Here is a 72,089-nt window from a genome sequence, read left to right as displayed (position 1 = left end):
GGGACTCGATGATAAATGATGTCTGCGGAATTTAAGGTAAAGGCGTTAAAGTAGGTAAAGTGGATGGTAAAGTAAAGCAATAAAGTAGAGAGTAAAGTAGAAGTGTAGTCGTTTGGCTTATGCAGATGAGGCCGTGTAGCCATGTGATGTCTCCGGTTGTTGTTGGGACTCGATGATATGATATCTCCAGTTGTCTTCGGAGATTTGATGGAAATTCTCGTACAGTCCGGGGTAAAGTCGTAAAGTGAATGATGTCTCCGGTTGTCTTCGGAGGCTCAATGATAATTCCTGTAAAGTTCAGGGTAAAGTCGTTAAAGTTGGTAAAGTGAATGATAAAGTAGAGAGTAAAGTCATAGTGTAGCCGTCTGGCTTATGCATATGAGGCTGTATAGCCGAATGATGCCCCCGGTTGTCTTCGGAGACTTGATGAAGATTCCCGTAAAGTCCGGGGTAAAGTCGTAAAGTGGATGATGTCTCCGGTTGTCTTCGGAGATTTGATGCAAATCCTGTAAAGTTCAGTAAATGATGTCTCCGGTTGTCTTCGGAGACTTGGTGCAAATCCTGTAAAGTTCAGGATAAAGTGTTAAAGTATGTAAATGATGTCTCCGGTTGTTTTCAGAGATTTGATGCAAATCCTGTAAAGTTCAGGATGATGTAAAGTAAATGATGTCTCCAGTTGTCTTTGGAGACTTGATGCAAATCCTGTAAAGTTCAGGATGATGTCTCCGGTTGTTTTCGGAGACTTGATGCAATCCTGTAAAGTTCAGGATAAAGTGTTAAAGTATGTAAAGTAAAAGTAATTGGTAAAATAAAGTGATAGTGTAGCCGTTAGGCTAATGATGTTGATGATGTCTTCGGTGTAATCTTGATTTGATTCGCCTTCAAATCGGCAACCTACAAAACAAGTGTATTTGTTAATAAAGTCATAAAGTTGTTGTGATAAAATAAAATTAAAGATAAAGTTAGAAATAAAGCCGCTTGGCTTTTTTGAGGCGAGGTCAAAATGGGCCAAAGGATGCTTTTCTGCCATGATTGATAGACTTGGCTGTCGGTCTCGCGGTCTTTTAATTCTTGCACTCAAAGAAAAATTTTTAGTTTGGGAGGGGAAAGTTGATTCGTGTCGACTCGAAGTTTGACGTTGTTGGCGCTCCATTCGTCTTGTTTTTTTTGGATCTTGTGACCTCCGTTCAAACCTTGGTAGATGAACAGTAGTGAAAATGATTGAAAGAAAGTGTTTCATTTGAAAAGTGTATATGTAAGTGTATATATAAGGAAAGATATATATGTAAATATATGTATATAAGGAAAGACATATACGTAAGTATATGTATATAAGGAAAGATATATGTGTAAATATATGTATGTAAGTTGTAAAATATTTCTGCCAACTTCAGATTGTGACACTTCTAAAGTAATTGGTCTATAATACTTCCTGTCTGGTAGCCTTAATCTTGTCGATGTCTAACCGTTCTTTTGTTTGTATCTTTTCAAAATATGCCCCAGTTTTGGGTTCAGAAGGGTATGCTAAATTTATGTTGTGGTGTGACCGAACCTTGTATAGGTTGCCTACGTATCCCTCCAAAGGAATCAGGTCAGAACGTAGTTCGGAAGGTACATAGAAATGGTTTGAAATTTTCTGGTAAAGGGACCGAACCCGATGTGGATTGCCTACGTATCCCACCAAGGGAATCAGGTCAGCGTAGTTCTGTTGTGTAAATGGTAAAAGGTTTGTTGGTTTTCTACCTAAATATGACTGACCCGTATGTTGATAGTCTGCGAATCTCACTAAGGGAATCAGGTCATGTGTAGTTCTCCTTACATAAGGATTTTTTGGATTTTCTGTTATAATGCAACCGAACCCTATGTGGGCTGCCTACGTATCCTGCCACGAGAATCAGGTCAGCGTAGTTCGTACGTGTATTAAAGGAAAGGTTGCAAACTAGGCTGTCTAACCTAATATTGTCTTTCAATGTCTTCTTGACTGATAGCTTTCATGCTTGTGTCATTGCCTATCGGCTATTTCAATTTCTTCTAAGTGGAATCTTGTCTTGTCCTCTAGTTTTCTTTGTTAGTCTCTCGAGACGTATGTTATCTATTCGTTCATTTTATGTCACCATCATAGAGTTGGCAGCTTCGATAAATAAAGTAGAAAATAACAATAATAGATAATTAGGGAAAATCAGAAATGCATTCATAGATTTTGCAATTAAGCTTCCAAAAGATGAAGCAAAGCAAACAAAAGTTTTGAGCATGATTCAAGCCTTTAAAAATAAAAGTTCACTACATGTTCAATCTACCAAGACTCCCGACGAATCAGGGACGGAGTACAAGTCCAATTCTTCAGAGTCTCTCCTGGTTCGGCACCCCGTATGGTCGGTGCCTTGGTGTTGTGAGTAGTTGTAGCAGTAATCTTCATGTGTGTTTGTCTTTGGATTGTTCCCACGGGAGCGACAAAAGTTGATGACATGCCCCTTTCCACCTTTCTGATTGACGCAATGGCTTCTTTCAAATCCTTACCTTGGTATCTTCGTGAGCAGGTAAAGGATTGTTGTACACATTGGGCTTAGCTCCAGTGAGCTGGATCGCTCCTTCCTTGATCAAGGCTTCAATTTTGTTTTTGAGACCAAAGCAATCCTCAGTGTCGTGCCCAGCAACTCCAGAATGGTATGCACAACGCTTGGAATCATCAAACCATCTTGGAATAGGATCGGGAACTTTCCCTTCAACTGGTTGTATCAGACCTGCAACTTTCAGCCTTTCGAATAATTGAGCCAAGGGTTCAGCGAACCGAGTATAATTACGGGTATTTTTAATGTCATGGTTTAATTTGGACGGGCTTTAGGTGTAGTGTGTGGTCGATTTTGGTAAGTTGGAGCTTGAACGGATTGATATGGACGTGGGTTTTGATATGGAGGTGCTCGGGGTTGGTAGTAATTTGCTTGGGTGTTGTAGACAGGGTAAGGATATAGTGGAGCTTGTTAGGGTTCACCGTAGTGGTAAGGGTAGAAAGGTTGTTGTGGATGGTTAAAGTATGTGACGGCTTGGCTTGGCTTATGCCCTTGGATGTTCATGACTGCAGTTGCGTCTTCTTTCTTCTTTTTAGTCCCACTGATAGAACCAGATTGAATAGCTTTGCTTACAGCGTGCAAAGCTGTAAGATCCTGAATTTTTCCTGATTTGATTCCTTCTTCCAAGGCTTCTCCCATTCGGACAACTTCTGTGAATTTTTGCCCCATCACGCCTATCATTTTATCGTAAAATGTGCTAGCTTGGCATTCAATGAAGGTGGCAGTCATTTCTCTATCACTCATCGGGGGTTGAACCCTGGCCGCTTCTGACCTCCAACGTAACGCATACTCGCGGAACGTCTCAGTTGACTTCTTAGTTAACTTAGTCATGTAGACTCTATCTAGCGTGATATCGGTGTTAAAACTGAATCTGTCCATAAAGTCTTGCGCCATATCACTCCAACCATGCCATTTACGGACGTCTTGCTGTGTATACCAAGTAAGAGCCTCACCAGATAAGCTTCTTATGAAGAGCTTCATCCTTATTTTCTGGTCTCTACCCACTCCAACCAGTTTGTCACAATAAGCCCTTAAGTGTGTATGAGGATCGCCTGTTCCATTGAATGTATCAAATTTCGGCGGCTTGTAGCCTACGGGCAAATCGACGTCAGGCTTAACACACAGATCTTCGTATTCTACACTTTTGCTTCCCCTGGCGACTTGAAGGTTTCTCATCGCTTCTTTGAGACTGTGGATCTCTTTTAGCAATATGTTATCTGCCCCTGCTTTTGCATCCTTTTCCATTTCCTCGTATTGATCTACCTCGGGTTGGAGCCTGACCGTTACTGGGTTGGTAAAGTCCTGTGTTTCCGCTGCATATACCGGAGGCACATACTGTGTATTTGGAGTGACAAAATGTGCCCCTTTAGATGTTGGGTTGGATAAGTTTGGACGGTGGGGGTGTTTTGGACTGGAGGTGGTGTGTTATAAGTGGTGTTTGTAGGTAGTTGGTTTGGTGGGTTTAGAGAAGTAGTTGTAGGTGGTGGATTAGTGTTGGTGGATAAAGGAATATAAGGGGTGTGAGCTAGCGATTGACTTGGTGGGTTGACGGGTAATGGATTAGGAGTAGCATAGGTAGTGTAGGTGGGTGGTTGACTTTATGGAGGGGTATAGACGGATGATGGATTTGGTGGATTTGCGGGGGTGATTGGAAGTAAGTTGTTGTTGGTAGGTGCATTGTTTTGTGGAGGAAAATGTTCAGGAACTGGAGATTCGAGTGATGGAAAACGAGGTGGGTTTGGTGCAGTATTTCTAGGTTCAGGGGGTGGACTTTGGAGTGTGATGGTTAAATTGGTCAAGTCCCTAACCCGATTTAGTTCTCCACGTAGATTCTCAATTTCTTGAGTCAGGCGGGCGATATGTTCATCATGTTGAATAGTAGTTCTGTGTTCGGAAGTCTCGGGGGGATCACTAGAGATCACGATGTTTTCCAAACCAGTTGAAATAGATGCGACTGGATCAGACATAATAATTTCTTTTCCTTGAATAGCCCAACTACGTCGCGGTAATGATGATGTCTTTGACCTTGTGAGGTAAGGATGGTCAGCCAGCTCGAGTGTCAACACGAATCAACTTTTTTGGGAATAAAATAAAAAGAAACATAAAGTGCAAATGATGTTAGTCTCATTAACATATCTAGGTAAAGTCATGATCACGTAAAGTCAAGTAAGTCATGTAACAAATAGTCAAACAAGTTGTCAAACCGATGTAAATGAGTATATCAAACAATAACGCGTCCTAATATGCATGTGACCTCCTTGTGCCAGAGGTACGCCTAACGTTTGTTTGAAGGGTAAAGTGTGCCATAATACGTCATCCCATTGCTTTTGTTTAATTGAACAAATTCTATTTCCCAAAATAAAGTACAAAAGTAATGTAATATTTATTACATATCAAATGAGTACAACATAAATGTTTCCTAATCTAAGTAAACTAATACAACGTCTAGCTCTATTTTGTGATATCTTTGGTCTTCGTCATTTGTTGATGTACTCCGATGCAACTTCATACCTGTCATAGAAACATTAGTCATGCCCTCCCTCCTAAAGTTTAATTAATTAGAGCAAATAGTCAATATTTAGGCACAATTATCCTTCAAACATGCACATAAAGTATGATTGGTGTCACTCGGGGTCGTGAACCCGCTTGGACGTTTGGGTAAAGTCATCTGATGGGCTTAATACACCAAGGGTATTAAGCCTCCTAGGTCATGAAATGTATGTTCCTAATAAAGGTGTTGGTTTAGCTCTATCTTAGGCTGACTAAGAGTTGGCTTCCTATGACACAAGGTTCCCCCAAGTGGACAACTTGGGAGTGGAAAGTCCGTGGCCGTCGACTGCACCGCCGATCGACTAAATCCACTAGACCAATCCAACTAAAGGGGTAATTTAGTAGTGCATGGCCGCGAACCGCGAAATCGCTTTAAGTGTGTGAATATGTGTGAGTTTTCCAGGAGTGGAAGAAATATGAACGGAATGACAGTTTTATCAAAGCAAGTAACACATAAACAGTTTATATCAAACAACCAATTAATAGCATGTAAAAACAGTTAACAAACAAATAAAGTAATTAAAATAAGCACACAAAGCCTATTTAAACTAAGTCCGTTATGGTTAGAACCTAAGTGATCCCAGCAGAGTCGCCAAGCTGTTATACCCTATTTTAACCGGGGTCAAAATAGTTTACAACATCCGGGTAATTCCGGGATTATTTAAAGTTAAGAGTCGCCACCTAATTATTTACGGTGAATTAGGGCACCTAAGGTTAATTAAAGTAATTATCTAAAGTTGATTTTATTTTAAAGTCTACGAAACCAAAAAGATTCTAAGTACGAGTTCAACTAACCTAGAGGGAAGGTATTAGGCATCCTCTAAGTTCCATTAATAATGGTTAACCGACCGGACTTAGGTGAATTAATTAGGCTAAGTGTAAGTTGTAAAAATATATATTAACCTATAAGGTAGTTAAACTAAGAGGAGTGGGAAAGAGTGAAAGTGGTGACTAACCTTGTATTTGAAACCAATTGACACTTAAAAAAGGAATGTCGTGGGATTTAAAAAAAACCTCTTTCTTTATTGGATCTAATAACCTTTCTAATTCCTTCCAATGTGAAATTACTTCTTCACTATGACCTAACTGAACTTGAACCTTCTTTAATCTCAATTTCTCTTTCTTTCTTTTTAATCTTGTCTTCTTTTGCTTTAACATTGGCAGTGTTTAATTTGGACATTTCTGCATCCTTTTACTCGTATCCCATTAGAACACAGGCTCCCTGATATTTGTCCACTTTTCATAAGTGTCTACAACTATGGTTGCTATTTATTGATTCTGCATTTTCACACATATTGTTTTTACTAAAGAATGGTAACAAATAACAAAACAACCCTAGTTCTTCTTTATATTGTTAGTCTCTTCTAACGGAAAACACATTGTCACACCCTATTTTAATCCGGAGTCAAAATTAGGTTAGGAGTATGACATATTGGTGATTCCTGTTTATTTTGTTTTAAGGAGTCGCCACCTAATTAATTTAACGGTGAATTAGGACACCTAGAGGTTAACTAAGGCAAAGTTAAAACTAAACCTCAATTAGTAGTCTGCTTAACCAGTGTGATTCTAGGTAAGGGCTCTATATTATCCTAAAGGTAAGGGGTTAGGCATCCTTTAGAATCCGTTAACTTACGGTTATCCGACCAACTTAGGTTAATTAATTAAGATTAAATATAATGTTTAAAATTTAGAAAATGACTTTAAGATATTGCTAAAGTTTTTTAAAAGAAAATAATGTTAGTTAAAATAAGATTTACAAAAAATATAATAATTTGCACAAAAGAGGACTTTAAATGCTACTTAAAAATAAGACTTATAAATACTGCTTAGACTTTAAATGAGAGTAATAAATAATGCTATTTAAAATAATACTTGTAGAAAGTATACTAGCTCGCATAAAAGAGGATTTTTTAAATGCTATTTAAAATAAAGCTTAATCATTACTAAGACTTTATATGAAAATACAATAAATGCTATTCAGGATAAGACTTGTATGAAATTATGATATTTTGCTTATAAATAATAGCTTTTGAGAAAAGAATTTAGCAATTTTAAACTTTGAATAAATTATATTATATGAATGTAGCAATATAGAAAAATCTAAAATTATAAATAGAATTCAAGATATGTTATATTAATTACGCTTAAAATGCGCATGAACGTTCAACTTGGATGAATTTCCTATAAAAATATATTTGAGTTTGTAGTGACATGTTGAGGGCATCTTGAAACGATAAGATATATAGTCATACCATTTTGCGAATCAAATAATTTCGAATAAGATATAAATATTAAATGTTATAAATAGTTTTAATGTAAAAAGAAGATAATAAGATTTATGGGGTTGATGATTAGTCTTCCTTAAACTAACTACCCGTCACTAAAACTAACCTATTACTTTATTAGAAATCATCTAAAGTTAATAAAAATAAGATAAGGTTAGTCATACAAAGCGAATAAAAATACAACAATAAAAATAAGGAAGAGAGAGAAAGAAAAGATGCAATGGATTTGGTCCATCTTAAGGCCCAATAAATTTTATATGCTGCTGTGAGCTGTTGCTGCTTATTGGGCTTTAGCCCAGAAAACTTGTTCTCTTTCTTTGCCGCGGCAGAATTAATAAAAATGACTCAAGAGGATTGCGTTGGGCTTTTAGCCCAACAGCAAATGCAAGAGAAGAACGAATCCGAGAATTCATACGCGGTGGTCATGCATAAAAAAAAAAGAGAATTAGTATATGATTTCAACAAAAACCAAAGGTCACATTATATTGAAAGAGGCAAACTCAGAACACATTTTTTGCACATGTTGATGATTTCCTTAAATAAGTGTGGAAAGGTGCTAGTGCATTCCTACATGTTAACCTCAAATTATGGTAAAGAAAACACAAGCCTAAACTGGCATTTAAAACACTAAAGCAGGAAAAAATCTGATCCAAACTACTTAGTAGGCAACGTAAAGGATTCTTAAAGAAAAATTCTAGGCTAGCTTATTTATTTCAAAGGGACATAGCTAAAGGATACATAAGCCTTTCATGTCCAGGCAACTTGAGAGAGACTCATTCTAAAGAAGCAGTTTGAAACAAAGAAAAATGAGCAAATCTAATTTTGGAAAGAGGAGAAGAAATCTGAAAGTCCTACAAGAAGCTTAGCTTAACCCGAATTCAAATCATACTTAATAAGCTAAACGCGTGACTGAAAAGTACATTGATTATACCACAGAACCAGATATTTTCAAAAATCAGTTCTAAAGGACAAATAGAAAGAAGACAGCCAACTGGACTCATGTGTATTCCTATTTATGTTGAAGCAGAAACAAATGACAACTTCATATCAAACTTAATTTACACGGAGATTTATAATTTAATAGACTATTAATGGATTTAAACACATGCTGCTTCAGAATCGCGCCAAGATATTACATCACTCATGCCGAAACAAGATGGAGAGGCAGAATAAGTTTGACACGACCATATATGCCACTTATGCCCATAATGAGCTAAAGACACATATTCAACAAATTCCAGCCATTCATCTGTCGTTATTTGAAGTCTAAATATATTTTTTTAATCTTAACTAAACTGTTGGGAAAAGTATAAGAAAGGGAAAACATATTCAATCGAAAAGAAAATTTGTGTAGCCATCAAAAGGAACTCAGAACTGAGCAGGAAAGGGATCGATTTCATGTTTTATACACACAACAACCAGATAAAAAGGCCTAGACAAATACAAAAATCAAATAGACTAATAACTGCTCATGAACAGAATCAAAACAACCAGCGGGTTTGACTATGACTTCACATTTTTAAACCCAACCTTAAACATGTGATGTTGAGACTCATCCAAACTAATTTGATCCCCACATTTCATAGAACAGAATTGAAGCCAAGAAGGAATTTACAGCTGGGGATTTGGGAACAAGGAAACACACTCATACAAACATTATCTCTTCCCTACACAACTAAACCAGGCAGCTGATCACATCATAAGCTACACATCATAAGCTACAGACCAAAATTATTGATTCAGATTAAGCGAATGATCAGTACAAATTAAACTAGCAGCAAATACGCCATAAGAGAGACACTTAGACCGGAAACAATGGGTTCATAACTGACTTATATTATCTCAAACCAATAAAATAAACCTATGCTAAGTGAGACTATCGATTATACCAGACAGCACACGACCTTAAACAGAAACAACATCGCATGTTTGTGACTGAATTATCTTCATACTGAGTGAGTAAGTTATAAACATGCTAAACATTTACCAGCATGCACTAATTACTCAATACATACATATGAGAATTAAAGGGGTGAAACTGAAAGAAGAGGGATTGGAGATCACTACACGACAACTAACAAGTCTCTTTTCTACCAAGGCATATTCGTTTTCGCAATCTACACAGTTTATACATTAGCAGGCAGAATAATGCATCCATTTATCTTTCTTGATTATGCCACAAAATAAATTGACTTCTAATACACGAAAAAATGAACGGGAGTTTGACACTACTTTTACTTCTCATACGTCTTAAACAGAGTACATCTTAGGAGAAATAATGTGGCTTAAAGCTAGCCCAAACAATTGTATCCAGTTCATACCCATTATCCCCCTAAATCAAACAAACTTACTCTGAAACTTAGAATCCCAAACCTACATGACTTCATATTTTAGATTAATACAATAGAGAAGTTTTAAGGCCAAAACACATGCGACGACGGTATAGTCAAACCAACCAAACCATATTTGCTAAAATCTAGAACATGCTGAGTACTCAAATTAAACATATAATTAACACTTAGATAGCACAGAAGCCACCGAAAGAAAAAATTACCTTCTTTGGATGCAGCGAAGTGGGTGCGGGTCTTCGATTCACACTCGAAACACTTCAAATTTGATGTTGCGAGACTCAGATTTACGGCAATCAACAGAACAGATAAAAATTGTTTGAGTATTTTTTGATCCGATATTCGAACTATCACAACGAACTGCGAATTTGATGTTTTTGAAAAGAAAAAGACTTTGGGGTGTTCAAACTTTAATTTCTAGAGGGAATTTCCTGAATCCCCCCAAAAGATCCCCTTTTCTTGACTTGGAAAACGATTATATATAGGGCGAATTTTAGGGTTTCTTGTGACGAAGAGAGACAGAGGAGCGGGGAGACAAAGTGTAGTGGGTGACAGAGAGCGTGGGGGACAGAGGAGCGTGGTGGAAGTAATGTGGGGGAGAGAAAGTGGGGGGGAGCGGAGAAGATGAGAGGAAGGGAAAGAGAGGCGGAAAAGAGAAGAGGAAAAAATGAAGGGGAAACCTTTAGGGTTTCTCTTATCACGAAAAGGAATGGGCCGGACCCGGTCCCTTGTGGACTGGGTCAATTTCTTTTGGACCAGTATTAAAAAAAATGGGCTAGTGAATTAAAGCATGGACTGGTCCTAAAAATTGGGGTAAAAAATATGGGATGGTCCAAAAATATTCATGAGTTGATTGGACTTTGATTTGGGGTCCGATAAATCAAAAATACGGACTGAATGCAAGGAGCAGTTTGGCTTCTAATTTTAAATAAAAGGCTTATTTTAATCAAACATATACTGAGTGTGACAAATATTACAAAATATGCAATTATTAGGACTCGGGTAATAAAATTATATGATGTTGTAATAGCCTTGCAATAGTATTTTTTAAAAATAAACGTTATCGTTTAACTGTGCGAAATAAATGCGATGTGTGGGTGTAAGCTGGTAAAATGCCGAAATGATAAGAATGTGAATTATAATAATAATAATAATAATAATAATAATAATAATAATAATAATAATAATAATGGCTAGTAACTGTAATAAAATAATGAAATGCCTGTATTGATAAGAGGCTAATAATTATAGTAAAAAATATAAATATATATTATTTAATTTTCCAAAAATATTAGAAGCGTAAATAGGTATTTCGGAGGAGAGGCGGGACAAAATTGGGTGTCAACAACTTGTCCCTCTTTTCCCGGTAATGATGAAAAGAGTTGTCGGGCAAAGACGTTGACTCAATAGCCTATTTTGTCCCGGCTAAAGGAAATCTGAGAGGATTATGACCGAACTCCGGTCTCTGAGTTGCCTACATATCTCGGGCTGCACGAGAATCAGGTCAAGTGTAGTTCTGGAACAATTACGACACCTGAACCCGATTAGCGCGAATCTTGCAAAATATTGTCCCAGTGTTGAATTATGATAACACTGGGTATTATGATAGAAACTTGAGAATTCTGAAAATTGAATTGCTGGAATGCAAGAGAATACTTGTAACTAGAGACGAGTGTTCGAGGTAGATCCTTGACCCGTGTCGGGAAGTCTGATTATCTTTCCCGACAAATTGCCCCAGTTCGCTGCCGAAGAAATAGTTCCACGAATTGATGTGTGATGCCAACTTTAATATTGTCAAAAGACACAAGCTAAAAAAAATTGTTAGCAACAAAGAAATATATGTGTAAATAAGACAGGGTTGGAGAAGTTTACACTTGTAACCCCTGTTTCGAAAGTTGAATCCACAACACACTTTGGGGATGAATTAATTTTATGGCTTCCAATTGAGTCGACATTGAGATCCACTTTAACGAGAGCTAAATCCACATCCACGTTTATTATAAGGAAAAATATAAATCCACATCCACTTCTACGGTAAAATATAAATCCACGTCCCGAACCGCATTCTGAAGCGGGTGCCTGAACTGAAATATAAGATACCCGCATTCGGAGGTGGGCGCCTGAACTGAAATATAAAATACCCGCATTCGGAGGTGGGCGCCTGAACTGAAATATAAAATACCCGCATTCGGAGGTGGGTGCCTGAACTGAAATATAAAATACCCGCATTCGGCGGTGGGTGCCTGAAATAAAATATAAGATACCTGCATTCGGAGGTGGATGCCTGGACTTGAATATAAAATACCCGCATTCGGAGGTGGGTGCCTGAAATAAAATATAAGATACCCGCATTCGGAGGTGGGTGCCTGGACTTGAATATAAAATACCCGCATTCGGAGGTGGGTGCCTCAAATAAAATATAAGATACCCGCATTCGGAGGTGGGTGCCTGGACTTGAATATAAAATACCCGCATTCGGAGGTGGGTGCCTAAAATAAATATAAGATACCCGCATTCGGAGGTGGGTGCCTGAACTTGAATATAAAATACCCGCATTCGGAGGTGGGTGCCTGAACTTGAATATAAAATACCCGCATTCGGAGGTGGATGCCTGAACTTGAATATAAAATACCCGCATTCGGAGGTGGGTGCCTGAAATAAAATATAAGATACCCGCATTCGGAGGTGGGTGCCTGGACTTGAAATATAAGATACCCGCATTCGGAGGTGGGTGCCTGAAATAAAATATAACATACCCGCATTCGGAGGTGGGTGCCTGAAATAAAATATAAGATACCCGCATTCGGAGGTGGGCGCCTGAACTGAAATATAACATACCCGCATTCGGAGGTGGGTGCCTGAACTGAAATATAAGATACTCGCATTCGGAGGTGGGCGCCTGAACTAAAATATAAAATACCCGCATTCGGAGGTGGGTGCCTGAACTGAAATATAAGATACCCGCATTCGGAGGTGGGTGCCTGAACTAAAATATAAGATACCCGCATTCGGAGGTGGGTGCCTGGACTGAAATATAAAATACCCGCATTCGGAGGTGGGTGCCTGAACTGAAATTTGGATCCCCATCCACTTCTACAATACAAAAAATGTGAATCCATATCCACTCCCACGTCCATATTATTCGGTGTAATGAATAAATCCACTTCAATAACGGGTGACCACAGTCAGTATCCGCCTTGAAGAAGGTTAAATCCACGATTATGTATACTTGATCCATTGAGAAATACCACGAGCTAAAGCAACTGTTAGTGATAAGGATATGTAAATAGCTGGGTTTGAAAGAATTATACTCACAGCCCTTTGTTGAGAAGATAAATTTGTGTCCGCTGTTGCGATCAAGATTTTCATGATGAGTGGAGCAACGTCCACCGTTTAGCGCAAGCTACCTTTGCATCCACGTTGAAGAATATTTGCCTTTTGCAGAAGGCTAACTCTTTGTTCACGTCCATAACTAAAATTTGAAGAAGAGTCAAATATGCGCCACATCTATGTTAATTGAAACCTGTCTCACCAAAGAAAAGTTGTGAGTTTAAAGAAAATTGGTTGACTTGTGCTTGTTGGGGAACTTGGCCCTTGAATTGATTTTTGCTTCGGTCGCGTCCCTCGTTCTTCGATGCCTCATTGCATATTTTGCCTTGCCGGGGAGTTTCAGTTATAAAAAGTGTATTTTGAAAATAAAAGCAATGAGATTTGGATGACTTCGAAAGGAAATACTTAGTGGCTCTAATAGGTAAAATGATTAGGAAGACTCGATTTTTGAATTTATCCGCATTTTTAGAAATATATGGATGGACCTTTATTTAAAATTGTTAAACATTTAAGACCACTTTTATGCTACTTCTAAAAATTTGTCCCAGTTTCCAATCCTGAAGACACTTGGTTCTAAACGATTGAAAAGTGAGAACTTATAATTAAAGTTTTTGAAATTGATTTGACCGATTTCAAAATTTTGTCCCAGTTTCAAAATACTAAGACACATGAATTTAAACGGTGGGAAGACCAAGTCTTGTATAAAATCTTTATATATTTTATAGGAACTAAAATGTTTTGGACAATCCGAAGATATTAAAAATTTAAAAATAGAAGGGCCGAACCCGCCTCGGGTTGCCTACGTATCCCCAAAGGAATCAGGCCAGACGTAGTTCGTGATACAAATAAAGACTTTTGAGTTTTTTTTTTTTAATAAAGGGGGGCCGAACCCGATATGGGTTGCCTACGTATTCAAAAGGAAATCAGGCCACACGTAGTTCCACCCATACAACAAAACACTGAAATATTTTGAAAAAGTGGCCGAACCCGATGTGGGCTGCCTACGTATCCAATAGGAAGTCAGGCCAAACGTAGTTCCAACCACAAACAAAGATACTGAAATGATTTGAAAAGAGTGGCCAAACCCGATATGGGCTGCCTACGTATCCAACAGGAAGTCAGGCCAAACGTAGTTCGTTACAAACAAAATGACAGAATCTTAATTTAAAAAGGTCGTAACAAAACATAGAGGCAACATGACAAAAGGAACTAAATGTTCTAGTTGATGCCTCCGGCCTACTATAAAAGGAAATTTAAACTTAAAATACTGAAACTCCCGGCGAACCGGGGCTAAGATAGAAGTCCAATTTTGCAACTCCGGTCCTGGCTCAACAGCTATAAAGTCAGTATTTCAGCAAAGTCTTTGATTATCACCACATGATCATCTTCATTTTCCACGAACAGGTTCTTGACTCCCTCCACGATGTCATCATAGGCAACTTCAACAATCAGATCTGAAGGTTTTGAGAAAGTTTGATCAATGGTAGGAATGGGTTTTGGCAATGCAATCTCTTTCCTTTTATTCTTTCGTGCTTTCTTCACTTCTTCCTCAGTTGGCTCATATCCCAAACCGAATGTAAACTGTTGCATAGGGAGAACGACTAGCTCAACCCGCCCATTTAGTGTTTTCCCTAGCCCAAAGCCAGGTTGGTACCCATTTTTCAGCATTTCTTTTGCAACCATAATTGCGGCGCATGATCTTTTGAATTCTTGAGTTTGACACACTTCACTCTCCTTAGTGACATTCACAACCTCCCAAGCGTGATAAGCAGCTCCGTCGAACCCTCTTTCTGCCTCGATGAATGGGGTGGATTGCTCTAGATAGAAAGACGTGTCCCCTTCTCCATGTATACATATTTGTTGCTGATCCCACTCGAATTTGACAGTTTGGTGCAAAGTAGATGGTACAGCCCCAGCCAGATGGATCCACGGCCTACCTAACAGCATGTTGTATGTCGTGGAAATATCAAGTACTTGAAAATCCATAATGAATTCAACAGGGCCAATCTACACTTTCAACTCTATTTCCCCAATAGGGCGCCTTTGAGCCCCATCAAATGCTCGAATATTCATATCACTGGTCTTGAGCTCACTAACATTATATCCGATTTTCTTCAGACTTGTTAATGGACAGATGTTGAGTCCAGACCCCCCCATCAATCAATACTTTAGCCACAAACATGTTACGACACTTGACAGTTATATAGAGCGCTTTGTTATGCATGCATCCTTATGGCGGCAGTTCTTCATTATCGAAACTAATTCGATGGCTGTCAAGTACGCGCTCAATCATCCCAGCTAACGCCTCACTAGTTGTTTCGCTTGGGACATATGCTTCATTCAAGATCTTCAACAGTGCATTTCTGTGCATATCCGAACTCAAAAGCAAAGAGAGAATAGGAATTTGAGCATTGGTCTTTTTCAGCTGATCCACGACCGAGTACTCACTAGCTTTAATTTTCCTCAGAAATTCTTCTGCTTCGAATTCAGTCACGACCCTTTTAGGAGGTACGTTGGTTTCCTTAACTTGCCCTAATCTAACTAGCTCTTCTGGAGAATAGCATCTTCCAGACCTTGTCATTCCTGATGTCTTAACCTTGTCAGTGATCGCGTCCTTTCCTCGACATTCCATCACAGTTTGTTGATAATTCCATGGTACGGCTTTTGTATCGAGCACTGGTAACTGATTTGGTGCTTGAACTACTTCCACAGGCGTTGATGAAGCTCCTAATATCTCGACAGGCACACAACCCCTTATCACTACAGTCGGAGAAGCAACGGCTACAAGATCATGATCCTCCACACGATCCACAGGCACTATAAATTCGGTTGGGTCGTCAACATTTTCATCTGTTCCAATCATATTTATCGTGGCCCCATCATGGGTCGGGAGTGGATTGTTAACCACATTTGGTGTTGGTGGTTTGACAGTGATCTGTTTTGCTTCAATAAAATCCTCAACCTTATGCTTCAATGTGTAACAACGATCAGTGGAATATCCTTTTACCCCCGAATGATATGCACATGTTTTAGTGGGATCAAAGCTTCTGGGTAATGGATCTGGAATTCTACCTTCCGCAGGATATACTAAGCCTGAAGCTTGCAGCCTTTCAAAAACAACGCTTAGTGGCTCTCCTAATGGTGTGAAATTGCGAAATGGTTTATTTTGGCGAGGTGCGGATGCATTGTTTGGATGATGAGTTTGTGATGGTGGAGCTGGATATGTTGGTGGTCGTGGAGCTCGATATGCTGGTTGTGTGTTGTAAACAGGGTAGGATATTTGTGGTGATTGAGGTTGGTAAGATGACAAAGCTTGGTCGTAGGGATGTGGAGAATATTGGAAATATTGTGAGTGGTGAGCGTTAGGCTGGTATCGCGGGGGTCGTTGATGGTGGTACGAGGTGTTTCCCAAAGCCATCACCGAGGCTTCTTCCTTTTCTTTTTTCTTTCCGCTTCCGAGAGTACCTGTTTGTATAGCCCTACTAGTAGACTGCAAAGCCGCAAGACTCGTTATTCTCCCTGTCTTAATGCCATCCTCGATCATGTCCCCAGCTTTGATCACTTCTGCAAAAATTTTTCCACCCATTGTCACCAAACGTTCATAGTATTCCGGTTCTAGTGCTTGAATGAAGAAAGTAACCATTTCTATTTCCTCCATGGGTGGGTGTACCCTAGATGCTTCTTCTCTCCACCGTATAGCATATTCTCGAAATGATTCGATCGACTTTTTTTGCAACTTTGTAATTGAGATTCTGTCAGGAGCGATCTCAATATGAAACTTGTAGTGATCCACAAAAGCATTTGCCAAATCATCCCAAGTACGCCATTTGGTTGTATCTTGCTTGGAATACCACTCCAAGGCTTTCCCACTCAAACTTTGATTGAATAGTTTGACTCTTATCCCTTCATTCTTTCCTACGCCAATCAACTTTTCACAATAGACTTTCAAATGAAAGAAAGGATTTCCTGACCCATCAAACTTCTCAAATTTTGGAATCTTGTAACCTGGTGGCAATTCTACCTCAGGGAATGCACATAATTCTTCATATCTCACGCTTTGATTACTACCCAGTCCACGCAAACTTCTCATGGCATCCTCCAAACGTTTGAGCTTTCTATTTATCATTTCATCATTAACTGACCGTGCTTCATTTTCAACTTCAACATAATGATCAACATCTGTGCGACATTGCCCTTGAATTTGTGTCATGGGTGGAGCTGTGGTATAAGTATACACTGGCGGAACTTGATGTGTATTGGTAACATCATGTGCCGGTGGTATGAACTGAGCTTTTGAAGAGGTGGTTGTAAATAAAAAAGGAGCATTTTGAGTGAGGTGTTCGGAGCGAACTGGCTGAGAAGTGGTAAAATAATTTGTTTGGTTAAATTCGTCCAAATTTGGAAATGGAGGTGGCACAGGCAAAGTCTGACGAACTCCCTGGGACGGAGTCATATGTGGCGGTGTATGAGAAAATGACCGGTTGTGAAGTACCATATGACTTAGTTCGGCAACTCGTCGCTCCAGACGATCAATGGTCTCCAAATGTGTTTCTGATTCTTTGGAGGATGTGAGATCACTTGTGATTGGTAAACTATGAGATGGCTCAGATGAAGTGGTTGCATTGATCAAACTTTGTTCCATTTTAGAAAGAGTCCTTTTGGTTAACCAGGTGATTAGTGATGGATTGGAATCTGATTTCTTGGCTCTAGACCGTGTGAAATATGAATGCTCCGCCAGTTCCCCTTTAGCACAAGTCAACCTTTTTGTTTTGAAAATGAGTGTAAAATAAAAAAGATAAAAGAAAGAAGGAAAGAAAAGAAAACGAGTCAGTATACGGTAATGACATGTTATTGCACATAAACACACTATTGCACATAATACATCGCGTTCTATAATGCAAAGGGGCCTCTTTATGCCAGAGGTAGGCCTAACGAATATTTGAAGGACAAACATGTCTTTTATGTATCATTCCACAACTCTTCCTAAAATTAATTAGGAAATTTATTACATGCCAGCTTAATAATACAATTCAAAGTTAATTTAAGATATCTAATATTTCATCTCCACTAATTCCTTTTAGTTGTCTTCAACCCTCCGGTATTAATTGAATGCTCCACAACAACCTGCAACAAAAGGTCAGTTTTCTTGAAATATTTATCTATAGAGTACTAGGTCCACATATTCCACATATTTGTCCTTCAAATAATGCACATAGATAGTGAACAGTGTCACTTAGAGTCATAGACTCATTTGGACATTTGGTGAGGTTGACTAATGAACTTAATACACCAAGAGTATTAAGCTTCCTAGGTTTAAAATGATGCATGTCCTTACAAGGTTTTGGTTTTCGCTCTACCCTAGGTAGACTAAGAATGGGTTTACTAGACACAAGGTTCCCGAGCGGACTGCTCGAGTGAGAAGGCTACGCGGTCCCCGTTACTCGGGCACCCCGCGCATACGCCAACTCTCCTAAAATTTGGATTCTACGAAAGAAATTTGCGGGTGCGCAAAACACACCTCGCGTGTATGTGTGATAGTGTGAGTTTCCAAAAGTAGAAAAAATATGAACGGAATGCCAATTTAAGGAAAGCAGTCATATACATATTACATAGGGAAAATGCACATAAGGAACGAAATACAAACATTTAAAAGCATATAAAGCAACAGTATAAGGAAAATAAAGCAAAACAAACAAAATGTCCCACAAATTATTTATTAACCTAAGTTGTTATGGTTAGAGCCTAAAGTCCCCAGCAGAGTCGCCAAGCTGTCACACCCTATTTTAACCCGGAGTCAAAATTAGGTTAGGAGTATGACATATTGGTGATTCCTGTTTATTTTGTTTTAAGGAGTCGCCACCTAATTAATTTAACGGTGAATTAGGACACCTAGAGGTTAACTAAGGCAAAGTTAAAACTAAACCTCAATTAGTAGTCTGCTTAACCAGTGTGATTCTAGGTAAGGGCTCTATATTATCCTAAAGGTAAGGGGTTAGGCATCTTTTAGAATCCGTTAACTTACGGTTATCCGACCAACTTAGGTTAATTAATTAAGATTAAATATAATGTTTAAAATTTAGAAAATGACTTTAAGATATTGCTAAAGTTTTTTAAAAGAAAATAATGTTAGTTAAAATAAGATTTACAAAAAATATAATAATTTGCACAAAAGAGGACTTTAAATGCTATTTAAAAATAAGACTTATAAATACTGCTTAGACTTTAAATGAGAGTAATAAATAATGCTATTTAAAATAATACTCGTAGAAAGTATACTAGCTCGCATAAAAGAGGATTTTTTAAATGCTATTTAAAATAAAGCTTAATCATTACTAAGACTTTATATGAAAATACAATAAATGCTATTCAGGATAAGACTTGTATGAAATTATGATATTTTGCTTATAAATAATAGCTTTTGAGAAAAGAATTTAGCAATTTTAAACTTTGAATAAATTATATTATATGAATGTAGCAATATAGAAAAATTTAAAATTATAAATAGAATTCAAGATATGTTATATTAATTACGCTTAAAATGCTCATGAACGTTCAACTTGGATGAATTTCCTATAAAAATATATTTGAGTTTGTAGTGACATGTTGAGGGCATCTTGAAACGATAAGATATATAGTCATACCATTTTGCGAATCAAATAATTTCGAATAAGATATAAATATTAAATGTTATAAATAGTTTTAATGTAAAAAGAAGATAATAAGATTTATGGGGTTGATGATTAGTCTTCCTTAAACTAACTACCCGTCACTAAAACTAACCTATTACTTTATTAGAAATCATCTAAAGTTAATAAAAATAAGATAAGGTTAGTCATACAAAGCGAATAAAAATACAACAATAAAAATAAGGAAGAGAGAGAAAGAAAAGATGCAATGGATTTGGTCCATCTTAAGGCCCAATAAATTTTATATGCTGCTGCTGTGAGCTGTTGCTGCTTATTGGGCTTTAGCCCAGAAAACTTGTTCTCTTTCTTTGCCGCGGCAGAATTAATAAAAATGACTCAAGAGGATTGCGTTGGGCTTTTAGCCCAACAGCAAATGCAAGAGAAGAACGAATCCGAGAATTCATACGCGGTGGTCATGCATAAAAAAAAAAAAAAGAATTAGTATATGATTTCAACAAAAACCAAAGGTCACATTATATTGAAAGAGGCAAACTCAGAACACATTTTTTGCACATGTTGATGATTTCCTTAAATAAGTGTGGAAAGGTGCTAGTGCATTCCTACATGTTAACCTCAAATTATGGTAAAGAAAACACAAGCCTAAACTGGCATTTAAAACACTAAGGCAAGAAAAAATCTGATCCAAACTACTTAGTAGGCAACGTAAAGGATTCTTAAAGAAAAATTCTAGGCTAGCTTATTTATTTCAAAGGGACATAGCTAAAGGATACATAAGCCTTTCATGTCCAGGCAACTTGAGAGAGACTCATTCTAAAGAAGCAGTTTGAATCAAAGAAAAATGAGCAAATCTAATTTTGGAAAGAGGAGAAGAAATCTGAAAGTCCTACAAGAAGCTTAGCTTAACCCGAATTCAAATCATACTTAATAAGCTAAACGCGTGACTGAAAAGTACATTGATTATACCACAGAACCAGATATTTTCATAAATCAGTTCTAAAGGACAAATAGAAAGAAGACATCCAACTGGACTCATGTGTATTCCTATTTATGTTGAAGCAGAAACAAATGACAACTTCATATCAAACTTATTTACACGGAGATTTATAATTTAATAGACTATTAATGGATTTAAACACATGCTGCTTCAGAATCGCGCCAAGATATTACATCACTCATGCCGGAACAAGATGGAGAGGCAGAATAAGTTTGACACGACCATATATGCCACTTATGCCCATAATGAGCTAAAGACACATATTCAACAAATTCCAGCCATTCATCTGTCTTTATTTGAAGTCTAAATATATTTTTTTAATCTTAACTAAACTGTAGGGAAAAGTATAAGAAAGGGAAAACATATTCAATCGAAAAGAAAATTTGTGTAGCCATCAAAAGGAACTCAGAACTGAGTAGGAAAGGGATCGATTCCATGTTTTATACACACAACAACCAGATAAAAAGGCCTAGACAAATACAAAAATCAAATAGACTAATAACTGCTCATGAACAGAATCAAAACAACCAGCGAGTTTGACTATGACTTCACATTTTTAAACCCAACCTTAAACATGTGATGTTGAGACTCATCCAAACTAATTTGATCCCCACATTTCATAGAACAGAATTGAAGCCAAGAAGGAATTTACAGCTGGGGATTTGGGAACAAGGAAACACACTCATACAAACATTATCTCTTCCCTACACAACTAAACCAGGCAGCTGATCACATCATAAGCTACACATCATAAGCTACAGACCAAAATTATTGATTCAGATTAAGCGAATGATCAGTACAAATTAAACTAGCAGCAAATACGCCATAAGAGAGACACTTAGACCGGAAACAATGGGTTCATAACTGACTTATATTATCTCAAACCAATAAAATAAACCTATGCTAAGTGAGACTATCGATTATACCAGACAGCACACGACCTTAAACAGAAACAACATCGCATGTTTGTGACTGAATTATCTTCATACTGAGTGAGTAAGTTATAAACATGCTAAACATTTACCAGCATGCACTAATTACTCAATACATACACATGAGAATTAAAGGGGTGAAACTGAAAGAAGAGGGATTGGAGATCACTACACGACAACAAACAGGTCTCTTTTCTACCAAGGCATATTCGTTTTCGCAATCTACACAGTTTATACATTAGCAGGCAGAATAATGCATCCATTTATCTTTCTTGATTATGCCACAAAATAAATTGACTTCTAATACACGAAAAAATGAACGGGAGTTTGACACTACTTTTACTTCTCATACGTCTTAAACAGAGTACATCTTAGGAGAAACAATGTGGCTTAAAGCTAGCCCAAACAATTGTATCAAGTTCATACCCATTATCCCCCTAAATCAAACAAACTTACTCTGAAACTTAGAATCCCAAACCTACATGACTTCATATTTTAGATTAATACAATAGAGAAGTTTTAAGGCCAAAACACATGCGACGACGGTATAGTCAAACCAACCAAACCATATTTGCTAAAATCTAGAACATGCTGAGTACTCAAATTAAACATATAATTAACACTTAGATAGCACAGAAGCCACCGAAAGAAAAAATTACCTTCTTTGGATGCAGCGAAGTGGGTGCGGTTCTTCGATTCACACTCGAAACACTTCAAATTTGATGTTGCGAGACTCGGATTTACGGCAATCAACAGAACAGATAAAAATTGTTTGAGTATTTTTTGATCCGATATTCGAACTATCACAACGAACTGCGAATTTGATGTTTTTGAAAAGAAAAAGACTTTGGGGTGTTCAAACTTTAATTTCTAGAGGGAATTTCCTGAATCCCCCCAAAAGATCCCCTTTTCTTGACTTGGAAAACGATTATATATAGGGCGAATTTTAGGGTTTCTTGTGACGAAGAGAGAGAGAGGAGCGGGGAGACAGAGTGTAGTGGGTGACAGAGAGCGTGGGGGACAGAGGAGCGTGGTGGAAGTAACGTGGGGGAGAGAAAGTGGGGGGGAGCGGAGAAGATGAGAGGAAGGGAAAGAGAGGCGGAAAAGAGAAGAGGAAAAAATGAAGGGGAAACCTTTAGGGTTTCTCTTATCACGAAAAGGAATGGGCCGGACCCGGTCCCTTGTGGACTGGGTCAATTTCTTTTGGACCGGTATTAAAAAAAATTGGCTAGTGAATTAAAGCATGGACTGGTCCTAAAAATTGGGGTAAAATATATGGGATGGTCCAAAAATATTCATGAGTTGATTGGACTTTGATTTGGGGTCCGATAAATCAAAAATACGGACTGAATGCAAGGAGCAGTTTGGCTTCTAATTTTAAATAAAAGGCTTATTTTAATCAAACATATACTGAGTGTGACAAATATTACAATATATGTAATTATTTGGACTCGGGTAATAAAATTATATGATGTTGTAATAACCGTGCAATAGTATTTTTTTAAAATAAACGTTATCGTTTAACTGTGCGAAATAAATGCGATGCGTGGGTGTAAGCTGGTAAAATGCCGAAATGATAAGAATGTGAATTCTAATAATAATAATAATAATGGCTAGTAACTGTAATAAAATAATGAAATGCCAGTATTGATAAGAGGCTAATAATTATAGTAAAAAATATAAATATATATTTTTTAATTTTCCAAAAATATTAGAAGCGTAAATAGGTATTTCGGAGGAGAGGCGGGACAAAATTGGGTGTCAACACACATAATTAAAGATAAAGTCATTTCAACATAAGCAAAATGAAATCAAGCCAAAAATAAATAAGACGAACCATAGCCATGTTCGGCTTCAATAGAAGGATAAAGTTTCTTATATATTTCGCTGTCCAAGCAATGCAAAGTCGTGGAAGAGCAAGAGTATGCGGACTTCCGTGAGCGGTGTCGTTGAGTTTCAAAGTGAAACTCTCCGGCTCCGATTGTACATGAAAAACAGGAAAGAGACAAAATAATTAGAAGAGGAATCTGATTTGGAATAACATATAAAGATGGAGATTAAAAGAATCCTACAGTACTTAATTTCAGCTTCAATGCATAAGAGACACGATGTTTAGCACATGGGGTAAAAGCATGTCATCACATGAAGTGGTTGGAAAGTCCAAGTCGATCTTGTGAGTGTTACGCTATGTCGCATAATGTTTATTTACTCTTGCTAAAGTTATTTTAATATGACTTAGAGATTGCAGAAGACATTCTGATAAATGATAATAGGCAGGCATCACAAATATGCAGCCAGTAGCCAAATACATGGTTTCTAAATATCCCTAAGCATGGAATTATTACAAAAAAAAAAAAAAAAAAATCAAAACCAACAACAACAAACTGGACATGGCAGCGAGATCTTTTTTTTTTTTTTTTTTTACACCAGCAAGACCAAACCAACAATCTCAGTTTTATTTAACCGCAAACATGTAGTATGTTGTACGCACATAAGAGTGATTCAAGATCTCGCAAACATGATTTTCAGAGTAGAGTAATCTCAGTCATGGTTCAATAAGAATTCGTAGGCATTGTTTTACGAAAATAGAGTTATATATCACACTTCGTCGCAACATTCAAACAAGAACAAGACAAACTATGAAAAGCCTTCAAATATTATTTCTAGTATTAAAGGAACACATAATCTTGTTGGACAGAGACAACAGTAATACAAGTTCAAATTTACACCACAACTGCAACTAAGGAGGGTAACACACAAATCCGATTTAACTTATTTCAGCTAACCCAAACGAACCCACGTTTAGACATGATCCCAGAAACTCAAACAACTTAAAAAATTATACCAATCTATCATATTTCCTCGAACAAGATAAGGGAGAAAGTGGGGTGGTATAGTAGCAAAACTTAACATGAAAACTGGAAGAAGAAAATAAAGTAAATGGAGTTCAACACCTAGAACTTAAATAACAACCGAACATGAAAACACCGAGCTAAAAGAAAACGTAAGATCGATTTAAACACTAAACCCATACCATAGCCAAAGTAGAGCTAAACTATCCATGAAATCAACTAGCTAGTTCTTGATTCAAAACAAGCCAAAACAGAACTAGTAAATAAACATAACAAAGCAACATAACTGAAATTGAACTAATTCATCCATTTCAACAAAAATGAAGATATTCAGAGAAGAAAAATTATACTAAGAGTGAACTACAAGATCAGTAACCTAACTTATGACATTAAAACTAAGTTAAACTAAACTAATTACATAATCCTACATTGAACTGAAAAGAAGAGGAAGGAGAGTTACCGACCTTTTGTTGGGGCAGTGAAGTGGGACGTCAAAGTCTCGAATCTACTCTCGTATTGACAGATTCGACACTCGAGTCAAAATTAAAGTACTTCTGTCATAATTAAAGTTATTTTGCCGAACAGCGACGAAAGTTGATCGAGTTATGAAGACTTAACTTTTCAACGCAAATCTCATAACAAAAAGTATTTTCTGATTTGAAAATGTTTAAGACCAGATTTTTTTCGAAAATGAAAGAAACTCAAGACTTTAGAAAATACTCATGTATCACCCGATCCGTGTTCTCTCCTCCGTTTTTGTTCTGTGTTTTTTATTTGATCTCTGTTTTATTCGGTTTATTTTTTGCTCATCCAAAATCCCCCCTTCAAGGTGTAAGCTTCCTCCTTTTATAGAGTGAGGAGAGAGAGGAGCGTGGGAGAGAGACGAAGGAGCGGGGGACAGAGGGAATGTGGAAGAGATAGGCGTGGGGGACAAGGGGAAGTGGAGAGGTAGGCGTGGGGGACAAGGGGAAGTGGAGAGGGCGTGAGAGGGAGACGAAAGAGGATGAAAGAGAGAGGTGAGGGAGGCGGCTGAAGGAGAAAGAGAAGGGATTAGGTTTTTAATTCATGTAGTGGGCCGGGTCGGGTAAGGTGGAAGAAATGGGCTGGACCGGGCAATTATTTGGTTGGATCGGGTAGGGATAAAATATGGACTGATTTAGTTTTAATCAAGTGGGCTAGTCTGTTGGGCCATTTATTTGGCTGAAATTCCTCCTCTATATTAATTATCTTTGGGCTTGTAATTTAATAACTAGTACAACATATACTATGTAAAGACAATTAATAATTAATATGTAGAAAAATAAAGATTTTGCAAACTGTTGTCTTGTAATTAATTTAACGATTCCAAACCCGAAAATGAAACAATGACGAACATTTAAAATTTGGGATAAAGTAATGCTCGTAATGTTGGTAATAAAGTAGTGAAAATTAATAATAGTGAAAATAAAGTGTTCAGCTCGTCAATAAATTTAGAAGCTCAAAGAAATAAATTGAAATAAAGGAGGGACAAAATTGGGTGTCAACAGTGATGGCATACGACAGTGGACTTGGGATAGAGATACGATTATAAAGGAAACAAGACGAATATACGCGAACTAAACATACATACGAGCAAGCTATGCTATTGTAAAGGGAAATAAGAAGTGAACGAAGGAAAAAAAAAAAGGGGCAAGCTTCGATGTAAGGAACTCTTTAAGTGGTGGCTTGACGGATAAGGTATGTAAGGTGTTTGTTTCCGTCTTTCTTTGGCACGAACCCAACTAGAACATGGACATGAGAGTTGCGTAATAAATCCACTCCATTCCCATGCTTTGTATAACAAATCTTAATGTCTCGTTATTTGATTGATTCTTGGAAATATTATTTTACTTATCATCGATTACTCCTTTGGACTCGATACGAATTCCATAAGCTATTCGGAGACTATCGACCTTATGTCACTCCGAAAGGCCAAGGCTAGATCATTGACTTCTCATTCAAAAATCAGCCTCAGAACATTGTGCTTTCCTTCCGCATCGCGTTTCATTTCATGACTTAAGAGTCATGTGAGATTATGAGAATAACGAGAACCAGCGGGTTCGCTCGGCCCTAAGTAAGGGTCGGGTGCCCATCATGCCCTATCAGGATTGGGGTGTGACAGACATGGCACCTTACCTCTGATATGAACACTCCTAAGTAGCTGGATCATCAACCTGTATGTAACTGCATCGCGAGATGCAGGCCCCCAAGCAATAAAAAGGGATATCAGTACATTTGAATTGTACTGGTACGTAAAGCAACTGAAGCAATAAAATACTGGAACTGAAACTGAAACTGAACTAAACAGGAAAGCAAGAAGCTGAAGTACTCCCTGTTCTGGATGGAGAATCACCTGTAAAACTGTAAATATAACTGTGGCCTGGGGCCCAAATAATGTGCACAAAAACTGTGGCCTCTGGCCCAAGCAATACGTATGCATAAACTGTGGCCTAAGGCCTAAAAATACAGATACAGGTGTTCAACATTAACAATTTACAAAACTGAGACTGGCTATAGCTGATAGCATGATAACTGTTTCTGATTATGGGACTCATGCAAATAACTGGTCATACACTGACTGAGACTCATGTGATAACAATGCATAAGTCTATAAAGATTACGTGCTGAGTTCATGATGTTCAAAGTGACAACCATGAACGAATTCTGTAACTGTAACCCTAGAAGATAACAGTTCTATATCATATCATGAAATTAGGGCTAACTATATTCTGAGTCAAATTGCTGACAAGTATGAAGAATGAGGCGTAGGGAGAATCATGAACATTCCCTAACGTAGATAGTTAGCCTCACATACATTAATTCCAGCCTTTGAGCGTAATACAATGTTGGTCAACCCTTTCAACATTGATTTATATCAATACAAGTCAAAGGGATTCTATATTAGCAATAATATTCATGCTTTGGTCATCTAAGCATTTTATCAAACACTTAGTGGGCATGAAGTTCCACAACCTTCATTAATGGTGTTTTCTTCACCCAATCCCCACTCTATTACTTCTAGCTGATTCTACAATCCCAATTAGGTGTAATTAACATCATTCTTCATCACCCACATGAATACAACAATCCCAAGTCAACAATCCAAAACTCTAGCATAGTTCATATAATCCTCTTTATCAAACCCATTTACTATTCTCCCAAGAACTCATCAATTCGCAACTATAAATGTTTAGAGAGTAGAAACATTACCTTTTTGAAGTCCAATCCTCTTGAATTCGGGTTCTAGGGTTTCCACCTCCAACAATAATGTTCCAATCCTAACTCTATGGATTAAAAGAGTTTACTCAAGTTAGAAAGGGATTAGGGATTTAAATTCAACCTAGAATCATGATAAAAACTTACCTTGGAAGATCTTGAAGTTTGGGACTTGTTCTCTATGAGTTTAGAGAGAATTCTCGTGAATGGGGGGCTGGGGAAATAAACCCCAAGTCCTAAATATAGCTTAAAACGCGTAAACCCGACTTTTGACCCGAAACTGACCCTGTTATGCGATGGTCGTGCGACGCACATGCAGCGCACGACCATACTCAGATCATTAGTCAGAGTAGGGGGTTTTGTGTGATCGGCGTGCGGCGCGGGGCCATCGCACGCGCCCTCACAAGCGGCAGGTGTCGGTTCTGCTCAGCGTTCGGTAAACTGGACATAACTCCTTGTACACAGCTCTGTTTGAGACCCATAATATACCGTTGGAAAGATATTTCAAAGGGATAAAACTTTAATCAAGGAAGTTTTCCCAAATTCCAAATTAATAAAGGGGTTATGGTCGTTGGAAGTAAGACCTTCTATAAAACTCACTTGCAAACATGCCCCGTAGAGTGACTTCCAACTTTTCTTTGCCCAAAGACATTTCCTATGACTTAATTGGTTTTTAAAACACTTCCTATGACCCTCATATTGGTTCCATTATATTATCATCTTATGAGTCAAACTTCCGCCCGAAGCTATGAGGTGTTACAGCTGGGACGGACACCCTTTTCCCTTCCCAAGCCCGGCCCACATCCCGGCCCCTTAACTATGGCCCGACCCGACCCCTATGTGGCCCACATTTAAATGGCCTAGCCCGACCCACTTGACAGGCTTATCCTAAGCCGCCACTCCAATTCAGAAGCGAAGCATTCCCTATTAGCAAGGTCCGGGGAAGGACTACACCCCGAAGCATGTGATGTAGACAGTCTACCCGAATACAAACATTAGTGAATGCTTATTTCATTCTTTTGTGTGTGTTTGCGCGCTTAATTTATGAAGGGGTTGAGAGAGAAGAAGAAGATAGGTGAGAGGTGTAGGATGATGAGAGGAGTCTTATTTAGTAACCAAGGATGACTTGCCTGAAATAATTTGGAAAGGTCTTTAATTTATACCACGTATTGATCATTGATATGGTGTGTTCTTTCTTTCTTGGTTTCAGGCAGGTCACCCTAGCTAACTTGATAAGCTATTCTCTTTCATACAGTACCTTCTCTTCTTCTATTATTTATTTAGGGAATTGGGGTGCCACGGTACCCGGATGCTCAGGTAAAATTTGACGTAGGCAGTAGTATTTACATGGAAAAAGGTATATTTAGACTTCTATCGGATTTCTTTCTTAGCTATAGCTGATAATAATCGTTGTTTTAGACGATGCATATGTAGAAAGCTTATTTGGTTCTAATAATTACTTTACTAATTTTTTTTTTTGTTCTTTCTATAGTGGAGATAGTCGCATGTAACGACTAATCGATCTTATTCAAAGAGAAAGATCTCAAATATCTGGAGCTTCTTTTTGTATATTTTATGGATGATTCGATCCACAAGGACCATGACTGAGAATTATTTGATCATCTTTCTCTGTGGCAGAGTTGAAAACAAAAAAAGAAACCAAATTTGTTTATCTCACTTAACTTGATTGAATTCATTATGGATTCAATAAAACTAAGTAAATTTTAGTTTTCTTTTTCACTTGATCTTTATTTATTAGTATTCATACCCGCGCGACGCGCAGTCAGTATTATAAAAATCATTAAAAGTAATACATGTCGTTCAAAGGAGCACTTCTCCTCTTTAAGAGTAAATCCAAGTAAATAATGTGTGTATTCTAGTTCTAGTGATAGAAAAGAAAGTTACTAGAAAATTAAAACGAAAATGCCATCTAAAATTGACAATTCTAGAATAGGATAATGTAATTGACATATAGCAGGCCTCGAAACTCCTGTATATAAAAGAGTTGTGAAAACACAACAGGTCAAATAACTTATAGCTTTAAAGGATCAGTACAGATGACATTTCGTAGGAACATTATCTTCTTTGGACAAATTAAAATTGTTTATTCTACAAACGTGTTATTGAACTGAACACTTAATCTCCACCCAATTTAAGGTCGTGAACAGCTTGAATATTATCTTATCTATACAAAAGGTATTTATGTACCATCAAAATGGTTATCATTATACAAAGCTAAGAGTTTATAGACTCAATGTGTCAATGAATATTAACACAAGTACGTTTCATCCATCTGAAATCATCTTCCTTTTCCTTTTGAAGTTTCAAATAAATGTGATAGAAATCCTTGAAAAAGGAAGTGCTGAACCTTTCTCTACCTACGAATATAAATTAAAAATTCAACTTCAAAAACGTTATAAGCTGCTGAATTTGCCTATTTGGAAAGATGTAGTGGAAGAAAGAGCAAAAAGGATTCAAGCTGAAGGAAAGCTAGCATTGAAAACCTGGTGCGCTGACATTCTAATCAAAACAAAAAACTCAAGTCTTCAGATGATCAACAAAGCCTAACAAAATGACCAACATTTTTGGAGCGAGATACTAAATTAAGTTTCCTGTTCATTCCTCTGCTTCATTACTCCTCACTCCTCTACTTCGTCACTGCACATGTTAAAATCAATTAAAATGCTAAAACCACATTTGTCTAATAGCATCGAAGCTATAACCAAGAAAGGTGGAATGTTCAGAGATTTAACCAAATAACCTCTTCAGTCTTTTCTGAGCATCGCCATGATGTTACACCATCAATAGGTTAAGCCAAGTAAAACCAAAATCAGGAAAATCTGTGGAATTATTTAGACATTCAGGCAACAGTCCAACAAAATGTGAAACTAAATAAATAAATACAGAGGCAAGTTAAATGACTAATATGTTGCCTTGTTACATATAATTAAGCATTTCAACAATATTCAAAAAAAAAAAAGTATCAAAGAAGCATCTTCTATTTAGGCATCTAGTTGTAAATAGCCCCAATGCTATGGAACGAATGATTATCTCGGACGTGATCGCCCCCTATATGTGAAACTTTCTCCTATAATGAAATGAATAACCCCAACCCCATTAGTCATCCCATCAATTATCGTCGATCTAAAAAATTAGTAAATTTAGCTAATCCTCTTATCCCACCAACAAAGAATCTTGTCTAAAAAAATTTACGTTGAAAAGTATAACTCCAATTCATAGCATCAAGTCAGATTACATAGCTAAATGGAAGTTAATAGCTAGCTTTTAGAATTCTGAGGCCCTTTTAAGAGCTCCATGGAACTACTACACATCGAGGAGAAGATTTCTTTGAAAGAAATATAGATGAACTTATCATCTCGGTTTATGCTTTTGTTGTGGGTCAAGGTCAAGGGGAAATAGATTATTTGTAGCAACAATGTGTTGAAGCATCTCTATCTTTGCTTTCTGCCACTAATATGATTACAAAAAAAAAAAAAAAAAGGCAAATTTTGAGAGGACAATTCACATATGAAGTTGTTATCATCATATGAAAGACTTCCTTGATAGTTTGAGCCTCGTATATATTGGAAAAAATGCATTAACATTTTCTAATAAGAAATATTTCCTAAAATTATATGAAAGCAGACTTGCACAATATAGAAAATTTTGTTAACAAGTCATGAACATACCATCATTATCAAACATAAGGAGATATGGTTTTTTGGTTTTGTTCATCTTTTCTCACTAATTTATTCGCCTCATATCCTTCCAGATCTGCCTCATCGCATTTCACTTGTGCTTCTGACACAATATCGGTGGAAAAGCTTTAAGCTGCAGTTCAAACCTTAGAAGTAGAATTCATATGCTGGGAAGAGAGAAATGCTATTAGTACTAAATCAAACCATTTACACAATTTTATTATTTTAATCCCTTTTTCTTCAGTAAGTGTTTGTGCTCTTTGTCCCATTTTGAAGTCCATATTGCTATACATGTCAATTTTAGCTTAAAAAGCTTACAAAGCAAACAAGTCAATCTCTTTTTAATTGGTCAAAATAGGACATTGTTTTGCAATATACCTTATTGATAGTCAATAGTTAAAATCTCTTAGCAATATACCCAATGGATAGTCAATGCCAAGGCGTCCTGCCCCTTCAACCTATCTCAGAAGACACAGTCTCTTCTTTTGATGGAATAATTGTTTATTCATATCATTCAACACTATGGTATTTCCTTCGTCTGTTTAACGGTTTTATCTATCAAAAGGCAAGAGATAGCAATGACAATAACATTTCACACAAATTTGAGGCTAAATGGTAGTATTTGATTCAGCATTACATCATATAAAGGGAAAAATGATAAAAACAAAGAATGATAATCAAATAGTAAAAACTAAAAAATAATAGATCAGCATTGCAATGTTCATCCTACTGAATTTGGTGTAGCATACCTACTAGTGTGAAAGATCTTTTCCCGAACGCGGCAAGAAGTAAGTTTTGACCCGAGATCTAGGGATAATAATTTAAAATTGAGATGCATACAGTTGCTTTCCACACAATGAAGCACACTGCTAATTATGCGATTGTGTTCGTGAAAAGTAAATTCTATATTGATTGACTTTATTCTTAAAGGAAGATTTTGCTTAGAAGGCATTGCACTTCTTGTATTTCATCTCCTATCGAATTCGATAGTGCTTTTACTGTCAAAGAAATAGGGGAAAGAGGAAGGAGTCAAAACAATGAAGCATCTATAGCTAATTAATAGGAATCATCGTAGTGATACATAGTAGATTAAATAGATCATTCAACTAAGCCTTTAGCTTAAATCATGTACCTAAAAATCTAATCTCAACTAAAGATGCAAATCAGGCTGTATACTATAGCACAATATAAATAGAAGTAAATAGATATAATAAGATGATGAAGTGGACATTAGATAAAAAAATACCCATTTAAAACGTTTGTTGGAACAGTAAGAGGAAACCTCGTTGACTACTTGAGAAGTTGGCATTGAATTTCTTCCGGAAAAGCGAGCAAGTCTAAAAAATATACAAATTTGAATCACAATATAGTGAAGCATCAGCACAATACAAAAAAAAAAAAAAAAAAAAAAAAAAAAAAAAAAAAAACAAAGAAAGAAAGAAAGAAAGACAGAAAGAAAGAAAACACTCAAAACAGCCACCTGCAAAAGTAGTAGAAATGTAATACAAACTTAGAATATTCAAATCTCAAAGGAGAATCCGAAAAATTCACATCAACTACACTCTCTTCGAGTTTCAAAAGTCGGAAGTGTAAGAAAAACTCAAAACTAATAAAGACTTTAAGATATATAAACTTTACGATATCATTTTTTTTTTTTGTAGCAAGTTAGTGTGCCATCTGAAACTGCTTCAAGCAAGATGAACACTTTGGTAAGCCTAAACTTATTTCTTATCCCATTAACAAAATAATCAGATATTATTTTTAAAATAAATGAAGGACATAGTTAACTCATTTATAGATACATCAGTGTGATTTGCATCCTCAATATAACCCTTTGAAGTTATTACCATTCACTTGGAATCTAAAGACTATAATCTCTTTCGAGTGTAGAATGAGATGTGATTCGTCTTTGCTTCACTAGGTACATGGCAAAAGATCGAAGACACCATAACATTGTATCAATTCAGAAAACCATGAAAAATTTAATTGTTTCTAATATGAAATATAAATGTCGAACAACCCAACAATTGGATTTAATGGTTCCAAAGATTTTACCCCTTTGTCACGACAATTTACAAGCCATGAAGGCACTAACTCCCCCATTTAAAGTTGGTAAATAAGTATTAAGCGCGGAAATAAGTGTAAGAATCGATTTATATGAATTTAAGCCTTTATAATTATGAAAAAGTGCATAAGTAATATATCTCCCAAAACCTGGTGTCACCAGTACAAGAACTTCTAAATTTCGATTACAAGTTCAAAGTAATACAAAATATACTGTCCGAATAGAAAATACAGAAATAAAAATGGAAGAGAATTCGGTGCTACAGATCTGCGTGCAGCTCCTCCCGACTCTCCGAAATAGTCTCCGCCTCGGCCGGTTCATCATCCTCAAAGACCATCAGCATGGATACCGAACCTGCACACAAAAAGGTGCATCAAGTGTAGCGTGGGTACAAAATCAACGGGTACTCAACATGTATCATCGACCGACCTGATCCGGAACGGAGACGAAGACTAGTCTACAAATTGCCATCACCACACTTAACTGCCATTAGTCCACAATAAGATTAATCAAATAAATCATCTTAACTTCAAGTTATAAGCCTATGTGAGAGCTTCTAATCTAAAAGTGCCTCAGTTAGCCTATGAGCACATAACTCTTCTATTCGTCACATAACATAAATTTGCACTTAAGCGTAAATCAGACAACAACTCAAGTAAATTAGAATTAAAGAATCAATGGTATGACATGATATGCTTTACCAGCCACTCCGCACATAGCCAAAGGTGACTTCTTTCGTTCACTTCCTTATCATATGTTTCCACAGTCTTTATCATTAACCTTTCCATCAAGATAATCACAAATCCGGCAAAGACCTTGGATTTCCATCAATCTTTCCATTGGAACTGTATCACGATGTCACGAAAAATATATAATGAAATGCATGTATAAGTGATGAACACGACAATAATCATAAGAGGTGAATAATCAATAACATTCGAAATCAACAATCAATATCAGTCATCAACATATATCAAAAAATGAAGAATGTATGTAATGCAATGCAAGGCCTTTGTTTCCACTTCCCAATATACACACGTTCGAATATTAACGAATCGTGACCCATGGGGGGCTCATGAGGCCCATATATCATCGCTCTGAAAAATCATCGGATCACGAACCGCTCCAGTAGCAACCTCGGATCACGGTTTCCACATATTATATCTCAAGTACCTGTCACTTAGCCAACCTGACCCACTTGTCAACGGAATGCGCTAAAACATCATCACTCGTCCAGAACAAGATCCCATCGAACTCACAATCATATCCTCAAATCATATGCATGAATACATATAACGTATGAATATGGCATACATCAAGTCAAGAACAAGCATATAAGCATGGAATCCATCCTCATGTTTACAATATCATAAAGGCTTCACCTTTTTACTTCCTTTTTACTTTAACGAGGATATATGAGTGACATGCATACAAATAGAAAAGACATGCAATAACAATAAGAGACATAAAGTACGGGCATCAGCCCCCAATCACAGATCCAAAGGATCGTACTATTCTATCAGCTACTGCCCAAAGAATGGCATTCAGACCAACTACACAATTGAAATTGTACAAATGCCCATAACATGATGACCGGTATCCGATACTAGTGCTCATCACCTCACGAGTATCTACACCCCTTAATCAACTCAAATCCCTCTTGTTAGATTCATTTTAACTAAATGCAATGTTCGAAAAAGAGTGCAAGGTCTCAACATGCCTGAAAACTAGAAGCCTGAAGCTCAACGATCTCCATGTGGCCTCCTTCCTTCTTCAAATCCTCCGAATGATCCCAGGCTGATCAAATATGGGTTATACATTAGAGCATGAGTCTATCAATACCTATAAAACTATATATAAATCCAATCCCGAAATAAAACCCAAAATTAGGATTTCTGGACCCAAAAGGGGAAAATAGTAAATTGGGCCTAGAATCACGTTCCTCATGCTTAATATTACTCACATACCAAAAATCATCCAAAAACAACTACGAATCCATGCTCAATTATCAATTTCCCCATTTTCCAATTTGGGTTCAAAACCCTTCACTTAACCTCTTAAATTTCACTTTCTAAGCTTGACTTAATGATCCTAATCATCGAAATAATTATAAAACACGAATTAGAGAACTTACCCACTGATTTGCTATTGAAACCCTTCACTTTTGATCCACAATCGCCCTTAGTCTTGGGGTTTTAGAATAGGAATGACTTAAGGAAGAAGACACTTAAAATATATATTCTACCCAGTGATCTTGTGGACCTGCGCAATTACTCTGGCATCTGCGCATCTGCACCGGCGGACAACGCTTCGCACTAGCGGACAATGCTTCGCACTAGCAAGCTTCTCATAAATATCTAAGGCCACGCGGCAACGGATCTCGGCTCGAGGCTGCGGATGCGCCAGACCTCGCTCCTGCGGGCTTCCGCTCCCTGGACCGCATCCTCAGGGGCGAGAACCCATATGCACCTGTGCGTACACTAGAAAATGTAAAAACTAGTTTTGACTCTCTCAACCCGAAATCTCAAGTCTCTCCCAGAACCTCTCCGAGACAAATTGAATATGCAGACACATATAAAAACACACTACGAACTCACTTGTGCGCTCAAAATTCCCAAACAAGGTCTTGTTGACCAAATCAACCCCGAACGCCCAAAAATCTACTTTCCAACCAAATGATCAAAACACCCCTGAAGCCCTCGAGAACCGACCGAATACACCACCAGCCTATAATAGACATTCCAGAACTAATGGAATCGACGAAATTCTCAAAAATATGTGTTTACCCCCGATGTTGACTTTAGTCAACCAAATACTTAAGAGTTTTCAAAAATCTCATTTCCTCAACCCAAACGCATTCCAACTACCTTGGGAAACCGTACCGACCAATCCCGCTAATCAAACATACTTAAACGAAGCTAGGAAAAGGGTCAAAAGGGGTAAAATAGTCAAATATCTCAAAACGACCTAAGGAGTCAGTACATTGTTACACCTCGTATTCTAGAACTGAGGTTAGACTCGTATAGTTAGAGTTTTAGTGAAAAACTTGAAGATTTGAACATTTTGCAAAAGTGGCCAAGGGACCTACTTCAGGAAACCGTAACCCCATGATTAGTTGAGAAGTTGTAAAAGGTTCCTTAATGAAAGTTGTAGTACGTAGAAATACCTTTTCATTCATAAAAGGATCAGGTCAATTAGAGTTATTTACAAAAAGTTATTCACATTTTACTAAAGAGCTATCAGTGGTGCTCGTCCACGGGCATGCGACGCGTGCAAACTGACGTCCCTAGGCCATGTCTCACGCGGACGGGCAGCGAAGCAAGGTCCATTGGGTAATTGGATAAAGAAATACCATTAATGAGGGTTGTGGAGCTTTATGCCCACAAGGTGTTTGATAAAATTCCTAGATGACCAAAGCATGAGTGCTCTTACTAATATTGATTCCCTTTGACGTATATTGCTCTAGATTAAAGTCGAAAGGGGTGACGAACATTTTAATATGCTAAAAGGCCAAACTTGAGGCATGTGAGGCTAACTCTCTACGTTTGGAAATGTTGATGATTATCCCTACGCCACGTTCTTTTATGACTATTACGATTTGCCTCAGAAACATAGTTTTGTCTTAGTTCCATGAATAGTTATAGAACTTCTATTCTCCAGATGATATAGTTTTGTAATTCGTTCATGACTTTCATTCCGAACGTTGTGAACTCAGTATGTAATAAATATAGAATTGTGTTTGATATCCCATGAGTCTCAGTCATGAAAACCCAGAATGCTTATGAACAGTTAATATTCTAATTTCTATAAACAATCTGTGATTCCATGTCTCATGATAGCAATGCTCAGTATCCATGTTAGAATAATAACATGAAGGTTCCTTAACTTTTGATAATACTTCTTGAAAAAGGGTAGAAATATGACTCTATAGTTTATGAACTCATGACAGGATTCACAAAATTATATAGAGTTTAAAAGACATAATTGGGTCAATTGACAAACATGTCTAGATCCAAGAATGCCTACAATAATATGAAAAGTGATGTTTAAATATGCTTTTGTGATACACTGCTTTCTAGGTCCATGAGTGTCGGTTGATTGTCACCTTTGTGTGTATAAGCAAATAGCTGTAGTAGATAGCACGTACATAGCCTGGTTGTGGATGATGTTACCTGCCATGTTATAAAGCATGGTGCATGATGATATGATACATAGCCTGGTAGTGGATGATGCTACCTACCATATTATGAACTATGGTGCACTATTTGATATATATAGCCTGGCAGTGGATGGTTTTGTCCGCCATGTTATGAACCATGGTGTGTTATGATACACAGCCTGGTAATGGATGGTGCTACCCATCGTATTATGACCCATAGTGCATTGTTTGAGATATAGCATAGTAGGGGGTGATGCTGCCTGCCATGTCACAACCCATGGTGCATTGTTTGAAATACCTATTCTATGAGTTAAAAAGAATTATGGACCCCAGTATGGTTCATTACAGAGCAGATGTAATTCTTCATTCAGAACAGGAAATATTCATACCTTTACTCCCTTTGTTCAGTTCAATTATCAGTTATCAGTTCAGTTTTAGCTTCAGTACTTACAGTTCTTTTTTCAGATGCTTTACATACCAGTGCAATTTCAATGTATTGACATCCCCTTTTTATTGCCCGGGGGCCTGCATTTCACGATGTAGTAGGTATTGGTAAGCACGTTAGGACTTCCAGTATAAGCTGATTTGTTACACCCCACATTTTCAGAGCATGAGCATGACACGTACATAACCGTAGTAATGGAGTATCAGAGACGTCCCATGATAATTTGGAAGGTACAAGCCATGGGAAGTATGTAACAATAAAGTAAAGGATGAATTACGATCTCGTAAGTCGTAATCGGAAAAGACTATTTTGAAACACAATAACATGGTCATTATCAAGTATAATAAATGAAAAATATCATGTATGTAGAATTTCGGAAGATTTCGAGATCAAGCAAATTGAAGAAAATAAGTTTGACGAAAATTTGAGAAATGTTGGGCAGATTTTTAGTCAACTTTGGAGGGGTATATCTCCTAGTATATTAGGAGTTTTAAGGTGTTTCAAAATCCTAAAATGAAGTTCGTCGAGTCTAGTTTCTAATGAAACAAACTTCTAAGAGATAGGACATCGGAGTAGAGAATTATAGACGTTACAAACTGAACTGTCAACGCAGAAACAGGGCCGCTACAGTACCATTACAGTGCTGCTACAGTGCAGCCGACCTTAGCCACTATAAAAAGGGGTTAAAACCCCATTTTATTCATCAAAAATCTTCCAAAATGATCAATAAAATTCAGCAAGGCAAGAGAGTCCATATATCACACAAAAGTGAGAATTGTGAGCAAAATTCAAGCTACGGAATACTAATCGAAGTCCGGACAACGTGTAGAAGCGATTATGATTTCATTTTTGTGTTAGAGTAGCTTGGGAACAAGTAAATATTGAAGATCTTGCCACTTTGGTAAATATAAGGTATGAATCATTGAATCTTTCTCTTTATCAACCTTGATTAAGGAATATTTGCAAGAAATAAAAGTTATAGTTGTTGTGTTGTTGTTGTTGGCTTATGGATTGAGGTTTGAGGAGAATTTTGGATGAAAATATATATAATTATCTTGTAGAATGTTGAGGGTATTTTTGTTGTTATTATTGGTATTAATTTCGGCTTCTTTACGGAAATAAAGTTATTAAATAGTCGTATAACAAGTTGGTCAGTCGAGAAATTTAGAAAACATCGTGTGGGATGTTTTAAGAGATATATTGGCATGGATAATGGTATTGATGATGTTAGTATTGTTGTTGTTGACTGGTTGTTGATATTATGAATTCGGGCTAGGCATATAAACAGGGGAGATGCTGCCCGAATTTCGACAGAATCTAAAAGGATTTTAATTAAAGTCTTGAGACAAGCATGATGACGAACCTAACAATGATATGAATGGTTGTATATGTAGATTACGAGGCTACGAATAATCTTAAGTGAATTGCAAGACAGGAAGTAAGTTGGAAGTCGAGAAATTATCTTCCAGGTATGTTAAGGCTAGTCCCCTTCTTTCTAAAGGCATGATCCTTTCGTTATAAACCTTTGTGTCGTACCATAATATCATTGCTTCCGCAAATCCTAGAAGTCCACAAATTTCGTGATCCTTATGATGTTATTGAGCTTCTAAAGGCATGATTCTTTTCCTACCAAACCATGCATGAATTCTATAAAAAAAATCATTTCCAAGAATGTTAGAGATTCATGACTCTTAAAGTTTTTATGATGGTAAAGATGAATAATTCTTTTTATGATAACCATGATGATAATTATGAGAGAATCATTTATCCAAGCTCCAAGGCATACGGATTTCAAGTTATGATGAGATAATTTTTATCCATAGAGATTTCCATGTACATGAGCTTTATATTATTATGACGACTATGATGAGAACGATTTTATGTTCAAAGGTTCCAAGTTTATGATTTCAATGACGATATGAGAATATTGAGCTATCTTTTGACCTTTCTTAATTTTATTCATTGTTGTTGGTCTCACCTTATAATAATTGTTCCTTCGAGGTGAGACAAAGCGACGATGATTATTCCATAATATAATCGGAGGTTACCGACCTTACGACACTCCGATGTACTTGTAGCTTTTATTTGGCTCTCATGCATGCTTTATATATATATGTATGTATTTTCTCACACCGCTCCGCGCTATAGTCGGCCGGGCATGGCACGTAGATGTGCACACCATTGCAGTGGACATGTTATGATATTGCCCCGGACGAGGGCTAATGATGATAAAACCGAGCCTTAATGGCCGGGCATGGTACTATGTATATGTATAAACATGTTTTTTTAAAAGGCTAAGCATGCATGACATCCGCCCTATGAGGCATTCAAATGTACAGGTTATCCCTCTTATTCCTTGTTACTTTTCATATCTATGTTATGTTGTTACTCATGCCTTACATACTCAGTACATTGTTCGTACTGACGTCCCTTTTTGTGGACGCTACGTTTCATGCCACGCAGGTATATACAGATGAGTAGAGGATATTCCTAGAAGATGCTCCAGCTGGATTGGCGAGCTCCATTTCTTTCCAGAGTGTTGCCGAGTCAGAGTATCCATGTTATGGTATATTGATTTATGTTAGAGACTTTGCAGACTGAGTCACGTATATAGCATGTCAGTCTCGCAAGCGGCTCTGCAAGCCGATGTATCATTATGCATTATGTCACAAATTTCATATGTTTACAGATTTTACTTGATTTGAGAAAGACGAAAAGAATGTTTTTCTGAAAAGCTTTCATCATGCATTCATTTCGTGATTTAAGAGTCCAGTGAGATTATGAATATAATGAGAACCAGCGGGTTTGCTCGGCTCTAAGTAAAGGGTCGGGTGCCCATCATGCCCTATCAGGACTGAGGTGTGACAAATTGGTATCAGAGCAGGTCGTCCTAGGGGTTGTCTGCAAAGTCGTGTACAGTAAAGTCTTGTTTATGGGTATGAAGCGCGCCACACTTATAAACAAGAGGCTTCAGGGCATTTAGGAACCATTGGCCTTCTTTCTTATCTTAGATCGTGCCATAGAGCTAAATCATAGGATATGATGTCCCTGATTCGAATCCCAAATGTTTTTATCATGGATAAGCAGTTGATTATGCCGCTACAAGGTAATTGTTGAGAATTGAAGTTGTTCATTCGAAAGGTATGTTTCTTATTTTACTAATATGGATAGATGTTGATGTAAGAACTTGACCAAGATATTATGGGTATTTGTGATTGCTCTGTGGGGCATCGAATGTGTTTTCTGGGCTGTGTGCAGGAATGAGGTAGTGAGAATTATAGAGGAAACTCTGCCAAAATTTTTACAAATTGAATTGTTTGCATGTCTATAGAGGAAGAGTAAAGGGAAAATGTGACCATCAGCCGTTTGGTAAGTCATTATTGAAGGAACAATTATGGGGCGCTTTCAAAAGAGAAGTTTTGGAACGATCCTAATTTAACTTAAGGGAGGAATCCTGGTGAAAAAAAAATGATTAGTAGTTAAGAAACTGGGATGAGTTGCATCCGAGATCTCGAAGGATTGGGACCTATTGGAAACGTAAAGAAACTTGACATCAGGAACTCAAATACAGTATTACGATTTATAGATTAGATTGGCTAGTAAGTGATAATAAAGAGATATTGATATGGGAAGGAAGTTAACGAGTACGGGAAAGTTTCACCCTAGAAGAGTATATATATATATATATATATATATATACGAGAATAAGATGGGTTTGTACTCATAGTGGAATGTTCGACAGATTTCTAGGTAGATATAATTAAGTAGTAAACGGGAAAGAGCACTTTAAGAGGAAATCAAGGAGGACCATGAGGATAGAAGTACGAGAAAATGCGGTTATAAATTAATTAAAGAAAGTTATGTGATCTGTGACGATAAGAGGAAGCTTAGTAAATTAGTAAGGTTGGCCAAAGGTAGACAGTGATGGTGTACGACAGTGGATTTGGAATAGAGATGCGATTAAAAAGGAAACAGGATGGATATTTAAGAAAAGGACGAATCGCGAGAATATGAGATGAAGTATCGACTTTTACTGGTATGATATGAACCCAACTAGAACATGAACATAAGCGTTCCGTAATAAATCCACTCCATTTCCATGCTTTGTGTATCAAGTCTTAATGCCTTGTTATTTGATTGATTCTTGGAAATATTATTTTACTCATCATCGATTACTCCTTTGGACTCGATACGAATTCCATAAGCTATTCGGAGACTATCGACCTCATGTCACTCTGAAAGGCCAAGGCTAGATCATTGACTTCTCATTCAAAAATCAGCCTCAGAACATTGCCCTTTCCTTCCGCATCGCGGAAGGAAAGCGGAGTCCTACGCAGAAGGCCTCAGAACTTTCCGCTTTTCGTCCGCATCGCGGAAGGAAAGCGGAATCCTGCATGATTTTTTTTTCGGTTCAGACCAATAATGGTATATACATATGAATAAATGTAATGCATTATTTTACGGCTGAAGGAGCATGGTATAGTCAGGCATTATATAAGGAGCCTGACGAATTCTAATGTCGCCATTGATTTATTGATCTAGGCGACTATTAGGCATGAAGGAAGGAAGTGGTTTGAGTTGTGTCTAATACGTGTGGACATTTGACTTGATATAAGAACTTAACTAGCCAAAAGAGAAATAAGTCAAACCCCGCGATGATAGTAACTCTGGCATTATATGGACTAGAAGAGCTGAAGGATCGCTAGGGTCGGTCAATTGACTACCAAAGACGGTCAATACTCGAATGCTACTAGTATATGAGAACCTTCTTAGACGAATTAGAATATTTCCAAGTACAGAGGAAAAAATGTACTGGTTTGAAGGAGGCAAAAATTCGAGATGAACTAATATAGCAAGGATGTGATAAAGAAAAGTGGAAATGGACTAAATGCAAGTATATTGTGAGACAGACGGGGGAAAGGATGCATGACAAGATAATGAAGGTTTAGCAAATAAAAGGAAATAAGTTTTGTCAATGCAATATGTTGTGTTTTGGGCTATGATTTGAATCGCTCGTACCAGAGATTTTTTTTTGTTACAAGTAAATATGCAGTAGACGTACCCCAAAAAGGTAGCGGAGGAAGTGAGAAGGCCTACAAGTGATCAAGGATAAGTATCAGGGACAGTTGTGATTAGTAAAGAGAAATTGTAGCGCTGTAAGAGGTGAGAATTTTAAAAGAGGAATATTTATAGGAATTTCAATGATCGTTAAAAGAAAGAAAGACAGTATGCCTATGGATAGCACGACAGCAGTACTACCTGAGATTTGAAAATATTTCCTGCGTCGGGAAATTATAAGTCACCGTTTATATCAAATCGTGAGAGTATGTGTCATAGGACCATATAAATAATCGTCCTGATAAGATGGCTAGTAAAATAGTGTGGGACGACAACAAATATTTGAAGAAGAATGGAAGCTCATTAAATCTCAATTAGCCGCTGCTATAGGAAAGTCAAGGACTTAAAGAGGGAAGCACACTTGTATTGAAAGGAAGTTGTAATTAAGTAAGATTTTATTTTAGTCTCATGCTAATGAGTTATTTTGTAATGATGTTAAGATTAGAGGAGAGGAAATTGGAAGAAAGATTCAAACAAGGATTTGAAAATATTTTGAATAGTGGATTAGTATGTTGTAAGTGTAATCTTGTGATAGGGGATAACAACGATGATAAGAAAATGTTGTATACAAGAGTATAAGGAATGGTACTGAGGATTTTTGTACGGGTCGAATGGAGTCCCATTTGAATATAGATCCTGTGGCTATGGTATTTTGACGCATTGGAAGAGTAATCTGAAGTAAAGTAATTAATGAGAATAATAAGCCATTAGCAAGGACATGCTATTGCAAGCCATCTGGGCGCTACCATAGGCAGAACTATGATGACAATACAAGGAGTTAAGCAGTTCGACTAAGGAATTAAAAAGGAGATGAGATAGTATGTATGTAAAATTAATTAGTACTAAGAGGAATAATCTACAGTAGCACTAGAGAAACAAGCAAGAAAAAGTGCCACAGCCAAATAAGAAAGTCGTCCACTAGTAGAGAAATAGAGGGCTGCGAAACAGGAGGGACTAAGTCAACGGAAGGTGAAGTCATAGAAGTAGACGAAGATAAGATCGCGAGAAAAGGATTCAAGGATATAAATAAAGGAGATGGACATTTAAAGAATTAAGAGATCTTCTTGATTGGTGAATCGAAATGACAGATAATTGCGTCAAACTATGGGAAAGACTTATTAAGTGATAATCAGGAAAAGGTTAAAAGTAGAAGGAGAACCCCAAAGGAAATGATCAAAGGATATCACGTTCGATTGGAACAAGCGGGGGACAATGAGACCTCGTGGAACAAGCAACATGAAGGCTCTTATTGGAAAAAGATATGAATGAAGGTTACAGACAAAAGAAAGAATGAAAAGATTCGAATTCGCTGCATGACTAAGAATCTTGGGTATTTTTCGACAAACTTCTTAATTCACCCCTAATTTATTAGCCGAACTAAGGATCAGAAACTTGAAGCGTAAATTGAAGGAAATGAATCATTAAAAGAAGAGGTTTGAGATGTTTTCGATATAAGTAAAAGAATTGCCGTTAGTTAGCCAAGTGCCAAAAGTCCAATTGAAGGAAAGAGAAATTAAGTGAGACATTTTTGTGTTAAACTAGTTTAAAGATAAAGTACCGCAAAGATTAATTCGACTGCTATAGAAAGCAAAGGATGCTAAGTGTGACCAGTCTTGAGGTTATCTTTAAGGAAGTAAGAATAAGAATAGGCCAACTCCAAGAAGACAAAGGCTTAGGACATCTGTGAAACATAAGAAAGGCACGTGGAGATCGAAGAGAACAAAAATTTCTGAATAAAAAGAAGATGAAATCAAAATTGGATAAAATTATGTGGTAAGCACGGGATGAAAGGGCATACAAGAATGTAAACAACGAAGGCTAAAGAGACAATGAAAGCGATAAAGCATGGAGAGTTAGTAGACAGAGAAATAATAAGAAAAGGGATGACCTTGTGTACAGGCATAAATTTTGGCTACAAAAGAAGAAGGATAAACTGAGTAATTCGGATAAGTTCAGCTTCAAATAAGTAAGTAAGACTGCAAGTAAGTAAAGTAAATACCGACAAATACATGTAAGAACATTGACATCTACCTCGGAGCGAACTCTACCTTAACATTCGAGGACGAATGTTTTTGAAGGGGGGAGAATGTTACACCCCGCATTTTCAGAGCATGAGCATGACACGTACATCACCGTAGTAATGGAGTATCGGAGATGTCCCATGATATTTTGGAAGGTACAAGCCATGGGAAGTATGTAACAATGAAGTAAAGGATGAATTACGATCTCGTAAGACGTAATCGGGAAAGACTATTTTGAAACACAAGAACATGGTCATTATCAAGTATAATAAATGATAAATATCATGTATGGAGAATTTCGGAAGATTTCGAGATCAAGCAAATTGAAGAAAATAAGTTTGACGACAATTTGAGAAATGTTGGGCAGATTTTTAGTCAACTCTGGAGGGGTATATCTCCTAGTATATTAGGAGTTTTAAGGTGTTACAAAAGCCTAAAATGAAGTTCGTCGAGTTTAGTTTCTAATGCAACAAACTTCTCATCGATAGGACATCGGAGTAGAGAATTATAGACGTTACAAACTGAGCTGTCAACGCAGAAACAGGGCTGCTACAGTACCGGTACAGTACTGCTACAGTGCAGCCGACCTTAGCCACTATAAAAAGGGGTTAAAACCCCATTTTCTTCATCAAAAATCTTCCAAAATGATCCATAAAATTCAGCAAGGCAAGAGAGTCCATATATCACACAAAAGTGAGAATTTTGAGCAAAATTCAAGCTACGGAATACTAATCGAAGTACGGACAACGTGTAGAAGCGATTATGATTTCATTTTTGTGTTGGAGTAGCTTGGGAACAAGTAAATATTGAAGATCTTGCCACTTTAGTAAATATAAGGTATGTATCATTGAATCTTTCTCTTTATCAACCTTGATTAAGGAATATTTGCAAGAAATAAAAGTTGTAGTTGTTGTGTTGTTGTTGTTGGCTTATGAATTAAGGTTTGAGGAGAATTTTGGATGAAAATATATATAATTATCTTGTAGAATGTTGAGGGTATTTTTGTTGTTATTATTGGTATTAATTTCGGCTTCTTTACGGAAATAAAGTTATTAAATAGTCGTATCACAAGTTGGTTAGTTGAGAAATTTAGAAAACATCGTGTGGGATATTTTAGGAGATATATTGGCATGGATAATGGTATTGATGATGTTGGTATTGTTGTTGTTGACTGGTTGTTGATATTATGATTTCGGGCTAGACATATAAACAGGGGAGATGCTGCCCGAATTTCGACAGAATCTAAAAGGATTTTAATTAAAGTCTTGAGACAAGCATGATGACGAACCTAACAATGATATGAATGGTTGTATATGTAGATTACGAGGCTACGAATAATCTTAAGTGAATTGCAAGACAGGAAGTAAGTTGGAAGTCGAGAAATTATCTTCCAGGTATGTTAAGGCTAGTCCCCTTCTTTCTAAAGGCATGATCCTTTCGTTATAAACCTTTGTGTCGTACCATAATATCATTTCTTCCGCAAATCCTAGAAGTCCACAAATTTCGTGATCCTTATGATGTTATTGAGCTTCTAAAGGCATAATGCTTTTCCTACCAAACCATGCATGAATTCTATAAAAACATTCATTTCCAAGAATGTTAGAGATTCATGACTCTTAAAGTTTTTATGATGGTAAAGATGAATAATTCTTTTTATGATAACCATGATGATAATTATGAGTGATTTATTTATCCAAGCTCCAAGGCATACGGATTTCATGTTATTATGAGATAATTTTTATCAATAGAGATTTCCATGTACATGAGCTTTATATTATTATGACGACTATGATGAGAACAATTTTATGTTCAAAGGTTCCAAGTTTATGATTTCAATGACGATATGAGAATATTGAGCTATCTTTTGACATTTCTTAATTTTATTCGTTGTTGTTGGTCTCACCTTATAATAATTGTTCCTTCGAGGTGAGACAAAGCGACGATGATTATTCCATAATATAATCGGAGGTTACCGACCTTACGTCACTCCGATGTACTTGTAGCTTTTATTTGTCTCTCATGCATGCTTTATATATATGTATGTATTTTCTCACACCGCGCCGCGCTATAGTCGGCCGGGCATGGCACGTAGATGTGCACACCACTGCAGTGGACATGTTATGATATTGCCCCGGACGCGGGAGGCCCGGACGCGGGCTAATGATGATAACACCGAGCCTTAATGGCCGGGCATGATACTATATATATGACACCGAGCCTTAATGGCCGGGCATGGTACTATGTTTAAGTATAAAAATGTTTTTTTTAAAAGGCTAAGCATGCATGACATCCGCCCTACGAGGCATTCAGATGTACAGGTTATCCCTCGTATTCCTTGTTACTTTTCATATCTATGTTATGTTGTTACTCATGCCTTACATACTCAGTACATTGTTCGTACTGACGTCCCTTCTTTTGGACGTTGCGTTTCATGCCACGCAGGTGTATACAGATGAGTAGAGGATATTTGTCACGACCCAACCCCGTAGGCCGTGACTAGTGCCCAAACTGGACACTCGTATACACCCCTGTTAGCTATATGATCAATCCAGAACCAAACATAATATGGAACCCATAGGACCAACACATAGTCTCAGAACTGTCACACAAATATATATATATATATATATCAAGCAACCTGTCTCTTGAGGAGTCACTACTATCAACAGATAACACAGTATATAAGCCGACAAGGCTGTCATAGCATGTGGGAACGTCCCAACTATATATATACGCAAGCCGGAAAGGATACCACTACACACAACATCCCAAAACATATATATATATATATATATACGCAAGCCGACGAGGCTGCCACTACGAGTGGGAACGTCCCAAAACACAAGTCATACTAACACAGCTGGACAACATATATACATATAACCCACACACATGTCTACAGACCTCTAAGAGTGACAACAGTAGCATATGACGGGACAGGGCCCCGCCGTACCCCTGGACAAAACACATATATACAACAAAAGGTTCTGTACCAAAAATCTGGGCTCTGGAACAAGGGAGCACTCCAAGATAGCTGAATAGGAATCCTAAGCTGGCGGGTCACCAAAGTGAGCGTCTGTACCTGCGGGCATGAAACGCAGCCCCCCGAAGAGAGGGGGGTCAGTACGAAATATGTACTGAGTATATAAAGCATAGAATACTATAAAGGAGATCACATCTGAAGTAGAGATTACCAGAAACAAGTATAATAGTCAAGAATTCACTGTACCTGTGTCTTATGAAACAAAATCATGCATATCATTATCATATACCGTACCCGGCCCATTATGGGACTCGGTACCATAATCATATCATATCATCATATCATCATATACCGTACCCGGCCCTCTAGTAAGGGACTCGGTGAATAAAGTCATGTACACGTATACCGTACCCGGCCCATCATGGGACTCGGTGCCATAATCATATCATCGTATCATCACATTATCATATCATTATAAAACGTACCCGGCCCACTAGTGAGGGACTCGGTGAATAATGCAGTGAAACTGTGCACGATAACATACCCGGCCCGGGACTCGGTGAAAGATGTGACAACAGTATGCACGAGCAGAGTAGTGAGTAATCATATGCATATAAATCATCTTTTGAGACTCAATAGGTAAGTAGACTAATCAACGCTCGAGTATCAGGATGATAGTCATATTCAGTGCTCTTTGAACATCATTATGAACTATATCAAACAAAGTCTCAGGAATCATAGACAGGTATCAAATCAATACGAGACAGCTTATGGAAGTTAAGGACATTAGTCATTATAGAGCCTTTAGGAATAGAAACTTATACATACGATTATACTATCCATCATATAGAAAGCCCGAGGGCAGTAGCTTAACTACTTTAAAAGTTCTAACATCAAGAAGTGAATAAGAATCATGAATTATATTCGGAACTTATGAATGGAATTACCCCAAAGCTTATATCATTCATCACTTACGTCTAAGACATGCCAAAAGAAAGAAGGGATAGACTTTACATACCTTTAGCGCTTATTCGCCACACAATACGTATACACTGCCCGATAGTATCTCAACCTATATTAAGACGTCAAGAACTACGATTAAGCTACGGGGAGGTTTAAAACGTATTCTAATGTTAGTAACTCCTTTCTAGATATTTAGACGATGTTTTCCTTATATTCAAACCAACTACATACAATCAAGCCAACATCAATAATCATACGTTCAAGTACCAACCCGAGACTATTCAAACAAGGCTCGAGAACACTCCGGACAGCCCGCACAATATTCCAAACAGCCCATATCATATCATTCGATAACAATCCACATACGGCTACTACATATTCAAGTTACTATTAATGATCCCTAGTCGTAACATTGTCATCTACGCAATTCTACAACAGCCCAACCAGCACACAACACAACATGTAATCTTAATTACCGTTAATCTTCCAAGTTCAACAAGAACAACAACAACACATTAAACAGTCCCTAACTAGTAGCGTAAGGATGCCCAATAACTTCATGAACACCTACGAACATGCCAAACGAACCATCTACATTTAATATACATTCCTTAACACATTCTTTTCATCCAAATTCATGAACTATACCAGCAACCACACGTTAACAACATCATCCATTTAATTGCAAGAAAACTATATTAACCTCACCCTAAGTTCTACGACAGCCCACAAACACATTTAACTTCAAATTGAATCATTAAATACCTTATTCTCATCATGGAATCCATAACAATAACAATCAAAATGTTAATTACAATCAGTTCACCATTTCCACCTAAAACAGTCCCCTACGGCTTCAACAATGTCCCAACATCAACACACATAATTTTTCATATCCAATACACATCCACCAACATTATACAAGTCTAAACCACTTCTAAATCACATAGAAAAGATTAAATCTTACCTCAATAAACTTAGCTCCTTAATTTGCTGAAATTAGTGAATTCAATTATAAACATCCTTGCGGCCTCTAATGATCAATTCCATGTTGTTAACCACCTTCAATTAGTTGAAATACCTTAGAAAATTAATTTTTTGGCATCAATTTCGTGAGCTTAAACTTGCTCAGCCATGGCCGTAGCTGCCATGGTTTGGACTCTCTCTCTCTCTTTCTAAGTTCACAATTTGGAAGATGAACAAATGAATTAGATTAGTCATCAACTCCCCTTTTATATGCTGCCCATGGAAGTGACACGTGTCCAGCCATGACATGTGTCCCACTAAAATTTCATGAGCCAATCATAATTGTCCATGTATTTTAGTGGGGCCCACTCAATAATCTGATTAGGCTAGTTAATCCCAAATCCCCACTTAATAATCTAATCATGGTAAATTAATCCCAAATCTCCACTAATATTTCTATACCAATTAAAATTTATAAGCAATTCGTGCATTCATAAAAATCAGGAATTAAAAGTCCTTGCCTCATATCCATAAATAATCTTGTCCTTGGACTTATGCCGATTAGCTTACGAATAATCCGTCGTATAAAAATACGGGATATAACAATATTGCTAGAAGATGCTCCAGCTGGATTAGCGAGCTCCATTTCTTTCCAGAGTGTTGCCGAATCAGAGTATCCATGTTATGGTATATTGATTTATGTTAGAGACTTTGCAGACAAAGTCACGTATATAGCATGTCAGTCTCGCAAGCGGCTCTGCAAGCCGATGTATCATTATGCATTATGTCACAAATTTCATATGATTACAGATTTTACTTGATTTGAGAAAGACGAAAAGAATGTTTTTTTGAAAAGCTTTCATCATGCATTCATTTCGTGATTTAAGAGTCCAGTGAGATTATGAATATAACGAGAACTAGCGGGTTCGCTCGGCTCTAAGTAAAGGGTCGGGTGCCCATCATGCCCTATCAGGACTGGGGTGTGACATGATTGGTAAGACCTAGTCTTTCGAGGCATTATCACACTTTACAGTCTTTTCAGTATTTACAGCCAGTCAAGTATGCCGGGAGCCTTGTCCCAGCAACAGTTAGCATTTCAGCACTTCATAGAGGCTTCATAGACTATAGGTGCCGACAGCCGGTGTTTAACAAGCTTTTGTGTTAGCCATGTTGGCTACGTATTTATTCTCACAGACTTATTCAGTATTTCTGCACTTATGCTTATTCAGGTAGACGTTTAGTAGATCAGCATGTGTTAATTTTATTACCGCATTCAGTATGTTTTGATATCACACGTTGATCCATCCAGCCAGTTGGTTCGCTTGGTCACATGCAGTCAGGCACCGAGTGCCGTGTTATACCCAGGCCATGGTTCGTGGCGTGACACACATCATCCACCACTTAAACACATGTTCGTCCTCGAACATGAAAGAAAAAGAGAAGAGAAGTACCCGGATCGCTGATAAACTGGAAATATCAAATTCGCACATCAGACCTGGTCTGGTATTGTGAAGGACTCTTTATCATAAGCTCAATTCTAATCAATCAACACTGAAACCTATCAGACCATGTGAGAACCATCTGAATGGTACTTACAAAGCATAGAACTCGGAAACACGAGTTAATCATCTGATGAACCAAAAACGAAACCAACTTGTAGCCAACACACTGAACAATATCAACAAAACCAAAATACTTAGGGCTCAACTTGCCCTCCTTTCCGAACCATCAACACACCCTTCATGGGTGAATCTTTCCACAACCCCGCTTACAAGTCATGGACTCTAAAACTTGAAACTTCCGATATGCATAATTCTTCTGTCTACTTTGAAAGGTGAGAGATTTCTCGTTAATCATCCTTAACCTTATCCCAAAGGATCTTATAACCAATCTGTACCCTAAGGTCTAAAATCAAACATACTTGGACCTACAACTTAAGAACGACATCCAACTTCATGACATATCTCAAGTGGTGACTATCATATAAAGCACTTCTCTAAAGACAGTAACTGACCTCAATGACCACTCAATCCGTCAATTTTCCTCGAACTTAGTTGAAAAATCCGATTTTCATGTACTTGACCGGCTCCACTAGAAATACTCACTTTTGATCATTTACCATAACTCTGAACGCTTTTTGTTTGATTTACAATTATCATCAAAGATGCACATTTATTTAGCTAAATTTGTAACCCATTGCCAAACCTGTACTCGTAAGGTACCCGCATTTCGTTACCCTTCATTCACACTTCCCAAATGTTCTTGGAAACACAATCCTTATAAAAACACGTTATCACCTCCCACAAATCTAAAGCATGATCCTTCTCAACCAGAAGGGAACTCCTGCTCGTACTGAGCCGATTCTAAGCAATTCCGTCAATAAGCTGACCCTATCCAAGGTTGATTGCACAAATTTCAAATCCTTTACTCTTATATCAGCGAGCTGAAAACACACGCGTCAACAGTCACTATCCATAACTTCTAAGTCCTTCAAATAATGTACTATACACACCACTTCAATGGTCATCTTGTCGTGCCAATTCCATAAAATCCATATTATCATTCCAAGGTTTCCATATTTCTTGTACCTCTTTTGAACATCACTAAGAATCCTCGTAAACCAATTACGATTCTTTTGCATAACTGCCAACTACAAAATATCATCAAATCTCTTGATAAGTCCCAATAACGCTTGGAAGCTTATCCTATCTCTATTCCAATCGAAATCCATCACATCCATTCTAGTACGAATTACCATAATAGCCATGAATCTGCAAATAACATATCCAAAAACCTCTTGGCATCAAATGGATGCATCTAACCCGATCTACATGCACAATTTTCTGAATCGCCAATGAGTGCCCGAACTGTTTCCAAACCTTTTTTGAGCTGAAAGATGCACTCTCTATAAATCTGTAGTGATCCGTTCTAATCCGTTGCTTCTAAACATTCAACCTTGCGTTGTCAATCTCAATCTCAAAACTGAACATTTTCCAAGTTATCAATCGTTACCAGTACATAATACCTGATGACTTCACATTCTTTATTGATTGCAATCACATTAATCACCTGAATAAGATAAACTCCATAGAATCTAATTGCGTCGAATTTTCCTCTTTGCACTTTCATTAACTAGATCATCACCTCGAACCTTTCAACGAAGGCCTATGGCTCCAAGTTTCAACCATAAAGCTCATTTCTTGTCAATCAACACTAGCTCGTCCACTCAAGGATACCATGAAATTAGCCATCTTAGTACGACACCAATCACATCTTATCAATCTTTTACTCACGAAGCCTTGTTGGCACTTACTAGACACTAAGTCAAATCATCATAGACTTCTTCAATCAAACTCATCACTCCCACACCTCATCTGAAGGATCTAATATAAAGATATCACATCCTAATCTTGGCTCAAATAGCCCCGTTGCTTCAAATTTGAGTCTTCTGGACCTTAATCCTCAAAAGTCAATAGCAAGATGCCTTTCTCCAAATTTCCATTAAAATAACTTATCATAACATATCAAGAATCACCCAAACCACTCGTGGGGTAGATCAAAACACCATAAATCTTGCACGATAGCTAAACCAACCATGGTGATAGTGGTAAGCCACAATCTAAAACGTCTGAAAGTTTCGCCCTTGCCTTATTCAAACCTTGGAACCGAATGTCCCTCTATTTCCCAAAAATCACACATACAATCCTCCAGGAGCATTTCCTTCAAACAAATAATACCAACCAATCTAGACTAATCAACGAAGTAGAGTACTGCCTAAACTGTTCTGTCATCATAACTCATGGGTTACCGACCCAACATAAATGCCTGAAGCCCCTTGATGAATTTGCAGCCGTCGCTTTATCTGGTTACGCTGACTTTTGATTAATCTTTCTGAAATGTACCTCACGAATGAAATTAGCTAACATCCACCGCTACTAGTAGAACCTAAAGAGTCAAAGTCATATCCCCAAAATTCACAATTTCCTTCCAAGTAGTTAACTCTCCACATACTTCCATCGCTAGATTCGCTTATTAATCGATCACACCGAAATTCCATGACATAGTCAAACCTACGAATAAATTCAGGCCGCTTAGCATTCACTTCGCAAACAAAATAATCCCATACAATCAAATAGCTCATAAATCAAAATGACTCTTTACCAACAAACCTCTGATATACCAAGTAAACCTGTAACCACGATCTTTACTAACAATATTATACCCAAATATTCCCACAAGATTTAAACTTCAACAATAACTATTTTCCTGGCGAGCATATCCACAACTTATGCTTGTCCCATAACTAAGAGTGATCTATCCAAATTCCTGCCACTACACCTTTGTCCTGTCATGTAACTGAAAATCCTCACGCGCATCCCAGTATGAAGTCTTACTTCCTCATACCTTACTACCAAAAGGTCGTATCTCAAGAAATCCTTATATTATGTTGAAACCTCTCGAATGCATTTTTCAAAGACACAACACTTGTTACTTGGTCATCTCGCTAATCGTTCCATCCCACTATCAGCAACTCTCTTCCTGTCACTTGCTATACCGTAAATGCACTTCCTCGACTTCCTAGGCAACTAACCACTGAAACATGACGATCCTGAAGTCGTTTGCACCATCACTCCCATTTTCTAGGGATATCGCTGAATAGGAGAATCTGAAACATAACTCTGTTTAGCCAAATCTTCAAGTCGAAGTTGAAAACCAAAACATAGTCACGCGTCCTTATCATGGTGAAGCATCTCGTATCAAATCAAGTGACGTCGTATTCAATTGTTCGTATAAAAATCCGAGAACGCGTCCTCACCATCAGTGAGAGATCAGAATAATGAAGTCTAGACTTTGAACCGAATCAAATACGCACAAAAAGGAATTTAAAAAAAAATGGAATTTGCTAAGTGTCCCATAGCCTCTCGAAGATAAGTGCAGACGTCTCCGTCCAATCAGCAAGACTCTACTAGACATTGTTCTTGTACTTTGTGAGATCGGTGAACCTAAGGCTCTGATGTCAATTTGTCACGACCCAATTTACAAGTCGTGAAGGCACTAACTCCCCCGAGTCAGTAAGCCATCCACAACCCCATTTAAAGAAGGTAAATAAGTATTAAGCGCGGAAATAAGCGTACGAATCGATTTTGTAGACACGTGATTTTTTTACCCTCCCCGGGGTGTTTCACCTTCTAGTGTCTAAATATTTCTTTTAATTTTAATTTTGATGTGTCAATTATTCTATTTTATTTAGTAGGTTTATTTATGAAAAAAAAAAAAGAACAAAAATATTCACTATTTTTAGAGTACATGTAAGTTTTGTGTTTTAACGAAAGAAAAATAATTACAAAAAAAGGTTTCTTTTAATCTAGTTTTTTTTAGTTAATTACCCCTTAAATATTTCCTTAGTGTGATGATTTAAGTTTTTCTTATTTTTTTATTTAAAAGTAGTTGATTAATATGTTATCTTGGTGTTTTTATTTCATCAAAAGAAAAAAAATTGAACCAATAATAGCCCGCCACATGGCAAATTTCATCCCTACCCATAGCCATGGCATATTCCATTTTAGGAATAAGAATATCTTAGTATTAGAAGGACTTTTTAGGAAACTTACCAGAATTAGACACACTATAAAAGGAAGCTAGACCTAATTTCCTATAATATATAACCTACACCTACATAATCCATCAGCCGTAGCACACAAAAGAGGAGGACTCCTAGTATATCAGCAGCTAAGAAGTTCCATTATACTCAAATTTTTACAATAAAGCCATGTTTGAACCTTAGAGCTTTATCCTCCATAAACACCGAGCTTCACCCAAAAGAAAACCATCTCTCTACCACCATATCTCACCTTGAAAAAGACACAATTTTTCTTTCTCTGAAAAAGATTCAGTTTTTCCAGTGAGGCTAGCCGAGGTTTGTCGAGCTCTGGAATAGTCCCGTTTTCAAGTTCGATCAGCAGGCTTTTTTGTTTTCTGTAGTCCAAAGTTTGGAGATTTAATACAAAGAAGGTTCAGTTTTACGACTAAAGGTCCATCTCTTACTTTTAATATGTTTTATTAACTCATTTTGGTTGTATCAGTTGTTGAAACATATTGCATGTCATTTGCTGCTTCGTGCATGTTGTTTTGTTCAATCCACCGTATTTTGTTCGGCATGTTTCTTTTTAAGTTTTAGAGAATATTGGTGTTCTTATGAAATTTAGTGGGGTTTGTCCGTTATTTTCTTATTATTTTTTTATTACTGTAGTTCCTTAATGATTTTATAATGAAATATGATAGTTGTAATAGTTTTAAAGGCAAAGTTTTGGGGGTTGCTTCGGGTAATTGCAGTAAGATTAATAAGTTTGCTTAAAAGTTTAAGTTGTAGAGATCTAAAATTGGTTTTTTTTATTGCTCTTGCTTTAGTGCATTCTGTTATCATTTAATACCGTGCTTGAAATTTATCTTTTACATATGCTTAGATTTTATTGGATAAATCTTATATTCTAATCGACAAATGTCGCGGGAATTTTAATCCACTGGGTCATGAGCTGTTCTTGGTTGAAGTTCGTTTTCCTTAGATCTCATATAGTGATTGTCATTATGTTGGAAATATAAGGCAAGTTCCTGATAATATCATAGGGCACAGAGAGGATGTAAGAGGGAGAGAGACATTATGCTCTTTTATTATATATTAAAACTTCACTCTTACATAATCTATATATTATTAAAAAAATGATAGTTTGCAATAGAATTTGGACAAGTGGCAGCGCAGCAGAATGACATGTGTTAGTTTTAGGACAACAATTAGTTAATTAGGTAATTTTAGTTATTGTTTTAAATTAAAAATAATAACATATCTTTTTTTAAGTAGTGGTTGTACACAATTTTTCACAAAACTGAACAGTGTTTTTATATGAGTAGTGGTCTTGAAGGCCACGTTTTGCATATTCTTCCAACTTTGAATTTCTTTTTGTTTTAATAAATTAGAATGAGTTTGAATTATAATTAAAATCCTAACAGGTTGCAAAATCGACTAATTTTAGTTATTAGTTATTTTTTAAAATTAAAAATAATAAAATATCTTTTTTTTAAGTAGTGGTTGTACACAATTTTTAACAAAACTGAACAGTTTAGTTTTTATATAAGTAGTGGTCTTGAAGACCACGTTTCGCATATTCTTCCAACTTTGAATTTCTTTTTGTTTTAATAATTAGAATGAGTTTGAATTATAATTAAAATCCTAACAGGTTGCAAAATCGACTGATATAACTAACTGTAGACAAAAAACAAAAAACACAAAATTTGCTTAAATGGGTTTGCACAGTTTTCATATGAGACAGAGATAAAAGGACGTGCGACGTGCTCCTCCGGTTTCATCAAATTTCGAAACTGTCTTCCTAAAAAATTCTTTTACCTTAATCCCAATAATTAACCACCCCTCTTGAAAAAAAACACTACAACAAATACAACCAACCGATGAGGGAGAGAGAAGCCGGAGTAGGCAACAGCGGAGGCAAGTAGTCTTCATACATACTGTTGATTTATGACAGATGGAGGGAGGCAAGTATTCATCATACATAGGACTCTTCACAGTTACAGTAATACTACCATTTCGATTCCAACAAGTTGGTATTCTTTTTTACACTTTGTTCAGGATTCAATTTTATGGGTTATTTTCATAATCTGGCGATTGGTTTACGGTTTGTGTTGTTCTTTTAAGAATTTTGAAGGTTCCGAGTTTATTTTTGGGTAATTTTGCTTCTGGGTTTATCTCAGTTCAACTTCATCAAGTTAGTTTTCCTCTTTACAGTTTGTTCAAGGTTCAATTCTTATGGGGTATTATTTAAATTTATGCTAATAGGTTGAGTGTTTCTGTTGTTTTTAATTTTGGCATTTTGAAGAGAGATGTTGGGAGAACTCATCACCAGCAGTTTAGTGTATGTGATTCTAATTTTAGGAATCTTTGCAGGGCTGATGTTTTAGAGAATTGAAGGCTGAAATGAAACGCAAGGTAATGGTGTGCATCTGAGTGAAGCTTGAATGCAAGGTTTAACTAATCAGTTTTGCATCTTCATATGATTCTTTTGGAATCTGCTATCAGGAAAAAAAAGAGATGAAAAAATGTGTAGAAATAGCATATCAATCCTTTTTAATCGAGAATTATCTACTTTTTACTTTAGTGACAATTTATTTTCTCGATTGTTTGGCTACTTAACTCACATGTTGATGTGGTGTATTTCGAGTGCTTTTTGTGGTTGTTTCAGCTTCTCCCATGTTGTTATGGACGCTTCTCCGGCGGATTATGTTTTTGGATTCATCATCGACAATTGGCATATGTATTTGCTTGGACAAGGTACTTCCATCTTCGGATCTATGACATTGTATATCTTTATCTAAGAGCCATTTGTGGAGCTTTAGAAGGTAGTCTAAGTAGTGTATGAAGGTCAATCATAATGACACGCTAGCATGTTGAGCAGGTATTGATTAATTGGCCTATAAACCTTATTGAGCAAAGAGTTTTCTTCTTAGATTATATTCTTTTGAAATTCGTTTTTATGCTAGTGCAGCGCACCGCTATAGAATCACTAGGAGACAAAAACATTCAATAGAACCTAAAACTGTTCTTCGAACTACATGATAATTTTTGGTCTGGAATCAAGTAAACCGTCCTATCAAATTTATCTAACAGAAACATATGTTAATCATTCTCTAAATTTAAGGTTTTACGACATAGCCTAAGTAGTAGAAAATGGGTTATCACTTTTCCTTTGGAATTTATCTAACAGAAACATATGTTAATCATTCTCTAAAGTTAAGGTTTTACGACATAGGGTAAGTAGTAGAGAATGGGTTATCACTTTTCCTTTGGAATATAAATCTAAACAAATTAAAGGAATGACATGTACACAAGCATAGGAACTTTTAAGAATGTGCATTGTTCCCCATCATTCTATTCTCACTTCAACCAAATATTTTTTTCCTCTGATGTCCATGCTTGCTTAATGTTTTACATCTCCACTTTAGGGGAAAACCTGCCTCAAGTGTTAGTACGGGTGTTCTTGATTTCGGCAAGGAAAAGTCTGCTGCTAAACCTCCAGGAAGGCCGTCTATTCAGTCTAAGACAATTGTCATCCCTGACTTAAGACCAGTAGACACTATTACTCCTATTTTTGAGACTAGAACTAACAGATGGATCTGTTATCAACCAGGGGAAAATTTTTAAATTTCAATGCATTTTGTCCAAAGAAGGCAACTAATTCAATGTGCGTTTCAAACTTTGTATTGTATTCTTTCCGCCAAAGTTCATGTTCTTGGAGAGTTCGCTTCACCTTAAATCTCAAAGGTCTACTCTTGGCCAGTCCCCCGCTACCCAAGATAAAATGTTTGTTCAAAATCTTTTTTGAATTTTCAACTGAGGAACTGTTTGACTGCTAATTTTATGCTTTGGTTTCTGGGGTGCACGGGGCTTTCTAATGAATATAAAGCAGTCAACATTGACAAAGGAGAACAGTTCACTTCAGGTATTTTTTGATTTTTTGCTAGAATCCGCCTAGAATTATGCTAATAAAGATAACAGATGGCTTATTATTTGCATGCTATTATACCAACAAGGTGCTTTGGGCTTAACTTTTTTCTTCATTTTTACTTTTTGGGATGGCAAGCCAATAGAGAAGGTAATATTTCATTCTTTGATAGCTTATACTAGAGTCTCCAGGGACACCAGTCAGCACCATAAATTTCACCAATAAGTATGCAGGTTTTTCTTTTTAATTATATGGAGTATAAGAGTAGGGGAAGGAGGAATGGGGGAGGAGACTGAGCTGCTAGATATCCCTAGGGTATAGGGATGAAGGTAACCTTTTCAGATCTCATTGCTTTTGCCATGGCCGAGTATATACTTCATTTATATAATTCATGTATTCACCCTTCTGGATAGTATACAAAGGTAGTATCTTCTTCTCCCGTAAGGTGTCAAATAACTTCCTTATTTCCTTCTGATTTTCAAGGAACTTCTACATACATATAGATTTTTCATAATAAATATGAAAAATATTCACATCATCTCTTGCAAAATGATTTTAAGTGCAACTGACAGAAGTGTTAATATACATATTAATGTAGTATGTTTCAACTTTTATGATCATAAAAGTTTATCTTTAATCCGAGGTGAACTTGCACTTAAATTTTTGAATTATACGAACGAAAAGTATAACGACCCCCAACTTGCATTCAAGAAAATATTTATGAGTTGCTTTGGAGTTTTGCAGAAGCTGCGAAAAATGTTGCGAGGCCAAAAGGCCCGTTGTTATGTTTCAGGCTGAGATGTCTGGTATATACTTAAATTTTACAATTTCTAAGAGGAAATGTCTGAGGTGCAAGTATTTTGAGGAGACGGCGAAGAGATATTTTTTGCAATATCAAAAAGTTCAACTTAGAGTTATCTATGTATGATAATTTTGTGAAGCCAATAAAGAGCTCGATTGAGCTATAAATTCACATAGTATAATTTTATCTTCAGAATTGTCATTCAATCGAATGACATATTCATATTTCTGAAAATATTCTTTGATTACAAATATTTGTTTCACTTATTAAGAGAAAGAAGAAGCATGTATAGAATGGTTGGAGAAGATAAATTTTCTTCAGTTGTAATAAATATTTTGGAACTTTTTTCATTAAAAATAATTGTTTCACTTATTAAGACATATAAGGAGTGCGTATAGAATAGTTGGGAGAAAATAATTTGTTTTACCTTCTTATGTTGAAATGTAGCTAATGTTCTTGGATATGGGATGTTGATTTTGTGTGTGTTCTGTAATATTTTGTTATCCTCACTGTTTTTTGTACTTTTAATTGATTCTGCACCTTGCTTCTAAACTTCTATAAAAGGAAGAGTGAGCTTTGGAGGAGGGCTCATAATATTTTACTCACAATCATATGCTCTTTCATCTTATTCTTTTCTTAATTCGAGGCCTTAAACTTTGTCTACATGCTATTGCTCATCTTATAGGTATGATATGTAATGTATGCAGCAGATTTAAATTTACTTCTATGTAAACCTGAACTCACTTTATCACTATGAGCATACATGATTAAGTATTAGGTCACATCGTCATGTAATATTCAGTCCTTTTCGGGAAACTTATTAGTATGAAAGATTGTAATTCATTTTTAGAATGCCATCAATTGTTTTGGTTACCGAGGCGGATCTAACTAATAATTGATGGTTAAATCTGTAATTTATGGCACATACTTTCTCCCCTCTTTTTCCCAAACTATCCGTGCATCGCGCGGATACGTATACTAGTAGCATTATAAAGAGGGTATATATAGGTGCTAAAGGATAATTCTAGATATAAAACCACTAAGTGCTTTCGCACTTTCACTATGAACTTGATCATCTCATAAACACAAAACTATGCACCTAATAACATTTAAATTCTATATATCTCATCACATAGATATCCTAAAAGCCACATAAATAACATCATGACACATAGATAACATCATGAACTTATAGTATTTAAAATTATATTTTCAACACATTATACGCTCAAGTAATTGCTCTTTTGTTGGTTCTTAAATAGGTCAAATATGTATGACTTGGGTTCTTCTTTGTTCGCTTTGTTAATTGATATGAAAAGAGGGAGATTAAGTTTTAACAAGATTAGATTGGAACAGAGCGGAGTTAGTTGTTTCTTCAAGATGTGATACCTATATTGTTGGGAGAATTTTAGTAATGTACAATTTAGCACACAAAATTACATTTGCGTAGCCATATTTTTAAATTACAAACCTATGACCCAATAAATTATGGCCGCAGCTTGTATATACAACATTATACAACAATGTACAACTTTATACACCTACTGTAGACAATGTATAAACCTTGTATAAAAATGTATAATAACGTATAAGAGTTGTTTATACACACTTCTACAGTGTTATGCAGTGTTATACAGTGCTAAAAGTGTAACATAATGTATGTGTTTTATATACACTTTACCCTTAAAAAAACACCAACATTAGAAAGAGATTTGGAAGGAAAAATAGCATCTTGGAGTTTGATATTGGGGGGGGGGGGGGGGGGGGGGGAGGGAGGTGGCTATCTCGGGTAATTATTATTTTTTTAAAATGGGATGAAGGCAGCAAAATGTGTAAAAAAAAAACAACTATGGCCATTTCGGGTAAATACTTTACCCAAAATGCCATAGAGTGTTATTTTCCCTATTTTTTTAACCACTTCTTTTGTTATTATTTATTGTATTAAGTTTCTGTATTCATTACAAGCTCTTTGGGTGAGTTTTCTTATTTGTTGGTTCTGTGTGTGTTGTGATGGTAGTATTTTGACGTTAATTTATGAATTCGGTTTGATTAGCACTGTTTATTTAATTATTTGGGTTGTGGGATTTTGTTTAATTTGGGAATTTATTTCCGGCCTGGATTACTGTTTAACGCCTAATTAATCAATTACTAACACGGAGATGAGCTTAGACGAGATGCGAATTATTTCAAATCTCGTTGCATCAGGTGAAAAGAAAAGAGCGGAAAAATCAATTTTAAGGGAGCGAGAAGGGTTGCAAAGACGTTTCAAAACTCGTTGTCAACAGAGAGAAAAATATTTTATTTAGTTAAGAACGAGTATGGGTTTTTACCCCAAATATTTATAAGTATTTGATTTAATTAAGTAATTTTCAACAATAATTTCGGAAAGTGCTGCTAGCAATAAATCGTTTTCAATAAAATTCAATTACCATATTTGAAGCCAGATTGATTGGGATGGATATACCTTAAGTGTGCTAGATGCTTATTTGAGCGTGAGGAAGTGGGAACGATCCATAAATGCCTCAAAAGGCGTGAGAGACACAAATCAAAATTTGTGGTAAGGCTGGAAAGCGCTGCTGCCAGTACGCTACACATTAATAAAATAAAACAAATTCAAAAGCGAATAAAAGGCGGGCCATAAGTATTTCAAGGCTCATACGCATTTTATCCAAAAGTATTTAAGCCGAATAAAAGTCGATAAAGCGACCGTGATTGAACCACGGGAATTTGGGAATGCCTAACACCTTCTCCCCGGTCAATAGAATTCCTTACCCGATCTTTTATTTTCGCAGACCAATAATTAAAGAGTCAACTTCCTTTTAATTAGAGATTCAATAAGTTGACTTGGAACGCCAAAACTCAATTCCAAGTGGCCACTCTGAATAAATAAATAATCCCTTCTCAAAATGTCACATTAATTGGAAAAACCCTTTAACAATAAAAAAAAATGTTGCCTAGTTATCGCGCGCGGTGCCGAAAAAGGGGTGTGACAGATTTATACGAATTTAAGCCTTTATAATCATGAAAAATTGAATAAGTAATATAACTCCCAAAACCCAGTGTCACTAGTACAAGAACTTCTAAGTTTCGATACAAGTCTAAAGTAATACAAAATACACTATCCGAATAGAAAAGATAGAAATAAAAATGGAAGAGAATCTGGTGCTACAGATGTGAGTGCAGCTCCTCTCGACTCTCCGAAACAGTCTCTGCCTCGGCCGGTTGAGCATCCTCAAAGGCCGTCAGCACGGATACTGAACCTGCACACAAAAAGGTGCAGCAAGTGTAGCATGAGTACAAAATAAACGGGTACTCAGCATGCATCATCGACCGACCCGATCCAGAACGGAGACGAGGACTAGTCTACGAATTGTCATCACCACACTTAACCTCCACTAGCCCACGGTAATATTAATCGAACAAATCATCTTAACCTTAAGTTATAAGACTATGTGAGAGCTTCAAATCCACAAGTGCCTCAGTAGCGTATAAGCATATAACTCTTCTATCCGTCACATAACATAAATTTGCACTTAAGCGTAAATCAGACAACAACTCAAGTAAATCACAATCAAAGAATCAAGAGTATGATATGATATGCATTATTAGCCACTCCGCACATAGCCAAAGCTGAGTTCTTTCGTTCACTTCCTTATCATACGTTTCCACAGTCTTTATCATTAATATTTCCATCAAGATAATCACAAATCCGACAAAGACCTCGGATTTCCATCAATCTTTCCACTAGATTCATATCACGATGTCACGGAAAATATATAATGAAATGCAAGTATAAGTGATGAACACGACAACGATCATAATGTTACACCCCGCACTTTCAGAGCATGAGCATATCACGTACTTCACCGTTGTAATGGAGCATTGGAGACTTCCATGAAGTTTGGAAGGTACTAGTCATAGGAAGTACGTGACAATAGAATAAAGGATGAATTACGATCTTGTAAGTCGTAACCGGGAAGGACAACGTTAAAACACGAGAACATGACCATTACCAAGTACAATAAATGATAAATAGCATGTAAGGGGAGTTTTGGAAGATTTTGCGACCAAGCAAATAAAAAAAAAAAAGTTTGTCGAAAATTTGAAAAAAAAAAGTTGGCAGAATTAAGGGCAGAATTTTGGGTCAACTTTGGAAGAGCATATCTCCAGGCATATGAGGAGTTTTAAGGTGTTTCAAAATCCTAAAATGAAGTTCGTCGAGTCTAGTTTTCAACACAATAAACCGCTCATCCATACGACGTCAGAATAGAGAATTATGGAGGTTACAAGTAAGGCTGACAGAGCAGAAACAGTGCTGCTACAGTACTGCCGACTTTTAGCCACTATAAAAGGGTTAAAAACCAAAATTTTCTCCATCATAATCTTCTAAAAAATTTCAGAAAATTCAGCAAGCAAAAGAGCTCTTAGATCACATAAAATATGAGGATTTTGAGTAAATTTCAAGTTACGGCGTATTAATCAAGTCCGGACAACGTGTAGTCACGATTATAGTTTTGTCTTGCATTGGAATTGGCTTGGATTCAAAGTAAAAATTTAAGATATTGCTGCTCTAGCAAGAATAAGGTACGAATCTCTCCATATTAATATTAATTTTAGTTTATTTACGGAGATAAAGTTATTAAATAGTCGTATAAGAAGTTGAATAGTTGAGAAACTTGGAAAACATCGTATGGAATTTTTTATGGAGCCTATTGGTGTTGATAATGTTGTTGTGATGTTGGTATTGTTGTTGTTGGTTATTGGATTGTGATTTCAGGCTAGGCATATAAACAGGGGAGATACTGCCCGAATTTCGGCAGATTTTAAATGGATTTTAATTAAGGGTTTAAGACGAGCGTATGACGATGAGCCTAAAACTAGTATGGATGGTCGTATATGTAGATTACGAGGCTACGAATGATCTTAAGGGAATTGCAAGACAGGAAGTAAGTTGGAAGTATGTTAAGGCTATTCCTCTTTCTTCTAAAGGAATGATTCTTTTCTTATGAATCCAATAGGTGTTTTCCAAATGTCCCACGATCCCTTTCTGTGAATCCATAACTGTCTTCCAAGAACATTCTTATTCTCAAAAGATAGAGATTCATGATTCATAGAGTCAAAAGATAGATATTCATGATTCATAGAGTTCTTATGCTGCTAAAGATAAATATGTTTTATGATGACGATGGTCCTATTTCTAGAAACTCCTATGTTATAATTCCCTACATATGTTTCATAACCTCCTTACTTCCAAAAGTTAAAGTTCATGATTCAAAGGTATGACTTCTCTCTTGATAATTCATAAATGTTTTCCAAAATGTCCCTATTTTCCAAGTCAAAGATTTATGATTCTATAAGCTTTTATGACAACAACAACGGACATGTTTTTACAATGTTAATGATGATGCTAAAGATGAGAATGTTTGTATGATGATTACGACGATGATGATGATTTCATATTTAAAAGTCCCAAGCTTATGATTTCAATGTAAATATGAGAATGTTGAGTTATTTTTCGTGATTTTCTTTATTTTTATTCATTGTTGTTGATCTCGCCTTATAATAATTGTTCCTTCAAGGGGAGATAGAACGATGATGATTATTCCATAATATAATCGGAGGTTACCGACCTTACGTCACTTCGATGTATTTATAGCTCTTATTTGGCTCTCATGCATGCTTTATATATATATATATATATATGTATTTTCTCACACCGCGCCGCGCTATAGTCGGCCGGGCATGGCACGTAGATGTGCACACCACTGTAATGGACATGTTATGATATTTCCCCGGACGCGGGCTAATGATGATAACACCAAGCCTTAATGGCAGGGCATGATACTATATATATGACACCGAGCCTTAATGGTCGGGCATGGTACTATGTATATGTATAAAAATATTTTTTTAAAGGCTAAGCATGCATGGAATCTGCCTTATGAGGCATCCAGATGTACATGTTATCTCTTTTATTCCATGTTACCTTTCATGTCTATATTATGTTGTTATTCATGCCTTACATACTCAGTACATTATTCGTACTGACGTCCCTTCTTGTGGACGTTGCACTCATGCCCGCAGGTAGGTAGGAAGACGGATCAGACCCGTAGGTGTTCTATCAGCGGATTCTTAGGAGCACTCCACTTACTTCGGAGTTGTAGTCTATTTGGTATTGTCCTTATGATCATTTGTATTCTATGTAGAGGGTCGTAGACGTGTGTGTATAGTTAGATGTTTTATAGCTCCACCGGTTCATATTGTTGTATAATATATTGGTGGCCTTGTCGGCCTTATTTTGAGCTCTTGATACTTTACTGTTAGCCTTGCCGGCTTTATGAAATACATTATGTTGTGGCGACCTTGTCGGTCTGCATATGTACATATGTGTTGAATGAGCGAATATTCCTATGTTGGGCCTTTTCTGCGTGCAGATATTCTTTGAGTTATGGTTTATAATGTTCAAAGTCACGGATGAGTCAGGTGGTTCCTGGCCTACGGGTCGGAGCCCGACATACTCCTGGTAGGGGTGTGACACATAAGAGGTGAATAATCAACAACATCTGAAATCAGCAATCACTATCAGTCATCAACATAAATCAAACAATGAAGAATGTATGTGATGCAATGCAAGGCCTTTGTTTCCACTACCCGCTATACACACGTCAGAATATTAACGAATTGTGACCCATGGGGTGCTCATGAGGCCCATATGTCAATGCTCCGAAAAATCATCGGATCACGGACCGCTCCGGTAGCAACCTCGGATCACGGTTTCCACATATCATATCTCAAGTACCTGTCACTTAGCCGACCGGACCCACTTGTCAACAGAACGCGCTAAAGCATCATCACTCGTCCAGAACAAGATCCCATCAGACTCACAATCATATCCTCAAATCGTATGCATGAATACATATAACGTATGAATATGGCATACATTAAGTCAAGCATATAAGCATGGAATCCATCCTCATGTTTACAATATCAGAAAGGCTTCACCTTTTTACTTCCTTTTTAGTTTAACAATGATATATGAGTGATATGCATACAAACAGACGAGACAAGCAATAACAAGAAAAACATAAAGTACGTGCATCGGACCCCAATCATAGATCCAAAGAATCGTACTATTCTATCAGCTAGTGCCTAAAGCATGGCATTTAGACCAACTATATAATTGAAATTGCACAAATTCCCATAACATGAAGACTGGTATTCGATACTAGTGCTCGTCACCTCACGAGTATCGGAACAACCCTTAATCAACTCAAATCCCTCTTATTAGATTCATTTTAACTAAACACAACGTTCTAAAAAGAGTGTAAGGTCTCAACATGCCTGAAAAGTAAAAGCTCGAAGCTCAACGATCTCCATACGGCCTCCTTCCTTCTTCAAATCCTCCGAACGATCCCAAACTGATCAAATATGGCTTACATGTTAGAACACGAGTCTATTAATACCCATAATGCTATATATTAATCCAATTCCAAAATAAAACCCAAAAATAGGATTTTCGGACCCAAAAGGGCACAACAGTAAATTGGGCCTAGAGTCACGATCCTCATGCTTAATATTACTCACATACCAAAAATCATCCAAAAACAACTACAAATTCATGCTCAATTATCAATTACCCCATTTTGCAATTTAGGTTCAAAACCCTTCACTTAACCTCTTAAATTCCACGTTCTAAGCATGGCTTAATGATCCTAATCAATGAAATAATCATTAAATGCGAATTAGAGAACTAACCCACTGATTTCCTCTTGAAACACTTCACGTTAGTCTTGGGGTTTTAGAATAGGAAAAACTTAAGGAAGAAAACACTAAAAATATATATTTCTGCCCAGCGATCTTGCGTACTTACTCTGGCATCTGCGCATCCGCACCGGCGGACAACGCTTCGCACCAACGAAACTCTCACAAATATCTAAGGCCTCGCAGCGGCGGAGCTCGGCTCGCGGCTGCGCATACGGGCCCGCAGAAAGTTCTTCGTAGGGGCGAGCCTGGACCAAGTCCACCAGACCTCGCTCCTGCGGGCCTCCACTTGCTAGAGCGCATCCGCAAGGGTGACCCCATACGCACCTGTGCGTACACCAGAACAAGTAAAAATTGGTTTTGACTCTCTCAACCTGAAATCTCGAGTCTCTCCCGGAACTGTCACGTCCCAAAATACCCGCTAGACGTGATTGGCACCCAGCAAACACCACCCGCCAGGCGAACCATATATCATACACTTAACTATTTACAAAAGCACTAAAAGAAAATAAGTGCAGGTACAACAACGTTATTAATGATAAAAATGTGAAATAGTCGCCAACCAAATCCATAATCGATTTATGAAAACCAATCAACGCTAAGATAAAAGAATCTCTAGCCCACATCCCACGCTAAGACCATGGAGCATCTAATAGAGTTACATGAGTTTGACTGTTGGGCATGTAAACCCAAAATAAAAGGAATAACTAGCAATAAATTAGATAAAGCTGAAATGGCTGCCTCCACGAACAATGCGGTGGCTCACCTCAGCAACAGAATCCACTCACGAAGTCTTCAATTACCAGCCTCGTTCTCAACGACAGTATCTGCATGGACATGCAGGTAAGGAGTGAGTTATACATAAATATAACCCAGTAAGATCCTCGACCCGCCACTTCAAATACCCCTGGAACAAGTGTTAGAAAATACAAACACACAACAAGCACAAAAATATTATGCACATGAATATATCATTATATAATAGCAACCAAGGTCCAAACCACTGTTTATCAAATATATTATATATCTCAACACAATTTACACTACGAACCGTCATAAGTGGTAGTTAAAGAATTAGTCAACACTATGAATCCACGGCAACATACACCATGTGCCAAATATGCCAGGAAGCATACACAATGCTAAGGAAGCATACACAATGTTCCAGTATCATCAAGAAGCACACATAATGCTAAGGGGAGCATACACAATGCCCAGTAAAATTAAGAAGCATACACAATGCCAAACGGAAGCATACACAATGCCCCAATCTCATGGCTCATAGTCGTATCACATTACGAAACAATTTATAACGAGAGTTTTGGATTATTTGAAAATAAAGTATATGCGGCTGGCCTTAAGGACCATCGATTCTGCCAAGCACACACTCGCCCCAACACATGGACCAGGCAGACAAAACATATTTTTAAAACGGGTTTTGAAAAACAAGTACCCAAAGCTTAAAGTCTCACTTACCTCGAATTCACAATCCAAGCACCCCTTCCAATAATTCAAAGCTATGCTCTCGGGAATTCGAGTCACCTCAAACTACACCAAAACGGGTTTAAAATAGTCAAAACCCCTTAGACGAACATCCTCTAAATTTTCAAAGCAAGTCAACAATCAAAGTCTAACTCCGAGCCTCACCAATCAAACTATGTACCCATATTAATGTGAAACGCAGTACTTCCAGTAATGGGGAAAAATGCCGAAACAGTGGCTTCAAGATGTTGCACAATAGCGCTCTGAATTTGCATTCTTAATAAATTGTTTCTCATGTCAACAAACCACTGCTATCTCATAATATAATTATACATTCAATCATTATTATTATAATCATATAACCCTCTCATTATTACCCAATCATCAGTTATGATTTTTGTCTCCTAATAAAGATATGGTAGTAATCTAAACTGGAAGAAATAAAGTTGTTTTTCATAGCAGCTTTCAATATCTAAACGTCTATGACTAATTCCACTAACCCACCAATCATTGTCACCTAATTTTATTTCCAACCCATCATCCTATCATTGAATAATGATTATGCCACCATTAATACCCTTCTTTGACCGACCAAACACAACACATGTAAATCAAAATATATGCTAAAGAGCTAATGTAGTGAAATACCTGTACTATGAACCCTTGTTGTCCGTGAACTTCCACAATTTTTTTTTTCCAGTAGTTTGCTCTTTTTCCCCTTTCTTTTCTTTCTATAAAAACTACAGCCCACAACTACCCTAATTTTCTACTCCTTAAATCACTAAAACGTGACCAGCAACCAGAATAAGAGAATGGGCTTGGCCCACTAAATTGTTTTTTTATTTTTTATTTTTTTATTTTCTCTTTAATTCTAGTTACGAATTTCTTTTCTTTTAAATTCCTTTTAGCTAAAATTACCAACTAAACCCTTATTTAAAAATTGGGTTATTACAGGAACCTCCCCGAGACAAACCGAATATGCAGACCAATGTAAAAACATACTACGAACTCACTCGTGCGCTCAGAATTTCCAAAGAAGGTCTCGTTGATCAAGTCAACCCCAAATGACCAAAAATCCTCTTTCCAACCAAATAAACAAAACACCCTCGAAACGCTCGGGAACCGAACCGAATACACCACCAGCCTATAATCGACATTCCAGAGCTAATGGAATCGATGAAATTCTCAAAAAGACGCGTTTACCCCCTATGTTGACTTTAGTCAACCAAACACTTAAGAGTTTTCAAAAATCTCATTTCCTCAACCCAAACGCATTCGAACTACCTCGGGAAACCGTACCGACCAATCCTGCTAATCAAACATACTCAAATGAAGCTAGGAAAAGGGTCAACAGGGGTAAAATAGTCAATTTTCTCAAAACGACCTAACCGATCATCACACCCTTTTCCCTATTTTACCTATATCTTGGGTTATTGGTAAAATTGGTGGGTATAAGATTTTGCTCCTTTGAAACTGAAGGGCTGAAGTTTTCACTTTGAAACTGCTTTGCAAAACTTAAACTGCTCCTAATCTTTAGTTTGCTCCTTCCAGTTTTTTTAAACTTATGTAGTGTTTTTTTTTCTGATTTAAATTATGATTTTTGTGCTGATGACACTTGTCATTCTACCATTCTTTTGCCTCTCCTATTCTATATAGATAGATTCTCCCATCTATACTTTTTGTATCTATTTTATTTGGATTAGATTTATAGTGTCAATCCAACACAAGTCCTTAAAGAGTGGCACCAGATTAACAAAAAGACTATGGGTGTCCTGGCTAAGGTTCAAAATTCAGATCCATTTTACCTGTGATTGACACGACTTGACTCCTTCTCTTCCTCCTTTACTTAATTTTTTTTATTTTCTTCATCTTTGTATTTCTTCTTTCTTTGTACAACCCTATTTTATTATTTTATTTAAATTATGTATTTGCTTCCTTTTCCTTTTTCTTTTTGTGGATACTGAAATTCTTATTTGAATGTCAATAATCAATTTCTCTTGTTATCCATCTAATGTTACTTTTTCATTATTTTCCAAAATCTCTTAGAGTGATGATATCAATGGACATAATATTAATCTAGCTATATGTAGATTGAACAGGCATATTTGCTAATTGAAAATTTGATTCTCATCTTATGTTGTTAATTATATATATAATTAATAGAATTTGAATTGAGAAAATTAGTCGAATATAAACCAAAAAATTTGTAAACAAAAATAAATTAATTCAAAATGGATTGAACCGACTAATTGTAGACCTTAATTCACTTTTCTTTACTAGTAGTAAGACATCATTAGTCATCAAATATTGGATTTGTCTCTGACTGTTCTTAAAGTAATCAGTGGAGTAATAAAAAACATTATAAATAATGTTGGAAA

The sequence above is a fragment of the Lycium barbarum genome, chromosome 7 (genome assembly GCF_019175385.1).
Source record: "Lycium barbarum isolate Lr01 chromosome 7, ASM1917538v2, whole genome shotgun sequence".
In the NCBI taxonomy this organism is placed as follows: Eukaryota; Viridiplantae; Streptophyta; class Magnoliopsida; order Solanales; family Solanaceae; genus Lycium; species Lycium barbarum.
This window is presented reverse-complemented; position numbering follows the sequence as displayed.